We start from the raw sequence: 72,089 nt of genomic DNA, 5'->3' as shown, positions 1-72,089 counted from the left end.
GGCCAGCATTATCCGAGAGGTAATCCACTCCGACTGGCTCTCCAACACCATCCTAGTCAAAAAACACAGCTGGAAGTGGCGCATGTGTATCGATTTCACATCGCTAAACAAGGTGTGACCTCGGGACCCATACCTCCTTCCCCGCATCGACCAACTAGTAGATTCCACTGCTGGCTACGAACTGCTGAGTTTCCTAGACGCCTACTTCGGGTACCACCAGGTGTGAATGGCGATAAAGGATGAGAGCAAGACTAGCTTCATTACCCCCTTCGGGATATACTGCTACGTCCGGATGCCTTTCGGCCTTCAAAATGTTGGGGCCACCTTCTCTCGCCTAATACACAAGGTACTACAACAGCAACTGGGCCATAATATTGAAGCCTATGTAGACGATATCGTGGTGAAAAGCCGACTCGAAACCAACCACTGCGTCGACTTGCAAGAAACATTTGATTGCCTCCGGGCTGTAGGCATACGACTGAACCCGGAGAAATACGTCTTCAGCGCCAAGGCAGGAAAAATGTTGGGATATCTTGTCTCTAGAAGTGGCATCGAGACCAACCCCAGCAAGATTCGAGACATCGTAGAGATGTCACCTCCCACCAATCCAAAAGAAGTACAACGCTTGGCTGACCGCCTCGCAGCCCTCAGCCGCTTCCTCACCAAATCCGCCGAGCATAGCCTCCCCTTCTTCAAAATGCTGAGGGGCTCCAAACCGTTCAGCTGGACTCCGGAGTGCCAGGTGGCATTCGAGGCCCTTAAGACCCACCTTTCCCTCCTCGAGACACTCGCAATGCCCCTCCCCGATGTGGGCTTCTCCTATACCTGTCCGTCTCTGCCTCTGTCGTCAGTGCCGCCCTGGTACGGGAGGAAAAGAGTGGCAACCACTTTGCTCAAAAGGTTGTATACTATGTCTCAGAGGCCTTAGACGGGGCCAAGATGCGCTACACCAAGCTCAAAAAAATAGCATACGCCCTGCTGATGGCCTCACGCAAACTTCGGCACTACTTCCTCGCCTACGACATCACTATCCAAACCTTATACCCACTTGGCAACATGTTTCGCAACCGGGAGGCGACAGGACGCATTGGCAAATGGCAGCAAAGCTAGCCCCCTTCGTAGTAAGGTTTGTGGCCCACACCGCTATCAAATCACAAATCTTGGCAGATTTCATCTGGCGCCCGCCGGAGCCACCACTACGCCTCCCAAAGACATCTGGGCTATCTACACCAATGTAGCATATGGCTCCATGGGCGCCAGAGCCGGCACGATCCTCATCTACCCCACAGGCCAGCAGGTCCAGTTCGCTGCTCGCCGGATCTTCAAGACAACTAACAACATAGCCGAGTACAAAGCCATCCTCTTATGCCTCCAGAAGGCCCGAGCATTGGGGGCAGCCAGAGTCATCATTTGGATCTACTCTCAGATCGCCGCCGGCCATGTCGACAAAAGCTTCCAAGTTCACCATCCGGAGATGGAAAGATACCTCGAAGCCATCCGTAAAGCCGAAGCACATTTCCGCGGCATATCAATATGCAACATACCACGAACGGACAACGGCTAGGGAGGCGCCCTAGCAAAAGCTGCTGCCATGGGCAAAGACCCACCGTTGGGCACCTTCCTCGAGACTCTACATCAACCGACTGCTACAACTCTTGATGAGATAGCTGTCATCATCCTCCCCATCGAAACCACAGATTGGAGAACTCCCCTCTTATCCTTCCTCAGTAGAACAGAAGAGCCACACGACCCGGTTCTGCTCCGCAGCATTCAGCATCACACCAGGGGCTACCATCTCATAGAAGGCACCCTTTGCAAAACAGGTGTGTGCACCCCCCTCCTTCGCTGCATTGCTAGACAAGAAGGGGCCAACCTCATCTGGGAGATACATGAGGGCCTTTACGGTGAACATTTGGTGCCTCGCGCCCTAGCCGACAAGGCACTCCGCTAGGGGCTCTACTGGCCCACAATCATGTCTGATGCGGAAGACCTCGTCCGCACCTGCCAAGAATGCCAATGGATGGGACGACAAAGCCCCCGGCCCCCGGCTCCCTTACAGCCAATCGCTCCTATCTGGCCCCTGGCTCACTGGGAGATGGACCTAATCGGCCCATTCCCCTGTGCCAAAGGATACCTTAAGTACGTGGTAGTAGCATTCGAGTACTTCTCCAAATGGACCGAGGCCGAACCCCTCACAATGATCACATCGAAGAATATCCAGAAGTTCTTCTAGAAAAACATAATCTGCCACTTCGGTGTCCAATGATAGCTCACGGTTGACAACGACACTCAATTCAACTCTGGGCCTTTCAGACAATTCTGCGACGACCTTGGCATTGAATTATGCTTTGCCGCAGTCCAACACCCTCAGTCCGACGGGGCCGTCGAGCGGGGTAATGGCAACATTCTCTCCGGCTTAAACCGCCAACTCGTTGGCCTAGCTCGGGGCCTGTGGGTCGAGAAACTCCCCAAGGTTTTATGGTCCCTTCGCACCACTATCACAAGAGGCACGGGGTTCACCCCTTTCCGCCTCCTATATGGCGACGAAGCCATGACCCCCGCTGAGGTCAAGGGAGGCTCGCTACGGATACAACTCCCACAAACTACCGAAAAAAGAGAACTCTCCCTCAATCTCACCGAGGGAACGTGGCTCCGTGAATCCGAAACCTCGATCACTACATCGTGAAAATGAAAGCCTGGTATGATCCTAAGGTGGCACCTCGAAGCTTCAAACTCGGTGACCTGGTACTTCGACGTGCCCTGGCTCCAGGGAAACTGCACAACAAATGGGAAGACCCATACCTGGTCCCCAGGTCTAACAGACCTGGATCCTACCGCCAGGTTAGCACAGAAGGAACCCCCTACCACATAGTTGGAACGTGGAGACCCTCCACAAATATTATGTGTAAAGGCCCCCAGGCACCGCCCTCTCCATAATTCCAAAAAACAAATAAAACCATAGATTACCCACCCACAAATAACCACTAACCTAGAGGTATCACCTCCACCTACCCCACAAAAACAAACCCACACAGAGCCTGCTACACCCTCCGGCATCTTGAAGGCATTACCTCTGTGCTGAGGGGGTAAGACCCTCCAGCATCTTTAATTTTTGCACACCAGTCGTCCTTTACAACAAAACACACATCCGAGCTAGATACAAGGGGGTCCTCCAGCTTGACCTTAACCAAGATGTCGGCAGCCACCATCGGATCCACGCGCCCCTCGGAATCACGGGGCATAACAAAGCGACTCCATCGTTGGATAGACAGAGTGGCCCTTAACACTCTGGACACACTTGATCCCTCCACGAAGGCACCATCCCGGATCCTACCGATGCCCCCTCCGGCTTCGGGCCGCCACACCTATACACATAGATCAGACTCTAGTTAGCCTCGAAGGCACTAACACTCCAGAAAAACACAAACGAACCATAAGAACACAGACATGACTCCGTTTATATAAGAAAAAGCCCAAATACATAAAGCAGAAGGGGTATGGTCAACATAGTAAAGACCTTGACCCCCTTGCAAAAGAAAGAAAGCAAAAAATGGACGGCCTGCAGTAGAGCTACACCTCCAGGGCATCCACGCATGAAAATTGCTCCTCCAGGGCAACGACGTGAAGCGAAGGGCCTCCAGAGGGCTGTGGCGCGCCTACCGGCTCCAGATGAGGGGCCGGACCCCCAAAAGAAGAACCCGAACAAAGACCTATTAGGGCACCCGGAGTCACCTGCCTGCCATATAGCGGAGTGTCATGCCCCGGTCGTGCCTTACCCACAAGTTATGCCAGAAGTTCTCCAGAGCCGCGCGGATCTCCACCAGAGATGCTTCGGGCCGAAAACCCTCGATCATGGAGTCCGGCATTGGCTACTCCAGTACATCAAGAGGACCAACCTCCGCTTGGTGCAGCAAGGTCAGCTAGAGCACTACGGCCACGCGTGCACTAGACCTCGCGTATGCCTCCGCTGCCCTAACCATTACCTTCGTGGCAGACCGAAGCTAGAACAGCAGCATCACCGACGCCTCCGAGTCAGAAGGGAGTGGCGGACACCAGGCCCCAAGGCCGCTTAGGGCATCAGAGGTGATCCGAGCAACCTCCAACGTAAGTGCAGCTAACCGCTCGCACTCCAAGTGCAGTGCTCCCTCCAATGCCTAAGCCTACTCCAGCTCTTGCCGCACCTCATCCACTGTGGCCCGAAGGGTCTCTGCATCACCTTCGGCCGAAACTCGAGCCGCGTTGGTCGCATTGGCAAACTCCCTGGCCTCCCGAAGGTCTTCAGCAGCCTTCCGTGCCTCGGCCTCTGCACGCTCCCACTTCAAAGCCTCCTCTCGAAGACGACCCTCTGAAGACTCCACCCACCTTCGAGCCTCCTCCAAGGCTTGACGAAGGCTGTCGACCTCGCCACGGGCCGCGGCAAGGGCCTGGCGCCCCCTGTCTCTCAGTGCCCTCATCAAAATTACTTGCTACCAGGCACAACAGAAGAAGGACCAAATAAGCTACTCAAAATTAGGCACCGGACCCGATAAATCGTGATTAAACCACTAAACCTACAGGGCCATCACTACCAAACACACCTACACTTCCTCCAAGGGGCACTAGGCCAAGGATTGCTCGACCTCTCCACTCCAGAGAAAAGAGGAGGCCGCCACGAAGGCCCTTGATGGCTTCGGATGCAGCGCGAAGTCATCCAAAGTCAATACCCCAAGGCCGGGGCCCCCCTCGTCCATCGTGGAGGGAGCCTCAGCGGAGGGCAAGGTGCCTCCAGCACCAACCGCTCAGGCCGGGTCACCAACCGGCTTGGGGCTCCACAGAGACGAGGCCATGTCCCACAAGGCGACCTTCAGGGAGACCCCGGGAGAAGTCCCCAACCCCTGCCGGAGCTCCCCAGCCTCTGAGGGGGGAGTCGAAGACATATTCACCTTGACATCCGCTGTGAAATACCATGAAACACAAGGTCAAGAATCCGATACACGACCCAAATAGAAATATAGCTAACGAAGCAACAATGCCTCACCAAGTCCGCCAAGCCCTCTCATAGAAGGGCCCGTGATGTCATCGGTGTCCGAACCGGCAAACCCAAAATCTTATTCCATGGAGGCCACACCTCCTCTCTGGCTCTGGCCGTGGCCGGCAATGTCCGGAGAGGCCAGGCCCTTCCCCTGCTCATGACCACCGAGCTGACCCTCACCTCCGGATAGGTCGGCCGCGCTCCCGACCCACCTCTGATGCTTCCTACAGAGCAGTGGCACCTCGGACGACTCGGCCATCGAGCCAATCTGTGAACCTCCGGAGACAAAAGGTTCCAAGCTTGAGTCTCCTCCTTAGAAGAAACTCTCACCGTACTTGCTAGGGCAAGATGATCTCTTACTCCAGTAGGTGGCATACCAGGTAATTCCTCCACAAGATATCTGGAAATTCATTGACCACTCTGCTATCTTCCACTGCATTGGCCTTGTTGAGACTGGTGTTGATAGCTAACTCCGTTGTGGCTTGGAATTCCACCTTGGTACCATCTGTATTGACTTCATAACACATCAAATAATTCCATTATACTTGGTCAACCAGTCTATTCCCAGTATGATATCAATTTCCTTGGACTCTAGAATGATGAGGTTTGCAAGAAAGTCTACCCCCCTTATGAATATACTTATTTTATGGCATATATGTCTTGATTCCATTTCTCCTCCAGGAGAACTAACTAGCACTCGATTTTTCAGTAATGCTCTTGGCAATTTATATGTATCCACAAACTGAGGTGACATGAATGAATGCGTAGCACCATAATCGAACAAAACTGTAGCAGGGTGAGAGTTTGCAAAAAACATACCCAGCACTATGTCAGGAGTATCCTGGGCTTCCTCCACGCCAACGTGATTAACTCGACCATGCATCACATTCTGCCGAGGTTGCTGCAGATTGTTGCCCTGAGCCTGTGCTTGGCCTTGCTGCTTCTTGGGGCACTTGTTGGTGAGGTGCCCGAAGTTACCACAACTGAAACATGGGCCAATGTTGCCTGTTCCTTGACCTGGGTGATTCTGCTGCTGGGGTTGGTTCTTGTTGTTGTTGGGTCATTGCTGTTGAAAGTTAGAGCACGACTGCCACTGTTGCTATTGTGCTAGCTGCACTGGTGGCTTGTATGCACCAGCAACCTAGTTAGGCATCTTCTATTATGGCCTCTGTTGTTGATTCTGTCCTCCATGGTGGAACATAGGACCTATAGGTGGGGGTTGAAACGGGGACGGGTGTTCTGCCTAAAGACTGACCTTGCAGGCTGCGCTTGCGTTCTTCTCCCAGATTCTATCTCTTCTTTTCCATGATAAAAGCTCTGTCCACCAGCTTCTGAAAACTAGGGTACTCATTAGCTGTGAGGGCATACTGTAAGCCTATGTTGAGACCCTCTAGGAAATAGTCTTGCTTCTTTTCACCAGTATCAACATTGTTGGGGGCATAGCAAGAGAGTTGGGTGAACTTGGTAACTTGGTGAGGTACTCCCTCACTGACATGGGTCCTTGTTTCAAACTGAGGAACTCCTTCTTCTTCAGCTTCATTCTCCTACATGGACATGATGTGCACGAAAGCTGTTCTGGAGCTCTACCCATGTGATCTCTTGGGGATCCTTGTGGGCGGCAGTGTATGATGTCCACCATTCTTGAGCTGGTCCAATAAGCTGATGGGAAGCGAAAAGAACACTTTCCCTTCGGGTGCACTGAGCTATTTGTAGTTTACTTTCAATGGTCTACAACCAGTCATCAGCCTCCATAGGCTCAACTGCCTATGAGAAGGTGGGTGGCTGAGTACTCAAGAAAGTCCTGAGCCTAGATAGCGGCTGCTATGGGGGTGCTTGCTAGACTTGAGGTTGCTGGTTTATAGCCTGCACCAGACCTTGGAGTATCGTCATCACTTGATTGGCATCCATCAAAGGGGGCGGGGTGGAAGATCGTGCTGGTTGGCGTTGGTGTTGTTGGTGTTGTTGTTGACATTGTTGTTGGTGGTGTTGTTGGCATGCCCGGTGTTCACCATCCGTTGGTAGCCAAGATACGATTGGGGAACATAAGAGAAAAGTAAGGACGGAAAAAATAGGACAAGAACAGGAAAGGACATATCAGAACAGATATAGCACGAAAGAAAGATAGGGGCTCACAACTATTATTATATTATTAACTGATGCAATGTAGAGAGAAAATCCCCACATTACACCAACACTCATGCAAACATCCAACTCATTGCAAGGTTCACACTACAGACACAAGCATCAAACACAGACTCAAATATACGACACATGAGACCAAATGATTTATTCGGCTAAGGACATCCTCCTAGCTTAACTCTACTCCTCGCCTATTGTGCCTGAAGGACCTGCTGCATCTGCTAGAAAAAGCTTCTTACGCGACGGGGAAAGGGGTGGTGCAGCCATGGGTGCCTCGGGAGCCTCCTCGAGGAACTGGTCTAGGTCTTCCAGTAGAATATGCAGCTTGCAGATGCTCTTCTCCTGCTTCGCATGACGCTGATGCATATCCTCCAACTCATCGAGGGCTCTGTCGAGCTCGACGTACAGGGCAGTAGTGAGGCGGACCTACTCTCTCAGACGAAGATCTAGCTCGTTGTTGACAGGCACGAAGATGACCTCCAGACTACCAAACGGGCGTACGGGAACTTACCAAACTGAGTGAGGCAGAGGGCCTGTCTGTTCTCCATGCAGAGAACAGCTAGAGCCTGATGGGCGGCATCCTTGATCCCAGCATTGAAGGTAGCTCTAAGGGCGATGGCGGTGTCAACACGGCGGACTTGGCGAAAACCGTCGTCGGTGGACTTCACAAACATGCTCACCTCCACTGATCAGGAATAACCACGGCCTCCAAGCGGAACTTTGACTCCCTTGTAGAAAAGAGCGTCGTGGTAGCCCAAACCCTGAAGTAGGTACCAAAGCATGTGGGCAAAGTAGCCGGCGAGCTGTCCGTCAGAGTAGAACTCGGCAGGGGGTTGGTGCGCCCAGACAGCACCAACGAGGATCTCCTGATCAGGAACCAGCACATGCTTGCACGGGGTGATCTTCATACGGGATGTAGGATCGAATACGTGCAAAATACCCAATCAGAGGGGGGTGAACGATTAGCTCACCCAAATTGAAACTCAATTTATACTCGGTATTCTACTCGAAATAGAATGTAGACACTCTAGTAAAAATGACGTACAGAAAGATCTGCTGGTTGGATTGCTCTCAAATTTGGTCAACAGAAACTAGATTCCAATATGAAACTAACCCAACAAGTATAGAGTAAATCAGATATGTGGATCAAAAGTTATTTCTGGTCGAAGCAGATTGTGTCAACCAGTATCGAGTAGATCAAAACTTAGTCGAGTTGACAAAAAGCTACTTGAGAACAAACCAAATCCACTCAGAATTTTCTTAGATCAAACACTAGATATTCTAGCAAGATTTTGGATGGATTAAACAAATATGAAACTTGATAAAAGCACATGATTAATCAAAAACTAAAACCAAACATGCAGAATATAGAACATAGAGAAAATTCTGAATCAGCAACTCATCAACTTACGAAACTTGATTTTCATTGCATAGATGAGTTTATAAGATGCCTCTCTAAATCATCCAATAAGGATTTCCACGAAATCCCAAAACAGCTCTCTCTCGAGTTTCTCTATCTCTCTGCTGCGTTCTGCGCCTCTACTACCCAATACAACAGACCTCTCTATTTATAGGGTAGCCACACGCACAAACGTGACCGAATCGAACTACAACTCCCTGTCATATTCAATCTGAACTCTGTCCTCTTCTAATCACAAGAGGACAAACAACTTCCACTAATTAAGCTAATTAGCCAACAACTCTTACGTAATCATTCTTGCACATCTCCCATGCACACATGCATATATGTAACCAACTCGGAGTTCGTCTCCGACAACAACTCTTGTCTCGAGTCCAGCCACCACACGACTCTCTTGTGCTTGCTCCAACTCGAACAAGAATTCATCTTCATGTTCTCTCATGATCACCTCCAGCGTCCATTGCGAAGCCTTGTCTCCATATGCATTGTTCTCTTAACTCGAACATCCCGCATGACATCCTCGATCACCATAACCTCAATTCATCTTGAACCTAGTCGCCGAACCTTAGTTCCTCCCTAAACTTAGTTCGTTGATCCATCATCGACCACGTTCACATTCGAGCAACACCTACACATGAATCAAACAACAATAGAGTACGAGCACAAGTCTTTCCCAACTTGACTCAAGATCAGTTCACGCAGCACCACGCAAACTCCAAGCAAAACCAACACGCTAACATAAGCATACCCAACTAATGATAGCGCATAAAACCAACTATGCTATCCAAGCATATCTTAGCAACTCATGAACATCAACCAAATGTCATTATGCTAAATCACTTTGCTCTGCAAAATTCATCAATCAAACCAATTTTTCATCACATGATCTCACAATCTCCCCCTTGATGAAAACATTAGCAACTCACATGTGAACATTGGCAACCTTTTAACAGACATAAATTGATTTTAAAATCAAACACAAAGTGAAATCAAAAGATCAACAAAAAACCTTTGAAAAAAATTTCTCTCCCCCTTTGAAGCAAAAAATGAGCAACTTTCTCTCCCCCTTTGGCAATGATTTCATCAAAAATTCAAAAGAGAGAATCAAATCTTGTTATTTCAATTATTTCAATGAGCATTAGAAATCATTCACATATATAACAAATACTCGACCAAGCCACACTATCAAGAATACTTGCACCAACCCATCTACACATGTAAAAATATAGTGTGAACATAACTTATCAAGTATAATTAATAATTTGTTTGCAAGGCATGGTTTTCCAATCTCAATCACTCGAATCCTCAATTTATATGCTATCAAAAACATGAATATCAAAAGTATGTCATTATTTTGATTTAAAAAGACATATTACAAGATGCCAATTTTGATGTCAAGAATTTCTCATATTCTTTGCAAGGAATTATATGCACCACCAGCCTTATTCTATCCAAACATGCCAAGCCTATGTCAAAAAGACAATCAGAAGCTTAAGACAATGATTTTGGTCATACACGACTTCTTCCAAGTTCATATCAAAGTGCAATGATAAGCAGTCTCGAAAAAACAAGTGCGACAGTGCATACTTCCTTGATCTTTTGTCTATCAACTATTATTCAGCATGTTTTCATTTCTTTGATTCTTTCACATATAGCATCTTTATCAAAGATCAAAGCAATCAAGAGAGTTTAACCATGACAAGATTTAATTCAAGTTGTCATTCGATTTAAAAAGTCATGATAAAAACTACACAGTTACACATGTAAATATAAAAGTACAAAAACTCCTATGTAGCATAAGCACTGGCTTCAAAAGTCACATATGTATCAGATATGATGCTTATCATATTTCATTGTTTTTTTATTTTTATAAACTTCGACGAGTTTCAAAGATATAAGAACTCCCCCTCAAAACAAACCCATATGATGAATAACACCAAGTTCTCCCCAAAGAAAAGTAAACCAAGAAGAATCCAAAGGTTTTGTGAAAATATTTGCCAATTGGTGTTCAATATTCACACGAAGAATTCAATATTTTCTTTTTCAACATTGTCTATAAGAAAATGAAATCTGATATCAATGTGTTTAGTCCGAGAATGTTGCACAGGATTTTTAGCAATACTTATAGCACTAGTGTGATCACAGAAAAGTGGAACACTCTCTAAATTAACCCCATAATCTTTAAGTGTAGCAACTATCCAAAAAGTTTATGAACAACAACTAGCAGCAGCTACATATTCAAATTCAACAGTAGATTGTGCAACAGAGGGCTATTTCCTAGATGACCATGCAACAAGAGAATTACCTAAGAATTAACACGTACCAGATGTACTTTTTCTATCAATTCTACAACCTCCAAAATCAGCATAAAAAAAAAAGCCCAAGAGCTAATAGATGAAGAAGCAGAAAGCCAAATGCCAAAATCTTGAGTTCCATGAAGATACCTTAGAATCCGTTTCATAGCTTGTCGATGTGAAGCACGTGGGGAAGCTTGAAATCGTGCACACAAGCATACAAAAAATTGTATATCTGGTCTTGAAGCAGTGAGATACAAAAGTGATCCAACTATAGATCTATGTTCTTTTTGATCAACTGGCTCACCATCTTCATCAAGATCAAGTATTATTGTTGCTCCAATAGGTGTCATGTTCGACTTACTATTTTCCATCTCAAAACATCGTATCAGGTCTCGTGTATACTTATTTTGATGAACAAAAGTACCTTCTTTGATTTGTTTGACTTGAAGTCCCAAAAAGTACGTTAAATCATCCATCATACTCATCTCAAACTCCCTGCTCATCATTTATGAAAACTGTGACACCAAATCATGAGAAGAACAACCAAAAATGATATCATCTACATAAATTTGAACAAATAGTTGATCACTACCATGCTTGAGCACAAACAGCATTTTGTCCACTTTTTCCATTTCAAAACCTTTTTCAAGCAAAAAAGTTTTAAGCCTATCAATGTAACACCCTGATTTTCATATTTCTTAAATTTCTAAAATTTTCCAAGAATATCGAATAGCTTCACCAGTAGTATAGGTTTAAAACCTATTTTCTTAATCAATTAATCAATATAGGTTATTATTTTGTGTGCATTGCATGCTGAGTTTTGTTAGGAGCCAGGTATATGCATTAGAGTTCTTATTCTTTTCTTTCTCTTTGGTGTTTTGAGTGAAAAAGATTTTGAAAAGGTTTTTACAAAACTCAATAGTGAATAAGTTAAGGATCTTAATGGTTGGAATTCAAAATCTTTGAATTCATCATCTATTCAATTTTTGATCATACCTGATCCTTCTCCAGGTCAATTTAAATCTTATCCAAATCTTTGTTTAAAGACAATCACTTCTCTTTCTCAAAATTCTACCCAAATCTAAATTCAAATTTCTTATCTACTTCTATTCTTGTTCAACCTCATCTTTTTCGTTTCTCTTAAATTCACTCCGAACACAATTCAAATTCAAACCCTATTCAAATTTCTCTGCAAAAGTTTCTTTTATAAACTCGAGATATACCTAAAATGTATTTGGGCTCAATCTTGCTCATGTCCAAACCCTTAGCCAAGTCTTCTAGATGGCCCAACAAAGGATCCACGAAATCTGTAAATTTTCGTGGAGTCCTGGACAGCCTCATCTTCGCATGATGTTTCGGAGTTCAAAACGGCCTCAAATGCAAATCTTGACAATACCAAAGTTGTAGGTCTCGTCGAGAGCTTTGATTTAAATCTATGGAAGTCCTCTTTTGGATAAAGGAGCTAGGAGTTATAGCCCCCGAAATCAGTACTGCGCAGAGAAGTCCGAGTTCAAACAGTTTATCTTGTGGTGTATTTTTGGACATTAAAATGGCGTTTCAGACGTTCCAATGACTACCAAAGTTGTAGATATTTTTTAGTATTACAATTTAGAATCAAGAAACATCCAATTTGGAGTCCAGACGACAGAGATATCATCATCGGAATACAAAGCTGAGAAAAAGAAAATCGTAACCGACTCAAACTCGAATCCGATTCGTGTTCGGTTTGGACTCTACCTCAACCAGCCGCCCCTAGCCCTATAAATATGACTTGCATGTCCTCTCCTACCCATATTCCACGCCCCTAAGCCCCAGAAGTCGCTGCATCTCCCATGATTTTCTCCACTCCCTCACCAACCAGGTCAGCTAGTAGAGCAGCCAAACCACCGCAATCAAGGTCGACATACCCGCTATCCGGTTTCTGAACGCGTTCTGCGCGCGCACCGGATTTGCATTCGCGTTCCCTGTCACTCCGAAAGCCGTATGAATGCACCAACCAAGTCACGGCGTGTCCCAAGGAGTCTTCTACGTGTCCCTAGGAGTCCATCCCCGTTTGAACAGCGACATGACCAGGACGCCATTGCCAACCACAGCATCTCGCAGCCATTACCCGTCTCATCTTCGTTGATCGTTCTTCCTCTCAGTGCATGATCTACCCAAAACTATGCTGTAGCATTGTGTTCCTAGGATATATGAATATCTCTATTCAAACGGTTTCTCAAATTTGATAGCCAATCTCCTAGAACGCGAGTGTCTTCGTTCCTGCATTTGTTCGCGGTCACCACCAAACCTAGAAGCAGTCATTGCTGTTTTTCCGCTACCTCGGATGACCCCTTCCAAAACCAACCATACCGCTGAGTTAGTCTTTTCGCGTTCTACACTATGCTCCCCTCGTTTCACTGAAACACCACTGAAGCCGACATTGATGTCTGTGGCCACATGTCCGATCGCCATGAGGAAACCCGAACCACCACCGCTACATAGAGTGACCAGTATTATCTTTAACCTAGAAGCGCAACCTTTGACCTTTTTGATCCATCATGTGTTGTAGACACTAGACCTTAGCATATTCTTTCTTTAATCCAAGATGGTACTTGCATAGCATGCCAAGTCAACACCACATCATTATCCTTAGCCTAGCCAGTGAAGTCTAGTCTGCCCTACACTTCTTGAATCTTGCGCAATGATGTTGTCAAGCTTGACATAGTAATTGTGAGATAAAATCTTTCCCATAGGAAGATAGTTCCAGTAAATCAGCATTTACTTTTTAGTCTAATCTATCTCTCGAAAGCTGTTCTGTTTTCATCTTAACTCCGATTTAGGCGATTCTTGCGTCTAAATGTTTCTAAAATCATCCCTATTAAACCGTAGTATTTTTGAAGTGTTTTAATAATATTTGTTATGTTGTTCTTAGTGTTTATTTTGTGTTGTTTGTCCGTAGTTCTCGCGATTAGTCAATAACGTTCCGGAGCAGTTCGAGGGACTTCAGGACCAAGATTTCGACAACACTGAACAGCATTGGGAAAAAAGCAAGTGTCCTTGATCATATTGAACCTATGTTTTTAAATATTTTGGTTTTAATAAACTGCATGCAATGTCTGTCAACATGATGGGTAGTTACCTATGTTAGGGTTTTACCTAGATTTTCCCTTATCATCCCTTGTAACCTAGATGGTTTATGGTTAGGTGTCTTTTATGGGTAGATTGTTTAGCCATGCTTTTGGGATGTTAAGAAGTGTCATGATCTTGACTAATGAACATATACAACATTGATGGTTAATTTGTTAATGGTCTAGCAATATGGAAACTTAGGTCTTGAGCAAAGTGGTTTGGATGGTTATCATGGTTATGATGTTGGTTTAGTGTTTGCACAAGTAACCTAAGTATGGACCGGTTCGTGGAGCAACAACCCAAGAAGTAACGTATCAACCACGAGGCTGATATGGGTAAGGCATGACATACTGATTAGAGTCTATCCAATCTGTGTTGGGTCAGCATAAAAGGGGGCTTCTAGGTAGGGGCTTAGCTTGCGTAAAGCCTAGCGGTGAAACCTAGTGGGCAGACACATACTGGATTAGTCTCTGGTTAGTGGCAAATATCATACAGTGATTCTTGGCGGCACACCACTAGCGTGTGTTAAGTGTTTTGTGAACACGGCAACATGGAATTCATTGACTCGTGGGGAAAGCTGGACAACCTCTGCAGAGTGTAAAACTGTTATAACAGCCGTGCTCACGGATATGAGAAACTTGAATCCTCACATGATTAGTGGGTTATGATTATGGGTTTGGTTGTGGTTATGGTCCTGGTACAAGGAGTACTAGATGGTTGTGGTTATGGTTCTGGTACAGGGAGTTTTAGATGGTTTTGGTTATAGTACAGAGAGTACTAGAAGGTTATGGTGTGCAAGGTGGGGAGCCTTGTATGCTGGATGCTGAATTGTTTGGGTTACATTCATATAATAATTGCTTAATGCTTTTGAATCCAAATGTGTTTTCAATACTCGCATTTACGCAAATATACCATGTGTTAGCCTATTATTGATATAAGCCTGCATATTATTATTTTTTCCCACACTTGCTGAGTACTCTATGTGCTCACACTTGCTATTTTCCCTATACCATGCGATATGTATGCTGCTGCTTAGTGAGTGAAGATGTTGAAGACTATCAAGATGAGGTTGTAACGTTCTAGGCGCGTGTCTCCTGGTCAGTTGCCTGCGGTGTTGTTGGGCACTAGTGCTTCTATTCCGCTGCAAATATCTTCATAGAAGACAATATATGTCAATTGCTGTAAGAGTTTAACGTTTATTTAATAAAAGTATTGCTTTTGTTACTTCACCTGTGATGCCCTTATGTGCCCTTATGTGTGTTGAACATCCTGAGCACACATAAGTCGCATCTGTTTTTGGCCGTTAAAATCGGGTATGACAGAGGTGGTATCAGAGCCAGGTTGACCGTAGGACGCAAGCCTAGATAGAATGGTCGTGCCACAAGGTCATATTTTAAAAGCCTATTTTGAAAAACCCATCCCTGTGCTTTTCTAACCTCTCAGTTTCTCTCTACTTACCTATTTCACTCTTTTGAGAAAAATGAATTTCCAACACTCCTCCTTTCAAACTATTAGTTGTTGAACCATCCCAGTTACTCTGTTCGAGGGGGATGCATTTGAAGATCTCTCTTGGCGCTCCTACCTTGCGTGAAGATTTATATGATAAAGATTAAGATCCATCACTACAAGGAAGAATCATCTACCACAACACTGGAGACATGAAGATCTATCTCCGCGCTGCTCCCAGTTTTAGTTCTTCGAGTTATAGGAGGATTTTTCCCTAGTCTTCAGAGACGTTAGAGCGATGTAGGGTCGTGTGCTTGTTTTGTGTGCCTTGTGTGATTCGGCTTTTCTGTTTGAGTGCTGGAATGCGTTGAGGGATGCTTTAGCATCTGATAACAGCTACATTCCTTATATATCTCTATAGTTAATAGTATAGCTGGGTTTTCTCCCTCTAGTCCCTTCTTTTCTTGCCAAACCTTCTGCCTCAATCCCGATCAAATGGTGAACACAAAAAAAGATCAACTTGGTAAAGGTACCAAAAACAATAACAACAGCATCCAGTAGATGCCACCTCAATTCAACAAGGAACAATTTTTGGACATGCAAACTCAGATCCTTCAAGGCATGACTCAAAATATAGAAAGTCTGCTACAGATTGTTGAAGCTCTAGGAGCAGAAGACGAGCGTGGAAAGCAAGGCAACATCAAGAAGTGGAAGAAATCCTTTGAAGACCATCAAGCACTTTGTTTTATCAACCAGGAAGTTTCACAGGTCGAGAGAAAATTTGCAGAGTACCCCCCTACAAGGAAGGTATGTTTTTGCTGTGAAGAAGAAAGACACTATGCTAATCGATGTCCCCTGAGAATCCTTGTACCTAACGATAAGAAGGTGTATGTCCACTCTAGAGAACCTACACGCTGGGTCAAAAGATGTCCCATGAAGCACCCCGCACGGAACTGGATCAACCCCAAATCCCATATGAAGATCTCAGTTCAACATTCGGACTATCACGACTTTCAAGTTATAACTCAAGATAGCCAAGATCGACGAGATCCCATCAAACTCACAGAAGCTCAGTAGGCACACAAAAAAGAGTGATATATTCCATGTCAAAGGCTACATGTCTGTCTACTTCTCATGAACTGGAAATGTAAGTCAGAGAAGTTCGCTCTTTTTTAAGGGGGATAGTCTTCCTAGCTAATCTCTTGGTTCTGGAACCTCAAGATAGATATTAGAAACAGCTAGTCAGTAAAGGTAATGTGATAATAAAGTGTACTAAAGGAAGGACAGTACCCAGAAGATGCACTCCGACCACAGAAGTGACTGTTGAGAACAAGTACTCTTTCCTCAGAATTAGGATATGGCTTACTAAATCATCAAGGATAAGAAGGTCCACCAAGGTCAATCAACAGATGAGAAGATCCAGAAAAAATAAAGGAAATTTATCAGGAGTGCTAAAGCTACAAAATTCTCAGGAATCAGAAAGCACTAAGATGTATCATGATCACAAGGATTCTTATCGGTAGTATGGAAACAGGAGTGGTGTAGCAAAGTATATGGTCCTATGTGACACACGTCAAAAAAGTTAGAATAATACATCAGAGACAACTACAACCGTTAAAGATAATATGAATGGAATATCCAAGAAAATTCAACATACACAAGGTAATCAATCAAGATTTGTCAAGACAGATGCGGAAGCCGTCAAAAGCAAAGTGAGCAGAGTATGTCAGGGCAATGAGGTTAACACTGAGAAGAAAAAAAATAATTTGGAAAGCAATAAGATAATTTCAAGACCAGATTTCTCTTATCCCTTTTCCGATATGCCCGAATCTCGAGGGCGAGATTCTTTTAAGGGGGGTAGATTTGTAACACCCTGATTTTCAGATTTATCAAATTTCTAAAATTTTCCAAGAGTATCGAATAGCTTCACCAGTAGTATATGTTTAAAGCCTATTTTCTTAATTAATCAATCAATATATGTTATTATTTTGTGTGCACTTTTTCTTTTCTCTCTTTGGTGTTTTGAGTGAAAAAGATTTTGAAAAGGTTTTTACAAAACTCAGTAGTGAATAAGTTAAGGATCTTAATGGTTGGAATTCAAAATCTTTGAATTTATCATCTATTCAATTCTTGATCATACCTGATCCTTCTCCAGGTCAATTCAAATCTTATCCAAATCCTTGTTTAAAGCCAATCACTTCTTTTTCTCAAAATTCTATCCAAATCCAAATTCAAATTTCTTATCTACTTCTATTCTTGTTCAACCTCATTTTTTTCGTTTCTCTTAAATTCTCCTTAGCACTACATCATTCTCCTTAGCCTAGCCAGTGAAGTCTAGTCTGCCCTACACTTCTTGAATCTTGCGCAATGATGTTGTCAAGCCTGACACAGTGATTGTGCGATAAAACCTTTCCCATAGGAAGATAGTTCCAGTAAATCAACATTTACTTTTTAGTCTAATCTATCTCTCGAAAGCTGTTCTATTTTCATCTTAACTCCGATTTAGGTGATTCTTGCGTCTAAATATTTCTAAAATCATCCCTATCCAACCGTAGTGTTTTTAAAGTGTTTTAATGATATTTGGTATGTTGTTCTTAGTGTTTGCTTTGTGTTGTTTGTCGGTAGTTCTCGCGATTAGTCAATAATGTTCCGGAGCAGTTCGAGGGACTTCAGGACCAAGATTTTGATAACACTGAGCAGCATTGGGAAAAAGGCAAGTGTCCTTGATCATATTGAACCTATGTTTTTAAATGTTTTGGTTTTAATAAACTGCATGCAATGTCTGTCAATATGATGGGTAGTTACCTATGTTAGGGTTTTTTCTAGATTTTCCCTTATCATCCCTTGTAACCTAGATGGTTTATGGTTAGGTGTCTTTTATGGGTAGATTGTTTAGCCATGCTTTTGGGATGTTAAGAAGTGTCATGATCTTGACTAATGAACATATACAAAGCTTTAAACAACTTGTATACATAATCTGGATATTTAGGATTTTCTAAACCAGGTGGTTGCTTAACATAAATCTCTTCATTTATATAGCCATTCAAACAAGCACTTTTGATATCCATTTGATATAATCTAAAGCCTTTAGATGTAGCAAAAGCTAAAAGAATTCTAATGGCTTCTAGTCTAGCAACCGGAGCAAAAGTTTCCTCAAAATCTAGCACTTCTACCTATGTAAAACCTTGAGCTACAAGTCTACCTTTGTTTCTAACAACAACATCATCCTAACTTTGTTTATTTTTGAAAACCCATTTAGTTCCAATAAGTGTATGACCCGGAGGAGATGCGACAAGCTTCCATACTTTGTTGCATTCAAAATTTCCAAGTTCCTCATGCATGGCATTGATCGAAGATTCATCAGTTAATACATGTGAAACATCTTTGGGTTCAAAAGAAGCAACAAGAGCTGAATGAGCATGAGAATTAGAATCAATAAACCTGGACCGTATGACTCGCTCATGCAAATCTCCAATCATCTGATCAGGTGGATGACTCCGCTGAATGTGCAAAGGAGCTATCACTCAAGAAGAAATCTCTTCTTCTCCTTCAATACGCACAGATGATTTAGTAACTTGAGGATGTCCAACTGTAGCTGAAGTGATCGAAAGTGCCAAGGGATCTACAGCTGTTCATATCATCAGAATTAAAATTTCATCCTCATCGACCTCATCATCATCCACAAAAATGCTCTTGAGCTCCCCCTGAATGTGTGTACCTGTACCTGCATCACTTGATCTAGTTCTAGGACTAGTCTTATCAAAACTAACCTCATAGGTTTCAACAATTTTGTTAGTCTCCAAAACAAGCACTCGATGGCCACGAGTATGAGCAGGATATTCAAGAAAAATACCATCTGTTGATCTAGACTAAAACTTATCCAAATTTTTAGATTTCAGGACAAAGCACTTGCAGCCAAAACTCGAAGGTGAGATACACTAGGCCTATGTCCAAACCGTAGTTCATATGAAGTTTTACCCAATTTAGATTTCAAGAAAACACGGTTTGAAACATAACAAGCATTAGATATATCTTCAGCCCAAAATTTTCTAGGAGTAGAAAATTCATCTAACATGGTCCTAGTCATCTCGACTAAAGTTCTATTCTTTCTTTCAACTACACCATTTTGTTGAGGATCTCTAGGTGATGAAAATTGATGTTCAATACCTTTCTCAGCACAAAAGTGATCAAAAGAATAATTCTTAAATTCTGTTTCATTATCACTTCTAATCGTTCTCAAAGATCCTGGGAGATCAACAGACAATCTAAGAACAAAACTTCTAAAATAACCAAAAGCTTCATCCATAGATGCCATAAAATAAATCCAAGAATATCTAGAGAAATCATCAACAATAACAAGCACATACCATTTACCTCCAAAAGATTGTACTCTAGAAGGACCAATAGTATCAAGGTGTAAAGTTGACCAAATGCATTTGTCATAACCATGGTATTAGGTGGATGTAAACCTGAATGCAAAATACCCAATCAGAGGGGGATGAATGATTGCAGAAACCAAATTCAAATATTAACTCACCCAAATAGAAACTCAATTTATACTCAGTATTCCACTCGAAACAGAATATACACACTCTAGTAAAAATGATGTACAAAAGATTTACTGGTCAGATTGCTCTCAAATTTGGTTAGTAGAAACTAGATTCAAATACGAAACTAACCCAACAAGTATCGAGTAAATCGAATATGTGGGTCAAAAGTTATTCTTGGACGAAGCAGACTGTGAAAACCAGTATCGAGTAGATCAAAACTTAGTCGAATTGACAAAAAGCTACTCGAGAACAAACCAAATCCACTTGAAATTTTCTCAAATCAAACACTAGATATTCTATCAAGGTTTTGGATGGATTAAACCAAGATGAAACTTGAAAAAAGCACGAGATTAATCGAAAACCTAAACCAAACATGCATAATATAGAACATAGAGAAAATTTTGAATCAGCAACTTACGAAACTTGATTTTCATTGCATATATGAGTTTACAAGATGGCTCTCCAAAGCATCCAACATGGATTTCTACGAAACCCCAAAATAGCTCTCTCTCGAGTTTCTCTATCTCTCTTCTGTGTTCTGCACCTTTACTACCCAATACAACAGACCTCTCTATTTATAGGGTAGCCATATGCACAAACGTGACCGAATCGAACTACAACTCCCTATCGTATTCAATCTAGTCTTTGTCCTCCTCTAATCACAAGAGGACAAACAACTTCCGCTAATTAAGCTAACTAGTCAACAACTCTTAAGTAATCATGCATGCACATCTCCCATGCACACATGCATATACATAACCAAATCAGAGTCCGTCTCCGACACCAACTCTTGTCTTGAGTCCAGCCACCACATGACTCCCTCGTGCTTGCTCCGACTCGAACCAAAATTCGTCTTCACGTCCTCTCATGATCAGATCGCCTCCAGCTTCCATCGCAAAGCCTTGTCTCCATATGCATTGTTCTCTTAGCTCGAACGTCCCGCATGACATCATCGATTACCACGACCTCAGTTCCTCCTGAACCTAGTCGTTGAACCTCAGTTCCTCCCTAAACTTAGTTCGTTGATCCGTCATCAATCACATTCGCCTTTGAGCAACACCTGCACATGAATCAAACAACAATCGAGTATGAGCACAAGTCTTTCCCAACTTGACTCAACATCAGTTCACGCAACGCCACGCAAACTCCAAGCAAAACTAACACGCTAACATAAGCATACCCAACTAATGATAGCGCATCAAACCAACTATGCTAGATTTTTTTTTTACAAAAGTAGTTTGTACAAACATAGATCCTTAACATGTCCTTTCTATCTAGGCTATGTCCTACAGTCAACATGACTCTGATACCACTTCTGTAACACCCAGTTTTAAAGGAACAAAACAGGGCAATACACATGTATGCCAGGATCAAGTTTCATACATATATTACATCATCAGTGTATCATCACAATGCCATTATTACAATAACGATATTAACTTATTACAAAAGGACCTGGGGGTCTAAAAGAAAACACAGCGAAACAAGAGAGCTTCAGCGCCAGTGGGTATTCCATCTTCCACAGGCATCAACCAGGGGCACATCAGCCTAGAACAGGAGCTCCGAGTCGAAGTCATCTTCATCGAAGGATGCAGCTTCATTGATGGATCAAAGAAGAGGAAAGAAGATTTGGATTTCTTGTCGGTTATTATTCATAGGCCCACCGGTCATCCCCTCCAATGAGCTCCACTCTTTGTCTCTATGTCGGCCACCGCCGTTATTAACAAATGAGGCCGTCCACTGAGCCATGTCACTGAGCCTCCTTCTGAAGAAGTCAGCAACCGGCCTTATCCTCTCCTCTCTTGGTCACTTCTCTCTCTCTCTCTCTCTCTCTCTCTCTCTCTCTCTCTCACACACACACACACACACACACACACACATCTTTCTCTCTGCCACCCGCAAGTAGTAGAGAAGCACAACACAGCACAGCCACTGTCGAGGTTGAATCCCTCACAGACACGCCAAAGGAAGAATAGTAGAGGGTCGTCAAGTTCTTCTCTGACTGATTTGGTCCTTTCCCCCACCAAATTGGAGCTCGCACAGCTGTCTTGTCCCTCTTTCCAACCCTAAACAAGGGTTCTCTAAGATAGCTCAGCCTCTTAACTCTTTGCTTCAGAAAAACGTGGTTTTTAAGTGGAGCTCGGCTTGTCAAGCAAGTTTTGAAGAGTTGAAGAAGAGATTGACTACATCCCCAGTGCTAGTTCTACCAGTCATCAGCATGATGCTTCGCGATAAGGACTTGGATGTGTTCTCATGCAAGATGGTCAAGTCGTAGCCTATGCGTCAAGGCAGTTAAGGAAGTATGAGGAGCACTATCCTACGTATGACCTGGAGTTAGCAGTTGTGGTTTATGCATTGAAGATTTGGAGACACTATCTCATTCAAAATCGGTGTGAGATATATATGGATCATAAGAGTTTAAAATATATCTTCACCCAACCGGATTTAAACCTTTGTCAGCTTAGATAGCTAGAGTTAATCAAGGACTACGATGTGGGAATTCACCACCATCCAAGAAGGGCTAATGTAGTAGTCGATGCTTTGAGCTGGAAGAGTTATTGTAACTCGGTGATTGTTCAAGATAGTCAACCTGGGTTATGGAAAGAGTTTGAGAAGCTCAACCTTGGATTTGTGGTGGATATGGAAACAACCACCATGGAAGTAGATTGCACTCTTGAACAAGATATTCATAAGGGTCAACTAGAGGACGAGAAGCTCAAGGAAATTAGGTAGCTTATCAAGGATGATAAAGCTCCAGACTTTATAGAGGATAGTCAAGGTACTGTGTGGTTCAAAAAGAGAATTTGTGTGCTTAACCAGAATGATATTAAAGGGTTAATTCTGAGAGAAGCTCATGATTCAGCATATTCTATTCAGCCCGGAAATACAAAGATGTGTCAAGATCTCAATGAACGATACTGGTGGTATGGAATAAAGAGAGATGTTGCAGAATACATAGCCATGTGTGATACTTGCTAGAAGGTCAAAGCAGAACATCAGAGACCAGTAGGATTACTGCAGCCCTTAAAGGTACCTGAATGGAAATGGGAGGAAATTGTTATGGATTTCATTGTCGGTTTACCCCGTACGCAAGGAGGATATGATTCAATATGGGTTATAGTTGATCATCTGACTAAAGTCACTCACTTCATTCCGGTTAAGACTACATATAGTGGGCTAGACTAGCAGAATTGTATATGTCAAGGATAATATGTTTGCACAGTGCCAAAAAAGATTATCTCGGATAGAGGTACACAGTTTACATCCAAGTTTTGGCAAAAGCTACATGAGTCTATGGATACGAAGTTGAACTTCAGTTCTGCCTATCACCCTCAAACAGATGGTCAAACTGAGAGAGTAAATCAGATACTTGAGGATATGTTAAGAGCTTGTGCTTTAAAGTACAGTACACGTTGGGATAAGAGTCTGCCGTATGCAGAGTTCTCATAGAACAACAGTTATCAGGCAAGTCTTCAAATGTCTCTGTTTGAAGCATTGTATGGAAGAAAGTGTAGAACACCGCTGTTCTAGAATGAGACCGGAGAAAGTTAAGTTTTTGGTTCAAAAGTTCTACGAAATGTAGAAAACCAAATTCAGATAATTCAAGAGAATCTAAGGAAGAAAAGTTATGCTGATAACAGGCGAAGAGAATTGGTTTTTGAAATTGGAGATTTCGTATATCTCAAGGTTTCGCCCATAAGAGATATTCATAGATTTAAGGTCAAAGGGAAGTTATCACCAAGATTCATTGGACCTTTCAAAATACTAGATAAAAGAGGAGAAGTAGCTTATCAGTTGGAGTTACCACCACAGATGGCAGATGTGCATGATGTCTTTCATGTGTCTCAGTGAAGAAGCGTCTTCGAGTGCTTGAAGAATAGTTGCCAATGGAAGAACTAGATGTTCATGAAGATCTCTCCTATACAGAGTATCCCGTGAAGATTCTTGAGAGATCAAAAAGTGTGACCAGAACAATGGTAATGCCAATGTGCAAAGTGCAATGGAGTCACCACTCGGAAGATGAAACAACGTGGGAAAAAGAAGAAGACCTGAAGACAGAGTTTCCTCATCTTTTCTCCAATCTGTCCGAATCTCGAGGGCGAGATTCATTCTAAGGGGGTAGGTTTGTACCACCCTAATTTTTAATTTTTGCCAATTTATAAAATTTGCTAGAATTTATTTTGAGCTTAAACAATTTCAAAAGGTTAAATGCTATTTTATAAAAAAGGGTCTAATTTGATATAGGAAATATTTGTATATTTTGCATTCATGCTGTTTTTAGGAATATAGGTTCTCCTTGTTTCATTGGTTTTTATTTTGTGGCTTTTGTTTTGAATTTGAGTGCGTAGTTTAAATTCAAAAGCATTTAGGAAAAGAATGAAAAAAAACCAAAACCCATCCCAGGCCGCCCTTCCCTCTCTCCCTCCTTCCTCTCTGGCCCAACCCCACCAGGCTGCCCTCTCTCATGCTCTTCTCGCCTGGGCCGCAATCCGCGGACTCGACCCAGTCAGCAGCTAGTGCGCCGCGCCGCCCGTTGAAGACACCTTCCCGGTCCCCCACCGTCACTTGAGCCGCCAACAGGTGGGCCCCACCTATCGGATTCTTCGTTTCTGAGTCGGATGACACCGCATCGCCGAGTCCGAGACCGTCACGAGCTGTCGCCGCCCTAGAGACCGGTTCCGCCCCGAGACCCCCTTAGCCCGCCTATATAGGTCCACCTTCACCCCTCGGTTTTTCCCCAAGCTAAACCCGCCAAATTCCAAGCCCAATCCGCCGAATTTTAGAGCTCCATCGCCGCCATTAGCGTCGCCTTGGCCGAACTCACTGCTTCACCATACCAGTACATCCCATCCCTCCGAAGTTGCCATCGGGCGCGCCTACTTCCGCTAGAGCTCCTCCCACCGTTGCCTTCATCTCTGGGTCGCCGGGGACCCCGCTCCGACGCGATCCCGAGTGCTCCGCCACCCCCTTCCGTCGTCGAGCTATCTCCCGAGTCGATCTACCCGAGGTAAGGCCTCAAACGAATTCCCCGTGAGCATCTTCATATGTGCCACCGCTCACCATTGCCACCAGCGAGCCGAAACCCGATTCCGACGGGTTTTCGGTGAGTTAGCCGCTGCCTTTCCCCTCGGTGCTGCCGTACTCTCTTCCCCGGTTGGCCAAACCATCCCGAACTGTTAGATCTAAAGTACACAGCCCAGATTAGATCTTAAACGTACCTGTTCAACACCCAACCAGAGCATGCCATGTGTCCACTTTAATCCCAGTCAGCCTCGATACCCTGTCAGCCAGCCATGTCATTGCCACGTGTGCGCCACCCCAGTAGATCTCGCTGATGTGTCAACCTAGTCAGCATTCACGCATTAAATATGGTTTTTCAATACAAAAATAATTCCAAATATTCCTGGGAATTGGTAATTTTGTAGTTTAGTCCCTGAACTTTTCTGTAATTACAAAAAAGAGCATTGTCTGAACTTTTCCAAAATTACATATAGGTCCCTCTATTTTTACAAAAAGGTCCCTAAAAATTTCTGTTAATAACAAATTAGTCCTTTTCTTTTATAAAATAAACCCTAATCTTGTTTTTAGTGTATCTTTTTCGCCGTAGCTCCGTTTTAAGTGATTCTTGCACTGTTAGATTTGTTTATCTAAGCTCTATCTTCCTAAATAGGTTTTGTCTTGTTGTTCTTTTGTTTTTCGCTCTGTTCTTAGTGATTTTGTTTGTGTGCTTTGCCAATAATTGTATCGATTAGTCGATAACGTCCCGGATCAGGACAAAAGGGGGATTCTGGGTAGGAGTTAGACTCACATAAATCATGGCGGTGAAACCTAGTGAGCAGATGCATACTGGATTAGGCTCTGGTTAGTGGAAAATATCATTCAGTGATTTCTTGGCGGCACACCACTGGCGTGAGTTAAGTATCTTGCAAACACGACAACATGAAATTCACTAACTCGTGGGGAAAGCTGGACAACTTCTGCAGAGTGTAAAAACTGTTATAACAGTCGTGCCCGCGGTTATGGGAGACTTGGATCCTCACATTATTAGTAGATTGTGATTAGTGGATTGTGGTTATGGATTGTGGTTATGGGTTTGGTTATGGTGTTGGCTATAGTACAGGGAGTACTAGATGGTTATGGTGTGCAAAATGGGAAGCCTTGTATGCTGGGTGTTGGAATGTATAGGTTGCATTCATTTAATAACTGTTTAATGTTTTTGAGTTTAAAATATCTTTTCTTTACTCGCATTTACACAAATATGCCATGTGTTAGCTTGTTTTTGTTGAAAGCCTACATATCATTATTTTCTCACACTTGATGAGTACTCTATGTGCTCACCATTGCTATCTCCCATAATATATATGCTACTCAGTGGAAAACTTTAAAGATTTCCAAGATGACGAAATGGTGTTCTAGGAGCGTGTCTTCTGGTCGGTGCATGTGGGGTGCTTGGTCGCCGATGCTTTCCTCTCTTTGTCATCGTTTAGATGATGTCGTTTAGTTATTAAAGTTGTTTAGGTGAAGTCTTTCTATAGGAAGTAAATGGTTGTAAGTTAAAGTATTGCTTTTGTTACTCCACCTATGATGTCCTTATGTCCGTTAAAACCAGGTGTGACATACAGGCCGACCGACCAGGATTAATGCCACCGATGCAAGGGAATAGGCCACATCACGAAGGATTGCCCAAGTCAGCGAGCGTATATTGTAATAGAAGACGTGGATATGTAAGTGCTAGTAATGTTGAGGATGAATATGCTCTTGCAGCTAACCATGCAGGTGATGAAGATGGTTGTGAGATGGATATCGACCATCAGGATTATCAGATCCTCATTGTGCAGCGAGTGTTAAGCACTCAAATGGAGCAAGCGGAATAGCTACAACGCCACAATTTATTTTAATGTTCCTTATAGTCAAGGATTATCGTGTTCGAGTAATTATTGAGAGAAAGCTGCAACAACTTGTTAAGTTCAGATATGATCAAGAAACTTGCCTTGCCGACAACAAACCATCCTCACCTTTATCATATTCAATGGTTCAACAACAGTGGTAAGGTGAAGGTAATGCAAAAAGCTATGGTGCATTTTTCTATTGGTTCATACCATGATTGTGCCGATTTTGATGTAGTACGCATGCAAGTATGTTCACTTTTGTTAGGACGGCCATGGGAGTTTGATATTGATGCAACACATCATGGTAGAAGTAATAAATACACCCTTATGTATAAAGGAAAGAAAATAATTTTTCTACCTTTAACGAAATTGTGAAATGTGAACAAGAGATAGCTAAAAATAGGAGAAAGGAGTTTGAGAATGAATCTGAAAATCATCAAGTAGTGGAAAAAGTTTTTCCACCCAAAAAGGATAAAGCAATAACAACTTCTAAGTTTGATAAAATTAGACTAAAAGGGTGTGCTATATTTGCTACTAAATCTGACCTTGTTGAAATTTATGATAATGAGCTACCATGCTATCCTTTGATATGCAAAGATGTTTTAGTTTCACTCGAGAATATATCTAGCTCTTTGTCTCCTGCTGTTGCCAAACTTTTTGCAAGAGTTTGTGGATGTATTTTCAGCTGAGGTACCCAGGGATTGCCACCTATTCGAGGGATTGAACATCAAATTGATTTGATTCTGGGTGCAATTTTGCCAAACCGTGCTGTTTATAGGACCAACCTGGAAGAGACTAAGAAAATTCAGCGACAAGTCCAAGACCTTTTGGACCGCGGGTATGTACGAGAAAGTCTTAGCCCTTGTATTATTCCTATTCTTTTGGTTCCTAAGAAAGACAGTAGTTGGCGTATGTGTGTTGATTATAGAGCCATCAATAATATTACTATAAGATAATGTCACCCTATCTCTAGGTTAGATGATATACTTGATGAGTTGAGTGGTTCTATAATTTTCACTAAAATTGACTTGTGAAGTGGATACCACCATATTAGAATAAAATTTGGAGATGAATGGAAGACTGCATTAAAATTAAGTTTAATTTGTATGAGTGGTTAGTAATGCCTTTTGGGTTAACTAATACACCTAGTACTTTCATGCGATTGATGAACAAAGTTTTACGTGTTTTCATTAGGAGATTTGTGGTGGTTTACTTTGATGACATCTTGATTTACAGTAAGTCATATGAACTACATTTTGATCACTGACGTGCTGTTTTTAACTCTTTGAGAGAAGTATGTTTGTTTGGCGACCTTGAAAAGTGCACCTTTTGCACGGATGGAGTTTTTTTTCTTGGCTATGGTGTTACTCCACAGGGAATAGAGGTGGATGAAACAAAAATCGAAGCCATAAAAAGCTAGCTAACTCCTGAGACTGTTACACAAATAAGAAGCTTTTATGGTTTTGCGGGTTTCTATCGGCGATTTGTGTGGGATTTCAGCACCATTGCTGCTCCATTAAACGGGTTGACAAAGAAAGTATTAGTTTTCAAATTGGGACCTGCACAAGAACAAGCATTCAAGCTGTTGAAAGAGAAGCTCACCCATGCTCTATTGCTCCAACTCCCTGATTTTGGTAAGACCTTTGAACTAGAATGTGATGCTATGTGATTGGAATTGGAGGTGTGCTAATTCAAAAAATTAAGTGGGCCAAGTATGAATTATTCCACTTATATTAAAGAATTGTATGCTTTAGTTCATGAGCTTGAAACTTGGCAACATTATCTATGTTCCAAAGAATTGTTATACATTCTGATCATGAATCGTTGAAATATATTAAAAGTCAACCTAAACTGAATAAACAACATGCTAAATGGGTAGAATTTATTGAGTCCTTTCCATATATCATAAAACATAAGAAAGGAAAGGACAATGTGATTGCTGATGCGCTTTCTATGCGTTATACCATATTATCTCAACTTGATTATAAGATTTTTGGTTTAGAGACCATTAAGGACTTGTATGCTACTAATTTAGAATTTAAAGAAGTGCTTGAACATTGTAAAGAAGGAAAAACATAGAATAAATATGTGCTGAATGACGGATTGCTCTATCATGCTAACAAGCTATGCATTCCAGCTAACTATGTTCATCTTTTGTTGTTGCAAGAGGCGGATAGAGGAGGATTGATGGCACATTTTGGAGTAAAGAAAACTGAATATGTGCTGACTGCTCATTTTTTTGGGCCAAAGATGAGATGTGACATCGAGCGCTACGTGTCATGTTGCACCACTTTCAATAAAGCTAAGTCTCGCTTAAATCCACATAATTTTTACATGCCTCTCCTTATTTCTAGTGCACCTTAGGAGGATATTTCATGGATTTTGTTTTAGGATTACCCAGGACAAAAAGGGGGATGAATAATATATTTGTAATTGTGGATCGCTTTTCTAAAATGACACATTTTATACCTTGTTACAAGAGCAATGATGCTATAAAAATAGCTGATTTGTTTTTCAGGGAAATCGTTCGACTATATGGAGTGCCTAATACTATAGTCTCGGATCGTGAAACAAAATTTCGAGTCACTTTTGGAGATCATTTGGGAATAAATTGGGGACGAAGCTGCTGTTTTGTATTACGTGTCATCCCTAAACCGATGGTCAAACATATATTGTCAACCGTACATTATCGAACATATTACGGACAGTTCTAAAGAAGAATTTAAGGTTGTCGGAAGAGTGTTTACCACATATTGAATATGCTTACAATAGGTCGGTTCACTCCACCACCAAGGTAAGACCGTTCCAGGTAGTGTATGGATTTAATCTCCGTGCTCCTATTGATTTACTACATTTGTCTCTTTTTAAAAGACTTAATTTAGATGCTAAGAAACATTCTGAATTTATTCTTAAGTTGCATGAAATCACTAAAAAGAATATAGAGAGCATGACTGAAAAATATAGGATTGCTGGAAGTAAAGGTAGGAAGGAAATAAAATTTGAACCGGGTGATTTAGTTTGGTTGCATCTGAGGAAGGTTAGGTTTCGAGAACTAAGAAACTCAAAATTGATGCCTAGAGCTGATGGACCATTTAAGATAATTGAGAAAATCAATGACAATGCATACAAATTGGACCTACCTATAGATTTCAGAATTAGTCCCACATTTAACATTTCAGATTTGAAGCCATACTTGGGAGAAAAAAATGGGTTTGAATTGAGGACGACTCCAATTCAAGAGGGGCAGGATGATGAGCCAATAGCTTCTTCAGATACAATGAATACTATTAATATTTCTCAAATCATACAAGATCCAATTACAAAAGCACGTGCGCGACAATTAAACCACCAGGTGAACTCGTTCATTATTGTTCATGCTTCCTTGGATGGATTACTACTAAATTCTTGTGATATTTTATTGCTTAGGAACATGAGAGAAGCACCGCAATCTTACCCAGATGTCACCCCTCGAATGCCAAGTCTACTCGTACTCAAGGCTGAGCTCTAGTCGTGGTCGTGGTCAAGTCGCAGGACAACACATGAGTAAAACGGGCATAACTCTATCATATGAATTCCGTTTTAGACAATCATGGATATTCTGGAAAGCTTATGATGAGCCCCTTCAAATGGATATGAGCTCGACCAAATATTCTTTATAGTTTATTCAGAGTCAAAGAAATAAGGTGATGTGCCACTGTTTTAGACCCTGTTGTGATTTGTAATCATATCGGGGTCGGAGTCCAGGTTGTGCACGCCTCTTTCCACGGCTGCACGACCCCTAGGTCGACCTCCTCATGTCCCCCCTATTTATACACAGTAGCTGTCATAGTTTAGGCTTGGGTTTTACTTAAATTATTCTGTTTTATATAGTTTCGCCGCTTGTTTGGTTTGTGGAACCCAACTCAAACACTTTATTGATAATTAGTAATATTCAGATTGCATCTACCTGTTCTTACTTGTGTTTTCGATTCGCTTGCAGGAAAAGCCTTCTTGGCGAGGTCAACCGCGTATTGGCACAATTGATAACCACAGAGTAGTGGTGTAGTGATTGCGATGGTTCTCGATCTGTCTTGATCAGAGTCTTTGGATCATCAACATCGAAACTCCACCAATCAACTTATCATATTACCTTAGGAAGATCGGGCAAACGCACATCATCTCCCGTTCGCGCCGCTGTCGCCCTCCTCGCTCCAGCTCGAATCCCTCCTACTCCACCTCACCACGAGGTTGGTGCCTGCTCCACGCCAATCACACTCGACCCTGACCCCGACGCACTCCTTCCTCTCTCCCACCGCACAGGCCCTCATGCTCGCCATTTCCTTGCACCCACTCCCCACCCTCCTGGCCTTCCTCGCCTCCCGCCATGACAAGCTCCTCCATGCGGACATCCCATCCCTCCTCAAGGAGCTTGAGCTGCCTGACCACTGGGAGTGGGCGCTTGTGCTGCTTTGCTGGGCCAGCACGACGCCGTCTGCGTGTTGCTTGACGAAATGCCACTTCCACCAGGGTCTCGCCTCGACGTCCACGCCTACACCACCGTGCTACATGTGCTCTCCCGGGGCGGGACGATATGGATGTGCACTCGATCTCTTCACCGAGCTCCAGCGCCAGGGGGTGGCGCCCACACTAGTCACCTACAACGTCATGCTCGAATTCTCCTTTCTTCTTCTATGTTTCTTGGCTTCGCCTTTCTGCCGTTGGAATGTGAATATGGGAATGGAACACCAAATTACTACCATTACCACCCAATAATCTCGAGCTAATGTTCAATGACAGATTTACAGTGAGACATGCACCACTCTCCTTGTCCCATCTTGTGAATCGCGACATTATTGTCTACTCCATTCACAACCGCAATGATCTTTGCAGCTACAACTCCTATACCTGCTAATGTTCAATGACAGATTTACAGTGAGACATGCACCACTCTCCTTGTCCCATCTTGTGAATCGCGACATTGTTGTCTACTCCATTCACAATCGCAGTGATCTTTGCAGCTACAACTCCTATACCTGCCAGAATGTGCCACAAGATCAAACTAATGAGAAATATATCACAAAATAGTAAACAGGATACTCAAAATAGTTGAGAGTATTACAGACTTTTAACATATCCAAACAACAATCTAATCCAATCAAAATCCAGGTTATCAAACAACTCTCAGTTTTTAGACCTCAATTTTTCATAATACAGCTTTATATAATCTAAAATCTAAAAACTGCTTACCAAAAAAAGATCCTTAATCAATGGGAACGCAAGAAAGACAGAAGCTAACGCGGCGGGCACCACTCTCCTCTAATCTCTCTTCCAATTAATCTCATCTCCCCTAATCTCACCACCCATTCTCTCCGCTTGCCCGTCTCCCCCCATATTTCTCTCGTTTCACCTTTTTGCTGCCTTCCCCGCCCGCTCTTTCACTCTGCTCTGCTGGATCCTCGACCCGCCAGCCCACAAAAGCTACCGCCTCTCCTCTCGCTCCTCTTTTTCCCTTGTTGTGGAGTCAAGATCCGTCTCCGGACGCGGACTTCTTCCCTTGGTAAGTGTTCTTGGATGGATTCCTCTTGTTCTTGTTCTCCATCAGATCCAAATCTCCTCCCTCTCCTCCTCTTCGGTTTGCTGTGGATTTGTGTGATTCGTGGTGCCCACCCTGCTAACGGATCCATCTATGCTTCGATTAGGTTCTTCTTCTTCGTTGCACCCTGATAATCAAGATCGAATCGAAGGCACAAGTCGACACCACCGGACTTCACTTCTCGACTCTCAATGAAGGTGCGGCGCCACTCCAAGCTCGCCGCCGCTCCTGGCCCAGGTTCGTTGTACTTGCTACTCTGCCCACCATCATCGAGTACGGGCGACTCAATTACCCCCTTACCGTGTTATGTCACCAAACGCCACTGTTCTTCTGTTCGCATCACACATTGATTACGAACAAAATAAAGCGCACAACTCATTGCATAACAGCCTTTTCTCTCTCTCTCTCTCTATTTCTTGGAGTACTTTTATTTGTCTGCAAGTACATGGTGGGCTATTACTGATTGAGCCATGATTGGTTGCGTTGTCTGAGTGACCAATTTAATTCACTTTTGAGCTTACAGCCTTTTTTTTTTTTTTGCCCACTGGATTTTACTTATTCCTACTTGAGTCAGTAGTCACCAGGTATTTTGTCCTTGGTCTGAATAGGAATCCTTTTTCTGTTGCTGTTACTATTTTGTCTGTTTCTTGATCGCAAGATCACTCAAATATTTGGCGTTTATGTTGTACTACTGCTTATACATCATCTTGATCGGTAGTAACATTCTTCTCTAGAAGGGCTAGCTTCAATGTATATCAATTTGTTCTATTTGTTCAGATCACTGAGGCAATCGTTTCATTATCTTCTGCAGATAACGATTTGCACGGAGATGAATTGAACTCTCAACCATTCTGAGGGCTGGGTAGTGCTGAAAATGGTCATATGAAGCTTCAACATGAAAGCTCCGATGCCGAGGTGTTGGTCTCGGCAGCATCAAGGAACCTTTCGTCCTCGTCCTCGACATTTGTTTCAGCAAACCAATCCCCTTTCTTCACACCACGGTCACTGTCTGCTCGTGTCCCGGAGCATGCTGATCCCGAGAACAAGTGCTCCTTAAATGGCATCGTGCTGAAAATCAGTGACATACTCTCCAGTGACTCCTTGATACAACAGGAGCAGATACCATCAGCAAACGTGAGGATCTTGCCATCAGATGCTTCTCCTCCTATTAGCCTTTGCACCTCAAGCAATTTTGGGACTCCAGCAATTGTCTACAACAATCCCAGCTTCATTTCCACCTTCAATGGCCCATGCCAAGGTAGTTCATCAGCAACTAGCAATGGTGGTCGTTCGACTCGAAAGGCGAAGCACAAGAGATTGGGGGGAATATGTCAGAAATCTTCATCATCTCAACCGATGACATCAGCTGTCTCTGTCAGCAGGCTTCGGAGTTATGATGTGTACATTGGATTTCATGGCCGCAAGGCTTCACTGCTGAGGTTCACGAACTGGCTTCGTGCAGAACTCGAGATCCATGGAATTAGCTGCTTTGCTTCTGACAGGTCTAGATGCTGGAATTCTCACAGCCATGATGCTGTCGAGAGGATAATGAATGCTTCCACATATGGAGTTGTTATCCTCACAAAGAAGTCATTTGGCAACCCTTATACCATTGAGGAGCTCAGGAACTTCTTCGGCAAGAAAAATCTTATCCCTTTATTTTTTGACTTGGGTGCTGCTGATTGCTTTACAAGGGATATCATCGAGAAGAGAGGAGAACTGTGGGAGAAACATGGTGGTGAGCTGTGGATGTTGTATGGTGGGATGGAACATGAATGGATGGAATCGGTTGATGCTCTTTCTCGGGTGGTAGATGTGCAATTAGAAGCAAATGATGGCAATTGGAGAGATTGCATACTGCAAACAGTTATTGTTTTGGCCACAAAACTGGGCAGGAGAAGTGTAGTTGATAGGGTGAACAGGTGGAGAGGGAGGCTGGAGAAGGAGGAATTTCCTTTCCCTCGTAACGATGATTTTGTTGGGAGGAAAAAAGAACTCTCGGAATTGGAGCTCATTTTGTTTGGTGATGTTACCGGAGATGGAGAAAGGGAATATTTTGAGCTCAAGACAAAGCAGAGAAGAAAAGGCCACGTGGTCAGGGGGTCTGCTAATAATCATGAGCAAGTTAATACCGATGACTGCAAATGTAAGGAGCCAATTTTGTGGAAGGAGACTGAGAAAGACATTGAGATGCAGAGACTAGGCAGTCCACCGCGGCATGGGCGTCCATTGAGAGTGAAGAATGGGGTAAGGTATGGGACGAAGAAAAGATCTAGGAACATACTTTATGGAAAGGGTATTGCTTGCATATCAGGGGAGTCTGGAATTGGCAAGACAGACTTGGTTTTGGAGTATGCATACAGATTCTGCCAGAGATATAAGATGGTTTTATGGATCAGAGGGGAAAGCAGATATATTCGACAAAACTATTTGGCTCTTCAGACTTTTCTGGAAGTAGATTTAAGCACAGATAGTCACTTGCATGAGAAAGGAAGTGACCAATGCTTTGAAGAGCAGGAAGAGGATGCCATTGCCAAAATTCGGCAAGAATTGATGTGCAACATACCATTTTTAGTAATAATTGATAATTTGGAGAGCGAGAAGGACTGGTGGGATAAGAGAGTCATAATGGACCTTCTGCCACACTTCGGTGGGGAGACTCACTTTATCATAACAACATGTCTTCCACGTGTGATGAACTTGGAACCAATGAAGCTTTCTTATTTATCTGGTGCTGAGGCAATGACACTAATGAAGGGAGGTGTCAAGGACTATCCATTGTTGGAAATCGATGCACTCAAGATCATTGAGGAAAAGCTTGGAAGACTCACTCTTGGCCTAAGTATTGTTGGAGCTATAGTCTCAGAGCTTCCAATCACTCCAACTAGGCTTCTTGACACATTGAATCGGACACCGCCCATAAGAGATTTTTTTTGGAATGAGAGAGAAGTTCTCAGCTTGAAAAATCATGAAATCCTTGTCCGGCTGCTGGATGTGTGCTTATTGATATTTGATCATGCAGATGGTCCAAGGAGTCTGGCAACTCGGATGGTTCAAATGTGTGGTTGGTTTGCACCTTCTGCAGTTCCAATTCACATGTTGGCTCTGGCTGCACATAAAGTCCCAAAGAAGCACCGGAGGGGTCCAAGGTGGAGGAAGTGGTGGCAGACACTAACTTGTGGCCTTGCAACTTCTAGGATGAAGAGATCTGAAGCTGAAGCGGTTGCAATGTTAATGAGGTTCGGAATTGCCAGATGCAGTGCAAAGCCTGAACATGTACAGTTCCATGGTCTGATCAGGCTATATTCTCGAAAACGAGGAGGCACACGAATGGCTCAGGCTGTGGTCCAATCAGTATACCTCCAAGGCTCAATCAAAGATTCTTCTGAGCACCTGTGGGCTTCCTGCTTCATGGTTTTTGGATTTGGTTCTGATCCTCTGCTGGTAGAACTTAGGCCATCTGAATTGATGTTCTTTGTGAAACAGATTGTCGTGCCACTTGCGATACACACATTTATCACCTACTACCGATGTAACGTGGCACTAGAGCTGCTGCGCCTGTGCTCTGACGCGTTAGAGCAGGCAGCTGAGTCCATGCTTGCTCATGCTGGCAAATGGAGAGAAGCATCATTCTCCTGCTTTAGGCCAGCTCAGTCAGAAGCCCAGTACACTTATCTTTGGCAGGAGCTGGCTCTTCTGAAAGCTTCAGTATTGGAAACAAGGGTCAAGCTGATGCTCCGAGGTGGACAGTATGACATTGGAGATGACCTAATAAGGAAGGCCATATTTATCCGCACTTCCATCTGCGGCGAGCAACATCCTGACACAATTTCTGCTCGAGAAACCCTCAGTAAACTCACAAGGCTTCTTACAACTGTTCAGCTTAGTTGATTCATATAGTTTAGGAGTTCACCAATATATTCTTTTCAGTGTGGCTTTTCATGAACGCCGTACAAAATGCACCAGATCTTGAAGTAACAAAGTAAATTTGTCTTCAATATTCTTTACATTCTTTCTTGTTGCTGGGCAGTACCTTCTCTTCAGCTTCAGCATTTCCTTATTTCATCAATATGCTATCATTAGAGTAAGTTACTATGTTTATGTTTTCTCAACTATGCTTGCAACTGCATGCACAGAATATTTTGAGCTAATGTGTAAGTTCGCATCCCTAAATGATAAGATATCATTATTTTGCTCAAAGCTACAGTCCTGTGCATTATCACTCTGATGGTTGGGTCCAGTCGAATTCACACATGAACTGTTTGCATTTGCTGTGTTGTTTGTTCAAGAGCTGGACATTTGTTTTATAGCTCAGCAGTTGCATAGTGGCATCAAGTGCAGCTAACATTAGTTTGAGAAGAGCATGGATCCCCGAAGTTGCACCATGCTGTCATCCACTTTCGCATTCCTCTGTAATGAACTTACATGCTTCATGTGGTACATTTAAATTAGCTGCTATAAATATCAATAACAAAGCAACTAAGTTATCAGCAGTTGTCATGATTGCAAGCTTCAGCTCAGGGATGTAAATATTTAGGACTGATTTGCCAAATCCTGGCAGATGGTTGGACCCCTGGATCTCTGTCTTGTTGACTGATTCTGATGTGTAACCTACTCATGAAACTTGAGACAGATTTGTCAATTGGCCCTTGGCACTTTAGAAAGGCACGGATGATTCGAGGTCATGTATATATGTTTGATACTGGGGATGGACCATCATCACAGGATACTTCTTTTTTGGTGAGAAGTCACAAGATACATTTATATCTTCATACATAACTCGAACAGCTATAGATATATTTAGCATTAAAGCGGAACCAGTGATGTTTTCTTTTGCTATGTAAATACTATATTTTAATCATTATTACAATTTTAATTTTGACAAATCATATAATACATCATTTTTTATGGGATGCACTGGCACTAATATCTACTAGTTCCGCTTTTGTACTCTTCATACTTCATATAGAAATGAAGGAACTCTGGGTCCCAATGCAGCATCAGGTTTGTTGCAGGCCTGTAGCCTAAGGCAGAACCAACCTTCTTTTCTTTCCTTTTTATCATGCATTTATCATAACAGATGAGTAACACATGTCACTAAAGCTATTCATCTGGTTATACCATCCTTGCTAAAACCAGAAAATGATCTGTCTGGTCTGCAGGGGCTTGTTGGGGATAAATAAAAGCGGATGAAGGAAAGGAATAAACTTTGTGATCAGGTACTTTAATGACATCTACATATTCTACTCAACTATAGATTTATGAGTGTGATGTTATTTCTTCTGACTTTCTTCTAGGTAGGCAAAAATCTTCATGTTCTAAGCCAGATTGAGGGTATTGACCTTGATAGGTACAAAGAAACAGTTCTTTCAAGGATATTAAAATAAGTTTACAATTAGATTCATTGATGCCTTCTTGATTCTATTGGAAACTGAATAGTAAACTGATGGGCTGCAGATTCCAACTCTTCCCAGACGAATACCATTTGCAGACACTGGAAACTGGAAAGATTATTGAGTGCATTTCCCCAGCTACAGGTCAGCAACTTTATGTTCTTTAGCTTGATTTCCCGTTGCAATTGCCAATGTGAATTCCTGATTTTAATTTGTCACAGACACCTTTAATTGATTATGTCAACCAAGGACTTGACTTACCCTTCACCTTTATGCCCTTAGATTGATTTAGGTTGCTTTTCCTGACCTTCTGTTATCTAGAAAATTAAATAGTGATTTTGTAATTTGCGCTACTGAAAAGAAGCAATTACATATGATTGCAATCAGCACAGCTAAAATAAGCCCACGTGCACTTGAATTCTGTATCTGATGGTAATTTTACATATTCATGATGTTACAGCCAGCTATTCAATTGTTTTTTTTTCTTCCTTTTTTTGTTGTAAAAGCTGTGGCCTGCATTAGATACAGAATTGAATAGTTATGGTGGTTGGTTATTGATAGAAAATACCAAACTCAGGCCTAATATTTTCTGTTGTAAATATAATAATACTACTACATTTTAGATAGGTGTTCTTTGGGCTGCTAAAGCCATTAAATTTGGTTATAAATGGAGTTTAGGCAACGGTAAAAATGTGCGATTTTGATATTGCTGAAATTGTCTGGTTCAATGCCTCAGATTTTGGACATGAAAATTGGCAAAACTTATGAATCAGTGGCCAGGTTTTTGGCTTAGCAATAAGAAACACAAGCCCATGACACTTTTTTGTGCTGCTTATGCAAATGTTGTAATGATTTTAGGTTTTTAGGAACAGGGGGCAGAAAATCTTGGGTTTGCTGGTAACTATGTCAATATACAAGGAATCTGTGTTGCAGAAGATGGAGCTTTGCATTGCAACGTTGGAAGAACTGATCCAAGCTCGTTCAAGGCTGCTGGGATTTGAAGAACAGTCGGTATTCAGAGGGGCCTGAGGAATGCGCACGCCATCTGACACAGGAAGCTTGGGGCACTATCCAGGATTGAGATCCCTGGTGACCGTGTATTTTATGAGGATTTTGTTTCATGGTATCTGTGCTTTAAACTGGAGAAAAACAGAACTGGGTGGCTGGTGGCTCCCAGTTATATTGGAGTAATCGTTTATTCCGGTAACGCTTTCAGGCTGTTACTGGCCTCAGTTTAGGTTGCACCGTGCTTAAATTCGCTTCGTTATACTGATCACACCATCTCCGGCCGCATGACGGCTTTGTTTCATCTCTGTCTCCCATGCTTCTCTTGCACAGCAGGTATGTAAGGGTGTGTGGAAGGGATGACTGTTGCATGTATCTTTAAAAAATAAGATGTTTTGGCTTCAGCAATTTTGATCCATAGCTAGTGATTTTTTTTTCCAGGGTTGATATTGTAATACGGTCTGCAATCTTGAATGATTCCATATGGACAAATGCGTGGTATCTCCTCTTTTCTATTGGAAATGCATGCGACCCTCCGGCCTGTTGGAGGCATTGGTTCCGTGTGGTGTTCGTGTTGGAGCGTCGAGAGGTTGTATGCAAGAGGCGCCGAGCCGGGAATCCCTGAAACAGAGGGAGGAGAGGAGATCGAACAGGTTCGATTACGACTCCACGAGACACGGAACGATTCGATCGGGACACCAGAACACAGATACTACCGAGTAATCCGATCGGGAGTCCTTTCCATGCATCCACCTACATATTCTCGATCTCAAAAAAAGCCACTAGATCATTTTTTTATCGATCTGCAACAACAAAACAATCGAAGCCAGCTCGCCGTACATACATGGTACGTATATATAGATATATATACGTGCGTGCTGTGCTCCACTTTACGTTGGTCAGCTAGTCAACATTGATTGATTGTTGGTCCGTCGCAGGACGAGCCGTTGGTGAACGGGGACAGGACGGCGGCGCGAGAGGAACCTATGGCGGCGCACCGGTCGTGGCTCGCAAAGGTGGCGCACCAGCTCACGTGCTGCTGCAACCCTATTACGTACGGCCCCAGCGACCCCGAGCGCCTCGCGATGCAAACAATCTGTAAATAGATTAATCCTTCTTTTATTTTTGTTTTCTTTGCGAGGAAAGTATGTATAGGTTAATCTGCATGCATGCAATGCATGGCTCTCCATGCCACGTTCCAGTTCCCATCTGCAATGTATGCTTACCTTCCGATCGATTGAATCAGCCCAACATCTTTTCCGTTTCTAATTTTAATGTTTCTGCTCTTGCTTGCAGTTAGCGTCAACAAGATTGAAGCCCTCTACGTGCTTTTCAAGCGGACGGCATGATCAGCTAGGTCAGCGGAAAAACCCGTCCATCTCTGGATCAGTTGTACGCATGCCTCGCCTGGGATTCAGATGTTAACTGCAATTCGATCGAATATATTCTACTTCACTATGCATTTAGGGCATGGTTGCAGTTGCTGTGTGCTGGATTTGGCATGGTTGCAGTTGCTGTGTGCTGTAAAATCCAGCTAGTTACGTGAGCCCGTACTAACTCAAATAAGAACTTGCTATATATTATGGCTCTAGAAAGATGCCTCTAATTAATTAGGAGTAATTATTTCATCCAAAAGTAGAGAAAAGGACATATGGCTTGTGAAAAGTCAATCCAAGTCATACAAATCTTAACAATGCATATTAATTGCATATATAGTGCGCAGCGGTTGATTCCGGTTTAACTATTGGTGTTTTGCATCAATCAGTACTGAGAAACATATATGTATATCTACATAATTCATGTCGTGTTCATCGATTTTTGTCTCATGTTCATGGCCGTCTCAATTTGCAGGAAGAGTTAACCTTAGAGTCTTCGGTCCCAACAAAGCCTTGCGTGAGCTAGCACTAGGGCTTTTATTTATGCTTACAGCATCGATTGATGACATTTAATTTATTTACGGTTATGGGTATATAAACGAACAAAATGTACCCAACCTTTTCTTACTTGGATATATTTCACATGTTTTTAGGTATTTGATTTGTTTGACACGAAGGAAACCAAGGGACTCGGATTTGAGGGATTTGCACGAGCTCTATCTGTCTTTCATCCTAACGCTCCTATTGATGATAAGATTAACTGTACGTTCTGATTATCTTCATCCCTAACCTAGCTTGATTGTTATAGACACTGGAGTTTGCATTATTGGGCAAGTTATATTGCAGTGTGACCAATGAATTCTATTCGATTATACATACCGTTGGGGAATGATCTTACACGCCTCTTAGGGTCCTGAGGCGAAGTCCACTGGTGGCTGTACAATGACGAATAATATAGTTGTGTTTCAGGGAGTGCGAACGTAGCATCTGGTAGGCCTTCGGAAGGAGACGGAAGATCAACCCGCGGCGCCAAGTATCAGTGCAGGCGAAGCCTCTGGCGGGACCTCGGATAGAGACCGTAGGGTGACTCGGGACGCAGCGTCAAGGCTAGTCAAAGGTGCTCTAAGGGCCCATGTGCAACTGCCTTTATGGGGACTCGGGCGAAGGCGCGCATCCATCGAAGCCCGTGTAGCGGTCTGGGGTATAAATGTAAATGTACAAATATACTCAATGGTACCAAAATACCCCTGAATATGCTGAGAATGTGGCATTTAGAGGTGTAATGTTGTAAATTATGGCATGGAGTGGTTGAGTACGGGCTATAAATAGGCTGACACTGTAACTGATGAGACAGAAAGAAAAGAGAGACTACACATCTCCCCATAAACACGTGTTGCATCTCGCCGCCTTCGGCTCTTTCTATCTCTAGGTTGAAGGCTTCCCCTGGTTTGGTGACTTAGCAACCAACAGTTGGCGCCATCCATGGGGACCGAACAATCCGAAGCCATGCCACCTAAAAAGAAGACGAAGCCACTCGGTATATCAGCAACAATTCCGGAGCAGTTGATACTAGCAGGGGCTTCGGCCGACACACTCCCTTCGTTGTCAGAGCTGGTCAACACTTCGACCAGTGGAGCTAACGGATGCCAGCAAGGACACGATGATGTGAATGCAGTGCCCCCAGAGGACGGAGATCGTCACAAAGTAGCTCTCCAGGAAGATGCAGCAGCAGTAGTGCGAAAGGTAGAAGCTACCTTCGCGCCCGCTTCGAGGCTTCGGTAGGATAAAGAGGAAAGGCACATGTTGTCGAGGAGTCGAACGACCTTGGTAACTTCGAAGAATATGAAGATGAAGATGAGATAGAAGAGTCAAGAGCAGCCAGGTTAGAAGTCGAAGAGTTGGAGAGGCAAATTGCACAGAAAAAGCGCACGCTGGATAGCTTGACAGTGAGTCGGAAAGCCACGGAGTATCACCGGTGAGCCAACGAGGCCAGAAGAAACTGGAGAAAATGCAAGAAGAGATTGACATGTTGCAGCGCGCAAATGAACCGACTTACCACATGACTCCTCCGTCAGCAGTTGCAGCATGACCGGAGCATGACCTTCGGCTTAGGTCATGCGCGAGTGATCCAGAATCACCGCTCTCTGTTGGCTTGCAAAACCAACCATAGCCTTCGGGCTTCAAGATGCCTGGGGTAGTAATGTTTGACGGAGAGTCGGATCCGAAGGAATTCATTATGAGTTTCGAGGCGGCAGTTGAATCCGTTGGAGGACATGACACGACACCACACTAGCAAAGGCCTTTGTGTTAGCGGTCAAAGGGATAACGAGGTTGTGGTACTCTGCGTTGCCTCCAAGATCCATTTACTCATGGGAGCAGTTGCGCAATGCACTATATAGTAATTTCCAAGGAAATCGAGCAGAGAAAGTTACCGCCAGCGACCTCTTCGCACTCAAGCAACAGCCAACGGAGACATTGCAGAACTATATGAACTGCTTCGTTCATATTCGCTGCCAGGCGAAGGGCTTGAGCGAAGACACCATCATCAATGCCGCTATCCAGGGCATGAGAGGAGGGCTTTTGGCGGGAAAGCTCACACGAAAGAGGCCGGAGAGTGTGCAGGAGCTCTTCAATAAGATGGAAGAGTATGCAAGGTCTGAGTTGGACCACCTGCGGAGGAAGAGTGAGATGGCAGTATCAAAAACGCTGAAGACAAATGCATCAACCAGAGACACAAACGCTAGCCAGTCCAGAGACAGACCAAAGCATGTCAAAAAAGCCGAAGCATTTGAATACATATCGAAACAAAAAAGAAATCAACCAGATAGATTCTGGACCAAGCGAGGTCGCTCAAGAGATCGCCGAAGCATAAGGCGGGGGTGCTCGAGGAGGCCGGAGTGGTAGAGGCCATGGAGGCCGAGGCAATCGAGGAGGACGGGATCCGCGGGACCGGCCACATTATATTGTGAGTTGCATGGCGAAGGTGCTGGTCATAGGACTAAGCAGTGTCCACAGGTCATGGCCATGAAGGAAAGCTTAGCGAAACAACCCTTCAACCCTGCAAGAATTGTGCATCATGCCATGCGTTCCAGATAGGGCGAAGCGTGGGAATCCAATCAGACCTGCGGCCCAAACACAACGTTCGCTAACCAATGGCGACCAATGGCTGCACCAACACAACAATACATTCCTGTGCCTTCAGCTCCACCGGACCAGACCTTTGGTCAGCTGACAACTTTTCAAGGAGAACTCCCACCACCTCCGCCAAGACCAGCAATCGAAGCCCCTCCAGAAACTGGCAGATCGGTGGGCATAGTAAACCATGCGTACAATGTTGTGTTGGCAATCACTGGAGGATCTAATCAGGAAACTGAATCGAAGAGGCAATGAAAAGAATATGTGTGAAGGGTTAACCATGTTGTGTAGGGCCTACTTATGTCCAATCGAAATGGTCTCATGTGCCCATTACCTTCTCACAGAAAGACATGAGGGTTCTAGATTTCCCGCATACGGATGCCTTCGTCATTACTGCAAACATTTCAAGAAATGAAGTGCACAGAATCTTCATAGATGGCGGAAGCTCGGCAGATATCATCTTCGCCGATGCTTTAGACATGATGGGCTTGCAACGAAGTAACCTTCAGCAGGCTAGGTCCCCGCTGCTAGGCTTCAGGGGAAAAGCAATCAATACTTTGGGAAAGATAGCAATCCTAGTTTCATTTGTTGAAGGATCAAACTTTCGAACAGAGGACATCACCTTCGATGTGGTTGATATCAACTATCCCTATAATGCAATTTTCATACGAGGAGTCCTAAATACATTCGGAGCAATACCGCACCATGCATATTTGTGCATGAAGATGCCTGGTCTCGGAGGTATCATAACGGTGGTGCTTGGAGATCAACAAGTGCCCCGTAGAATTGAAGTGGGAAATACTCTAGGCCAGCGAAATATCCATGTAGTAGTTGGACCTTCGGTAAATCCTGAAGAACGCGAAGAGCAACCGCAGGTACAGACAACGGCGAAGGCTAGACCACAAGGCCAGACCAAGAAAGTGTTGCTGTGTCAAGGCAGGCCAGACAAAAAAGTTGTCATCGGGGTAGAAATCATAGAAGAAGTTGAGCAAAGATTGATATTATTCCTTCGCAACAACAAAGATATCTTTGCCTGGTTTCTTAAGGATTTGCAAGGAGTCAGTAGAGAAATCATTCAACATACTCTAAATGTAGACCCCAATGCGAAGCCTAAGAAGCAAAAGCTTCATAAGGCTTCAAAGGAGAGGGAAGAAGCAGTGAAGGCTGAGGTGTAGAAGTTGTTTAACGCTAGAGTGGTGCGCGAAGTGTTGCATTCTGAGTGGCTGGCCAACCCAGTGCTAGTCAAGAAAAGTAATGACAAGTGGAGGATGTGTGTAGATTTCACAAACCTAAACAGAGCTTCTCCAAAGGATGACTTTTCGCTACCACGAATTGATTAGCTCGTGGACTCCACTGCTGGCTGTGAGATGTTGAGTTTCCTGGATGCATATTCTGGGTACCACCAAGTTTGGATGGCCAAGGAGGACGAGGAGAAAACAAGTATTAGAACCTCTTTTGGTATATATTGTTTCGTAAGAATGGCCTTCGACCTTCGAAATACTGGTGCCACCTTCGCCAGGTTGGTACAGACAGTGCTGAAATCACAACTAGGGCGGAATGTCTCAGTATACATTGATGACATAGTGGTCAAAAGCATTAGACAAGGCAAACACCTCGATGACCTTCGAGAAACTTTCGAAAACCTACGAAGTGCAGGTCTAAAGCTAAACCCAGAAAAATATGCGTTTGGTGTACGATCAAGAAGGTTACTGGGCTTCTTGGTCTCAAGAAGGGGCATCGAGGTAGATCCTCAAAAAATTCAAGCAATAATTGACATGAGACCTCCCCAAAGTAGGAAACAAGCACAACGCCTAGCAGGGAGATTGGCAGCTCTGAACTGGTTCATCGCAAAATCAGCCGAGCGAAGCCTACCTTTCTTCAAAGCGCTAAAAGGATCTAACCCTTTCAAATGGGGCACGGAGCAGCAAGAAGCCTTCGATGAGTTGAAGAAATATCCGATGAAGCTCACGGTTCTGTCCAGCCCCGATCCCGAGGCTGAGTTTTTGCTGTACATAGCAGCATCCCCTTTGGTAGTAAGTGCCATACTATGTATACTATGTATTAGAGGCTTTGGTAGGGCCGAAGAGGTTTTACTCTAAAATGGAGAAGATAGCCTATGCACTAGTAATGGCATCGCGAAAGCTTCACCATTATTTTACAGCTCACAAGATAACAGTGCCCACCTCCTTATCCCTTCACGGCATGTTTGAAAATCGTGAAGCTATAGGGAGGATTGTAAAATGGGTTGCAGAGATTGCACCATTCATGATAGCTTTCGTCGCAAGAGTTCATGGTGGACTGGACACCACAGGTCGAAGCTCCAGATGAAGCACCATTAGACCCAGTTTGGATCGTGTATTGTGACAGAGCCTAGGGGGCTTCGGGTGCTGGCGCGGCGACAGTAGTATCTTCACCTTCGGGAGTGAAGTTGCGATACGCTACCAGTCTCGAGTTTCGATCAACAAACAACATTGCAGAGTACGAAGTATTTCTCCTCGGGCTTCGTAAGGCATGGGCATTGGGCACCCAAAGGGTCCTAGTTAAGACAGATTCCAAGGTGGTCGCAAGCCAAATTGAAAAGACGTTCCAGGCGAAGGAGCTAGAACTGGTCAAGTATATGGCAGTGGTGTGAAGCATGAAAAAGCATTTCTTGGGGTTTACAGTCAAGAGCATATCAAGGAATGACAAATTCGAGGCCGATGACCTCACAAAGCCGGTGGCGCAAAATCTGCCAATACCGCTAGATGTGTTTTATCAAAAGGTGAAGGTGCCAGCCGTCGAGGCCCCTTTGCACGTGGCACGCTTGGTAACTATAATTGAGAGCAAAGATTGGCGGTCTCCTATAATGGCATATCTTCACAGTTACTACGAGCCCGAAGATAATGTTGAGGCGAAGCGCATGGCACAAAGGGTCAGAAACTACAAATTTGTGGGACCCAAATTGTACAAGATGGGAGTTTGTGCACTGATGCTTCGATGCATATCCCAAGCAGAGGGGCAAAACTTGCTCAGATAAATACATGAAGGATTGTTTGGCTTGCACATCGGCACTCGAGCACTCATCAAGAAAGTATATAGGCAAGGATTCTTTTGGCCAAAGGTTGTCTCTGATGCGGAATACGTAGTCCGAAGCTGCGTGAAGTGCCAAAACTTGGCCAAGGGTTCAAACAGGCCGTCAAGAAAGACACAGCTCATACCACCAGTCTAGCCATCAATACGGTGGGGAATCGACATTATCGGATAGTTACCAGTCGCCCCGGGAAACTTGCGTTATGCTGTTGTCGCAGTCGAGTACTTCTCGAAATGGGTGGAGCCAATGCCGCTGGTGAACATAACATCAAAAAATGTCTAAAAATTCTTGTGGGAAAATATCATCTTCCACTTCGGCATCCCTCATGAGGTGACTGTTGATAGCGGCACGCAGTTTGACAGCGAAGGGTTCAGAAAATTCTATGAAGGCCTGGGAATCAAAGTCCATTTCGCATCAGTGTATCACCCGCAATCAAATTGAGCTGTGGAGAGGGCAAACAACATCATCTTAACTGGTGTCGCAAGGCGTCTGCAAAGTTCGCCAAAAGGGAAGTGGGTGGAAGAGCTACCGAAGGTCTTGTGGTCCGTGAGAACAACGGTAACAAGACAAACAGGGTTCACGCCATTTCGTTTGCTCTTTGGCGAAGAGGTGATGACTCTGGAGGGATGTAAAAATAAATCATTTCGAGTCACGGTTGAATCAGCCCAGAATGAAGAATCGGTATCAAAAGATGCACTGGAGGAGGTGAAAATGCAGGCCATTGAAAACTTGACCAGATATCAGGAGGAAACTAGGAAATGGAGAGACAAGAAAGTGTCCCACAAGGAGTTCGCTCCTGGAGACTTGGTACTTTGGAGGCTCACCAATACTTCAGCCATGGGAAAACTGCAAAGTAAGTGGGATGGAGCTTTTTTGGTTAAGAGGTCATTAAGGCCCGAGTCTTGTCACCTGGCCATTGTCGAAGGGGAAGAGCTTCGCACACTTGGAATGCCAACAACCTTTGTGAGTTTTATGTGTAGTAACCATAGAAGATGTCTTCGCATTGGTGGTCAAAGTACATGAATCAATGTAGCATTTATGTAGTTTTCTTGTTGCAGTTCAATCAAAACAATGTACGCGTGCTGTACTCTTTTCCTCACAGGGGACCCTTCGTCAGGGCGTGAGGTTTTTAACGAGGCAGTAGCCTTTGTAAAACCTCTGATATAATATTACTCCCTTGCATGGGCCATTGTCATGCCATTTTGGATATAGGCAGCTATATACTCCTTTCGTTCATGAAAACATGTCGCTACAAACATACATAAAATCAGACTTTTAAAATGTCCAGCGATGTTAATTTTGCAGCAATACACTTTGTTTAAATGTGTATAATGTAAGCCTGAAGTTCACCTCGCCAACCGTGGCATCGGCAACAAAGAACTCCGTGCACGTTCTCACCTTCTGCATGGGCACTCCATTTGTACTTTTAAATATCTAAGTATTATTGAACTTGTAATCTTAAGTATTTGCCTATTTGTGCACTATTGTTCAGGTCTGATGAATAATTTAAGAGGTTTTCTTGTTCCATAAAATATATGTGATCGTATTTATTTTAACTCATATTCACTTGTATTTGTATTTGAGACTATCTTTATCCATATATGTATCCAAAGTTATTAGTATTTGTTCTGAATCAAATAAAAATATGAAAATAAATATAATAAATATATTATTCACCTGTATCCGATCCGTTTTCACTCATGCTTGCATGTAGGTAAGTGTGATGTGTGTGAGAGCATGTACATCTTCCCTTAGTTGCAAAGGAAAACCTTATGCGTGTATAGTATGTATAGTAATTATGGAATTTAAGAGCAATTTGCATTTTCTAGTGGACCTTTACTACGTGAAAAAAGTTCATGGATAACGGGTAATAACCCTCATGGGTGACGGGTCCCGCATCCGTCGCCCCTAACGCATCACTAATGACTAATCATTGGTGATGGTTAAGGACCCATCACTAATGATGTAATCGGTGATAGGTTATAACAGTTACCATCACTTATGAGCATCTCTCATGTGCTCTAGTGATATACATAAGTGACGGGTAACTAGGTTATCCATCACTTATGTCATAACATAAGTGACGGGTGAAGATGTTACCAATCACTTATATCTGTCATCCATGTGCTAGAAGGAATACATAAGTGACGGGTCACTTATAATTAACACAAGGGACGGTTAACCTAGGTTGCCCGTCATTGATGTGTATATTACCTTCTAGGAATGTCCTGCTTCCGGGCTGCATCCTGGAGCATAGCCAGGATTTGGCAGCCGTCTTCTCCCTACAAAAAAACATCAACGCATCCAAATCCATTTCAAGAACTCGCTTCATCACATAATTGTACAGGTTACATAGTTCCAATTAATTCATTACAAAATCAAAAATATTACAAAGTTCTGATTAACTCATATTACATAAGACCTCACAACCTAGGCATTATATAGTAGAACTCGCCGTGTAGGCTGATGGCTTCAGACACCATGAATTCGGTGATCCATTGTCGAATCTCCGATAGTGCACCTCCTCGAGAAAAAAAGCATCAAATTTCTACATAATTTGACGTGTAACCAATTTCATGTTACCATAAAATTAAACTAATTACTTAAATTAGTTACGAATAATCTCATATTGGACTTACATTGGGGGATTTGATATCCTTCATGCGGAGCGTGAGGAGAATGTACCACGCAATATAGAATCCGCAGGCGTTGCCTGGTAGTTGTTAGTGGCACTGCTAAACAAAAAATTAGTGTTAGATCAAAAGGAAGGAAAAAACAACAACTGAGAATATTTGGTAATCTATTAGGTAGCATTTACCGCGAACCCGGTCTTGTATGTCAGTCTACGGCCATCTTTCACGTTGTAGTTAGGTTGAGCTCGAAGGTACTTTTCATAAGCTCTGCACAAAGAGGGATCGATTAGGGAGCATTTGAATGTTAGAAAAGTTAGATATGTAAACTAAATAAGGCAGAACTTACACATCGAGGATTCCTTCTACAGCATTGTAATCACGCTATCTAAGTTTGCCTTTTTGTCCTACTGGTCTTGACGAGTCGAGGTAAAACACCCAGTTCCACTTGAGGCAGATGACCAGTAAGATCCAATAGACACCGGTGTTATGTGCGCTCAACAGGTAGTCGATTTTAGAATATTATTGCATTATCTTGGCCACATATTCCACAGCGTAGTCAGGGTGAAGTTGGGTGACCGATATTGTAATAGCCTCAGGGTCAATACATGCGATGGACTCCTTGTTTTTCTTTGTTTTTTTCATCAAGTGTCTACAGATAAGAACATAGTTAGATTCAAGACTTAGTAGTATTAATTAATGAATATACAGTTTCAAGGGACTTACAATGTGAAGATCTGTAATAACGATACGTCCAGGGCATCAAGGTTTAAGAGGTCGTATAAGTCATTGAAACCCATAATGAATAGTTGTCGTCATTACTTAAGAAGTGGTGTTGTTTGTACTGTACGATTATGGATGTAACATTGCTGTCTCTAGAAGCCTACATGTAGTAATTATGCAGGTGGACACATGATTTTCCCGCCCTTGTTAGGCCATCTACCGTCATCATGGGCTTCCCATATTGGAATTTTGTGTGTGCACTAGTCCACACTGCTCCTATGTCCGTGGACTTTGTCACCGGTACAATGGCCTTCGACATCTTCGGCAGGTGCTTCATAGAGCCTTTCTTCTTGACCTCTTTTTCCTTCTGCTTTGGGCTCTTTGGGGCAGACAGCATTGGAGTTGGAAGTGAGGATGCTGGATGCGGAGGAGAAGGCAGCGAAGCCGGCTTCTCTGGAGGAGGAGAAGGCAGTGAAGCTGCCTTCTCTGGAAGCGAGGGGCGTGGTGGCGGTGCACTTGACGCTTGTCCAGACTGGAATGCACTGGAGACCATGATGTCGCCTCTCTTCCACTGGATCCTTTGACGAAGAGCTCCACCCAGAGTTGTGACTTTATCATTGGGGGGAGCTTCAACACATGATCTGTGGCATTGCTATGTACCATGTTCACTGTAACCATGGTTTAGTCATCACGTATCGAGACCGTATGTAAGATACGGACGTCTAGAAGCACATGGCCCCTTGCAACCTCGATGAGATACCCACCAGACCTGATTATAAGGTTGCAGGGCATAGGCCCTTCTAGCAGGTCAATCGTATTCGACTCAGTCGTGGTAGCAGCTACTTATTGTTCAACCTCCTTGGAGGCGCAGCTACTCTTCCCTGCAGCTCTAGGGCTATCTTCCTGTGGCATGAAAATATCTATTCCCTTTGCTTATACAAACTTTCCAAGTGATGTCTCATGTCAATGCATCCACGTCCACTGCACCTGACCTCTTCCTCTTCTTGTATATCCCGAGGTCTTCGGAAAAGCCGTATTTCTAGCTCTAGAAACGGGATACACCTCGCACTCGACCTGGGTGCTCTAGGTTCCCTAGCGTCGCTGAGAGAACATCATATTCCCTAACCCCAGTGAACGAACCTTGGCTGGCTTCGGCTGCCTTTTTCTTTACTTTTTCTGCGACTGTCTAGGTTTCGCTGTTTCTGAATGTGATTTCCTCGCTTTCAGACAGCTCACCTCTTGCACACAAATATGACTGCAATCATCTCAAGAATTGGAACCAAGGATTCTCGCAGCCTTCTATGGCTAATTTTTCATCCTCTGCCTGCCATTTGGCCCTTTTTCCAGAGTACCCGGTTACGTTGGTCCTATTGTTATGCTTGTTCCTAGCCCGAAGCTGCTTCTTCTCCTCATTCTCCTTTTTGAACTGCTCTGAGTTCTTTATCTACACAAAATCATCCCAATCTTCCTCTTTCAAGTGCTTGTAGCTCTCGAAGGGTGCCACCCTTTTAGCCAAGTACCGATTCACTAGCTTGCTCTTAAAGCTTCGGTGAAGTTTCGTGATTGCTTTCAATGCTGCGTTGACTGCGACGATCGTTTCAATATGAAAGAAAGCACGACAACTTACTGTTACCAACTTTAAGCAATGATTGCAAAACTATACAGATAACTTGTTAGTCTTCCATACTTGTTATTAGTTTCAAGAGTTAATTCCTCGCCCAACAGACTCTTTTTATAGAAAAAGGAAGTCATTCCAGCCCCTCCATTGTTGATGTATACATCCTCCGGTTGTAACCAACACCTACAAAACTTATCCTGACACATGTCATAGTACATTTTCAGGTTCATATCCCAGCCACTAAAAGAATCAGACAAATATAAGACCAAAAAGAAGGGGGCCACGAAATGCATGCCATCAATCTACACATCAAATCTTCACTGAGACTCACCCAGTGGCATAAGCAGGACTGAAATGAAGCAAGCAAGGCCAAAAGCTCAAGTGCATTTAAAATTTAAAAAATCTCCCTGTCCTAATAACCTCACATTCCATCCAAAATTCTTCACTGATATCAAATGAACAATCAGGGTAAGTGAATCACAGAGTCCTGCAGCATAATTGGCATTTTGTAAGGCAATTTTAGTCAATTACCAGCCATAATTCCTAAAACAATTTCAGAACTTACAGATTATGACAAAAATCAATCACTATATCAAGGATAGATTTATGTTTGACCCTTACACGTACTACCTCCCACAAGAAACCTTCCCATAGTGCTATTACTATGATGTTGTGCAAATGCAAGACATGAGGTCACATTTAGCCCACACAAAGCACGCATCACAGAGTCACAGGAGAATCCGAAATGGAGAAGAATAACGGGCAAGCGGCACTCACTCCCCTCGGAGCTCATCAACATCACTCAATTGCACGCTGGTCCACCGAGCTCATCTTGTGCCCCTGTTGTGCCCAAGGCTCCCCGCCTAGCCGTCACTATCTAGGTTACAGAGCACATGCGAGTAGAGACCGAAATGTTGATCCAGTCGCATAGGCTCTGTTGGCAAGTCATGCATGGCGCTGCCGATAGTAGGCAGAGATGGGGGAGATGGAGGGGAGGAGCGGGGGCGTACCTTGGTGTGGGGGAGATCGTGGTGCGCTTAGGGGCGACGGCGGTGCTCTGAGTGCGATGGGCTCGGGGACGATGGTGGCAACGGCGGCGACAGCGCTCGGGAGCAACTACGGCGGCGGTGAGCCCTAGCGCGAAATGACTTAGGCGCATCAGCGGAAAATGACTTAGGCATTGCGCACGGGGACACAGCAATATATACATACAGCTAATAGGTGACGGGTGATAAATTTTACCTGTCACCTATTATGATAACCCGTCTCTTATTTAAAGAGAAAATTTTTTGCTTGAAACCTAAAATTAAAATTTGACGTTAATATTACAAATTCAAATAACTCGAAACCTAAAATTCAAATTTTACATTAATATAATGAATTTAAATAACTTGAAACCTAGAATACAAATTTGACATTAATATTACAAATTTCAATAACTTGAAACCTAAAATTTAAATTTGACATTAATATTAAAAATTCAAATAACTTGAAACCTAAAATTCAAATTTAACATTAATATTACAAATTTGACAATCAAATTCAAATTCGTCGTTTTCGTGCTTTCTTGACATGGATCCCTTCATTATGGTCGAAGCGTAGGTATGGAGTTTTCTCGATCAATGAAAGGCGTGACACGATTGCAGTAGCAAAAGGGGGGATTTCATCTAATTGATTGAACTCCTCCTCATCAACGACATTTGCAACTCCGACAATGAGTCTTTTCCCAGCGAGAACTACATGGTATTTCTTCTTTACTATGTCGGTCATGTAAAAGACTTGGCGAACATCTTTAGCGAGTACGAAGGGTTCAGGCTTGTATCCGACATATTTGAGATCAACGCTAGTGAATCTATACTTGTCATTAGAGACGTCATTTGCCCCATGTACCCAACAACACCGAAACAGGGTTACCTTGAATCCTAAGTAGTTTAGCTCCCAGATCTCCCCTATTTAACCGTAGTATGTGCCCCTCTGCATGTCGTTATCATAAGCATCTATACGGATACCACTGTTCTGGTATATGCTCTTCTCATCTTGGGCAACCATGTAAAACATGTATCCGTTCATATTGTACCCTTGATATGTCATAATTGTGTATATAGAGCTTACTGCCAATTTTTTATCAGAGCACTTGTAGGAGTACTCGATGTCTGATTCGATCTCGAAACTAAGTCGTGAACCTTTGAACTACCAAAGGGAACTTGTTCAATAAATGTTCGTCTGCACAGTGGCTGGCCAGATCTTAAAACAGACATAAGTAATAAGTGACGAGTGATTATATTACCCGTTACTTAATAGTTGTCATAAGTGATGGTTTATATTACAACCCGATAATTATTACTGGCCTAGGCAAACCCATCACCTATGCCAAGTCATAATAAGACCCGTCACTAATAGCTGATGCAGGGACACCCGTCACTTATGACCAAGTCATAAGTGACGGGTTTAGTAATTACCTGTCACTCATTTCATAGCTGACGGTTAATATTATGACCTGTCATCTATTACCTGTTATCTTTGACGGGTATGTACTCGGTTTCGACCCGAAGCGACATAAGTTACGGGTGGTTTAATGACCCGTCACTAAATTGTGTCTTCTTTGTCCGATTTTCACGTAGTGCTTGCAAGCCGTGCCTGGCTTCCTACGGACATCACAACTCTGTTCCTTTCGCTATCGCTCTACTGTAGCATCTAGGCCCCTAAGAAAAAGGTAAGGGTTTCGGTGATTAATGACAACCATATCATTGTGACTAACATTTCAGCTTTTAAGAAACAAAGAAAGACTTAATTGTCAATGGTGATCTTACACTCTTGCCCATTAAAAGAGTTATGTGATGATCAAAGGACCGAAATGTGAAGGATAAGGATCTTCTAGATCTAAGTGTCACAAGGAGATGAAGGACACTTAGAGTAGTATAGGTTCTTTTTATTCTTAGTCTTTTGACCGTACTATAAAGAGGGGTTAAGAGTTGTAGCTTGACTTAGGAGAGTCTAGACATAGTCGATGCACACTTGTGACTTTCCATTACTAAGTTAACCTCAGAAAATCATTGGTTCCGAATCTCGAAGGTAGAACTCAAAATTGCTTTGAAATAGATAAAATCAGTGAAATTTCAGTTCACCGGATGATCCTCTGATGTCAGAGTGAGTTCGCCGGAGTAAATTCCTAAGAGTTCTGACTTGAAAAATTGTTGAAGACCACGCCAGATAGTCCGGCGTTCGATAGGTGAAATCACCGGATAAATAGAAAGCCATGAAGTCCAGAACTAATTCTATACACCGAATAGTCCGGCGTAGCAAAATATGATCACCGGATGAATTTTTACAGAGAGGTTGTAAACTATCATCTGGCCCACTTCAATGCACCGGATGAGCCGCTGTAGGCCAGGATTAATCACCGGAGTTTTAACAACTAATGGAACAGTTAACGGCTATTTTGCCAGATGTATTAGCACCGGATATTCCGGTGTGAAGCGTGTTATTCACACCGTACCTTCCGACGTTAAGAAAAAGTTCTGGGTTGTTAGGCAACGGCTAATTTTCGATCCTTAGCCTATAAATACCCACCCATTTGGACCTCTCTTGCCCTCTTGCGACCCTGTAGCAGCTCATACACTTGGTGTGTCATTTAGAAGCAAGAGAGAGAGTACTTGTGTCAATTCTAAGTTCTTAGTTGAGGATTAAGGACTTCCTTGAGTGCTTGAAGAGTAACAAGTGTGCATCTAGCTGTTGTCTAGGCTTGGTCTTTATCAAGTGAAGCTTGAGGCTTGTTACTCTTGGTGGTTGACAACACCTAGACGGTCTTGGTGATAGAAGGACTTATCGGTGAGCTCTTGGAGGAATTGTGTGAGCCCCGGGAAAAGAATGTGTACTTGGTTTGATACCCGCCAATGCGGAGATGGAGAAGGGGTAATCAAGAGGGAGCACTTGAGCCTTGGTGACTCAAGGGGGAGCGACATCCTTGGTGGATGCTCCAACGAGGACTAGGGGGAAGTGCCAACTTCTCGAAACCTCGGAAAAAAATCGGTGTTGTCTTCTCCAACTATTTACTTTCTTGCATCTTATTTTGAGCTTTGTTATTATTGCAAGTTCTTTCTAAGAATTATCTCTCTTGGTTAATTTTTGCTTGGTTAGTTATCTTGTGCTAGTTAAATTCCTTAGTTGTATTTCTTTTAAGTTTTATTTGGTCAAGCGGTAAAAGTTTTATTTAATATCCCAATTCACCCCCCCCCCCCCTCTTGGGCTATTCGATCCTTTCATCTACTAAACTAGAATTATGATTATCATCTTATTTATAGTTTAGAAGCAATTCATGACCTAGCTATACCGAGCTAATGTGTAGTTGAAATTCATTATGAATTGCCTAATTTTGAATCCTAGCTTTTCAACCTGCAAAATGAGCCTTCTTCTCTGGCCTTCATGAGAGCATGCTGATAGCACGGTAGTATGTCACTCAGTTGTGATGCTACCAACTAGGGTACGAACCCTGATTTTAAAAAAATAGACATCTCAACATGTGTCGTTTTTAGTATGATCCTGGGTAGCCGTAAAGTTGCTTTCAGTGATACCCTTGGATGGTCAGTATTCAATGCCTTTTCTCAACCTTTAAAAGTAATGCCACGGGCTGTCTTCGTACAGTGGCCACCCTGTAACTACTTTCTAGGGTTACTTAGGCCAAATGTTTACCCCTAGAATATATCTTCATATGAGGGTATTCTGGTAAATGCTCAGAGTAGTTGGAGTATATGCTATTAATACCACGTACTCCTAGTTGTAATAGGTCATTTAATTCTCAGGTGCTGGACACTAAACACTACTAGTATGTTTGTGCCCTTATTATTGATCCTCTCTGGCCTTTGGGATTCTCATTCTTCAGATCTCAGATCTGAGTCTCAAGGCCCATTTTACTTGTTCAACTCTGTATCCACGACACCAAGCAAATGAGTGAAACTGGAGGAATATGATGTTCGACCTGGGCTCCAATCTTTTGTATGAAAGAGTAGTGCTTTTGGGTAGGTTTGGCTTTTGTTTAGGCGGATGTAATATATCAAGTAGTCTGTGACTTCTTGGTGGGTAGGCTTTTGGAAACTCTGCCCGCTCTCGGTTGAGCCTGGTGCGTTGTAGTAGACAAACCTTCCTCCTATTCCTGTAAAACTTGGCTTTATGTCGGGCTAGTCCCCGTTCGTCTATTAAAAAAAGGATTAATATTGTGCTGTTTTGTTTCTTGGTAGGCTTTTGGAAACTCTGCTCGCTCTCGGTTGAGCCTGATGCGATTCAATAGCTTAGACAAAACCTCTCTTCTATTCCTGCAAAACTTGGCTTTTAATATAATTCAGGCTTAGTCCCCTTGTCTATAAAAAAACATCTCATTTAGCTAGGGTGTTACTAGTAATAGGAGACAGGCATCATGAAATCAATTTAGACATCCAAGTAAACATCTCATTTTCTCTATGCATCTGGTATTAATATTCTATGGGTGACGACCAAATCTACGATGAGCGAAGACCAATCTGAACGTCAATTAAAAGCTGAGAGATCCAAAGCACATTCCACACATTGATGATCCATGTAAACACAGATTAAAATGCATGACCATGGCATGTAATAACATGATTGGTCAGCTGGACAATTTTACAACTGTGCGAGCCTAGATCAGAGTCCATCAAACCAGCGGTAAAAGGTCAGCAATTAATCTATTTCAAACTCTAATGATTTCATTTAAATCTTACATCAGAGCAAGCTGAAGAAAAACATAAAATTACAAAGGGGCAATCCCACACATTTATAAATATCATTTCAGGGTCGAACAGATGACCCACAATTTAATTTACAACATCAAGTATGTGACAAAATAGTAATAAATTCCAGTAAACCTGCTTCGGACTAGAACCCTTGCAGAACAATGATGAGCTTTGTCCAAGCAACACACAGGTTTGTAGAGATTATTGCCAGTTGTCTTTCCGTTCTAATGGTGATTTGGCCTGGTTATAATCCCACCAATGGGGGATTGTTGCGACTTTCATCCAGCAGCAGTTCACAATAGTATATCTAGAAGTTTCTTCCTCTGTATTGTTGCATCTCCTGCAAAACAGATTTCAAACACAATCAACACAGACGCAGGGAATCTGACTATCGTGCTTTGGTTGCTATAATCCTACGCCATGGTGCATATGTACAAAGGCATATAAAACAGTCATTCTTGGCTTACTGGTGCATAATAATAAACAGGGCGAGTCTGCCCAATCATCATCTGCTGCCCATACTGCACATATAAAAGATAGAAGGTGCTTCAAATAATATCAATGATATTTGAAACATGAAACAACTGAGATGTACAGAGGATTGATCACAATGCATTGGAAGTCAAAATGGTTACGAGGAGACAGAAAAAAGAAGATTGAAAAAAGGATAAATACAGTTGTATTATTCCATCGAAGATGTAGAGAAATAATTGATCACAACAGTTTACAGACAGCATATTGTGAAATCTAATCTATTTGTTCAGCCCTACATGAGAAGCATCACATAGATAATACAACCAAGAGAATTCCAGGGAGTCAAAGAAAAACTATATGGGACTCGAAGCTAAAAACTAGAATATCAAGCATAGCAGTACTTCAGATCAACGATTAGCCAAGACATGATGCCCAAGATGTAAACCAACTGAAAATGCATAGTTCTTCATTGAAGGTAAAACTTTCTTACCTGTGACCCAGCAGGATGCATGTAACCCTGGGGCGAAGTTCCAGGTTGAGCATTATACATGATAGGCTGACCACCATAGGCTGGCGGGAACTGCAAATTAATTAACGTAAACCCAATAAGTAATCATTATGCATTTACTCATTCGAAAGCATAGCTAGCAGAACGAACAAATGTGAAAGTCACCAGCAAAGTGAACTAGTGAAGTACAACCTTTGAAAAGAACAAGAAGACATTGTGAATGAATAAGAACTATCATAGAACAGGACATATACATTAAGCAGTTAGGTCCTTTCAATAAAAAGAAATGCAGCTCTACTCGTTTCAGGGAATATAATTTGTCTATCAAATCATCATTTCACTAATATTACTACTAGGCAAAATTCTGTCTGGTTCTATTAAATTATAAGATTCAGACGATCAGGGCGAAAAATTCAAGAAATATTAGATTGGGCAGAGTTTAAGGGTTACAACCACAAGAAAGGATGGTTAGTAAGAATTATTACATCAGATATTGCCTGACCATAGTTATTAAGGCATCGCCTAATCGACGCCTAGGCGTCGTGGGGCTCGGAGGTGGTCACTGCAGCTGTCGCCTCACCTAATTCAGGTATGGTGTCCTCCTCGCCACGTGTGGTGTCACCTTAGCGCACCAGGACGCCGTATTGCTCTAGGCATACACCACGAGGGAGGGGGAAACAGAGCGCGCGCAGAGGAAAAAAGCCAACGTGTGGGGGAAAAGGAAAGGAGAGCGTGTGTGAGAGGGAAGAACTGTAGAGTTTGTGCCGCCATCTTTCCAGAACCAAAAGACCACAAATCAAAATACCGCTCGCCGTCACCTATCGCTGCCCAGTCCGCCGCCATCACACTTCTCTGTGTAGTCCGCCGTCGTCACCCATCCCCATCCCTTGGCCCTCCTCTCCTCTGCTCAGGCTCTAGAGTCCGCCTGTCAGTTTGCCTCAAACAGCCTCTGAAGTCCACAATCCATCGATTGTCTAGAGTTCGCCATCGTCTGCCTCCAGCATGCACGCCATCATCACCTCCTGTCGTGCCGTCCTCTACTCAATGCCTCGAGCCCTCAATCCGGCCACTTCACCAAGCACCGGATCTCTGCTTCCCTACAGCAGCATGTGGAGCCGTGGACTCTTTCATAGGCCACAGTAGTGCCGACACAGCTCCTCCGCAATTACTTGCTCTACTCCATGCCTCCTGGTAAATGGTAAAGATTTACTTGTGTAGTTGTGGTGATTGCAGAATGCTAATAACCTAATACTGCTATGTAGTCCATATCTCACCACACCGACGCCACGGCTCTAGCGTGTATGAGGTCTGTCATAGTGATGTGGCATCGGTGTGGCACCTCTTCGGCATCATGTGGCAACCTCTCTAGGTGTGGCGAGCGCAATAGGCGGCAACAAGTGAGCAACTGAGCACAACATACCTTTAATCAAGTGAAGAAGCCACAACCCGAGCAAACCGAGCCAGAACCCGGAAGGAACTGCTGTCACCACCCTCGGCCCACCCCCGACGGGATCCCCGACCAGAGCCTCACCGTCTCTCGTCCGCCGTCCACCTCGCCAATCGCCCATCGCCCATCTTTGCCGTCTCCCTCACCCGTCGTCTCTCGTCCACCCTCGCCCACCTCCGTCGTTTCCCTCTCTCAATCTCAATCTCTCTCTTATGGATCTATCAATCATATAGCTCCAATGATTTAAGTAACTTGGCATAGGTCTATCTTAGACCCTGTTTGTTTCAGCATTTGATTCTGGATTCTACCCCCAGAATCAAAAGCTAAAACAAATAGGCTGATTCTAGAAAGCGATTCTGAGAATCAAAAGATGGTTTTATAACTAGAATTAGAAAGTTCGTCTGAAGGTGCTTTTATGGATTCTGAGTGATATTATATATATTATACATTTCATTCAAATCAAAACCTAATCTCACAATCAGCTTTTAGAGAATCAGCTTTTTTAAATTAACAATCCATAATCAGCTTTTCCAAAAGCCACAGCTGAAACAAACAAGCCCTCAGTCGTCAACTACTTGGTTCTTCAACTGGTTGGTAACTTGGCATAGAACACTCTCCGAGCAGTACTCTATCTCTTGGTCTCTCTCCGAGCAGTACTCTACCTCTCAACCAAGCAGTACTCTATCTCTTGGTCTCTCTCCGAGCAGTACTCTACCTCTCAACCAAGTAGTACTCTGATGATCACAAGGGGAATAGATCTCCCTGTACAGTGAGTAATGACTAAGCCAGCTTCATTTTTTTTTTTTTTGTAGAATGACTGATCAAAGCACATAGGCCTTTGAGAGATGAGAGGGTTCTATGTCTTTTGTGCTACATTAATTTTTTAAAAACATTTACATTGCTATTTTGATTTCCTAAAATCCTAGACTATCACTTTTGAGCTACATTTACATTTGCCATGCCGATGTGTGTATGGCATCGCTACGCCGTGCGCCATAAGCGTTATAAAGGTGTGAAGGTGGTGGGTCACCGTGCCTCGCTGTAACAACTATGATATGTACCTAATACCTAGTGGCCTGTTGCGGTGTTGGCATGTTGCCTCTGTGCCTAGTGCTGAACAGCTGATACTGCTCTACTGCTCTGTGCCTAGGCCCTAGTGTTGATAACATGATACTGCTCTATGCTAGTGCTGATAGTGCTTTGTGGTAGTTAGTTGCTAGTTGATACTACTCTGTGCTACTTGCTAGTTGATACTGCTATGTGCTAGTTGCTACTTTAGCTTGCTCCTTAATTTCAAATGTTCTGCTAGAGAAGCAAGTAGAGCAGCTATTTACCATTAACTGCTATTTATTTTATAGGAACAGGAAGGATGACTGATAGAGGAACAAGTGCAAGTGCCATGGCTGGAGCAGCTGAACAGTATGATCCAAAGAATGATCCTACAAGGAAGGCATAGTCTAAAGAACCGGGATAGAAGTATGCATTTTGGCCAGATATTGGTAACAGAGATTTGGTGCAATGCTCACTTTGTGACAGGAAATTATCAGGAGGAATCAAGAGAATGGAACATCTTGTGGGTGCAGTGGCGGAGCTTGGCCAAAAATCAGCAGAGGCCAGTAAAATGGGTTGATCTGCAGCAAGGGTCAGATAGCAGAAATATGACACATAAGCCTAAATAGCACTCCATATACCTGTTAATTTGCATGCTTGTGTTGGGTCAGGGGGGCCACAACCAACCTCTGTCACTGTGTGGGTGGATATGGAGATGGGCAAAATTGTGGCAAGACTACAGAAGCAATCAGGAAACAAATGCAAGATTATCTGAATAAGAACAGAAGGAACATACCACTCAACTTAGATGATGATGAAGGGGATAATGTAGTTGAGGTAGCAGGAGGTGTTGGCTCTACCGCTGCCTTTCCTGCTATTGGCTCTTCCACTGTCTCTACTGGTGTGCCAAGTTCTAGGAGACTAGGACAGCGGCCAAAAGGAAGCAATCTGCCCTAAATTTCATGGATGCACCACCAAAAGTGAAGCAAACCAAGTATATTGCCAGTATGCTAAGAAAAAGCCCTGAAGTTGTCCAGGAAGGCATTCCTTCTCAAGTTTCCATTGAGTCAAAGCTGAGAACTAAGGAAGAAAGACATGCCGTGAACATGCATGTAGAAAAGTTCTTCTGTGAGTGTGGCATACCATTTAATGCCGCAAATTCAAGGAGCTTCGAGATCATGTGTGAGGAATTTGATTGACGCAAAGAATGGGTGGACCCATTGGCCGAACCGGTTCAAGGTCACCGTAGGTCTGGTGACCTTACATGGGAAGATATTAATGACGCTATTGGTGCATCACAAATGCTTCAAGGTCGCAATCTTCCTAGAAGAGCTTGTGGTGATACCATTAACTATTCTCGGCGTCCAAGGGTGGATGAAGAAATTGGGCCACACTCAGTTTCAAGCGGTGAAGATGAGGATGAAGATTTTATTCTTGATGATGATGATGGTGAAGCTCCACAGGACGCTACTCAAGAGAGTGACGGAGAGAATATCGGCAACAATTTGGATGAATTCAACCTTGATGATGATGACTATTGAGAGATGAGAGTGTTGGTTGTTGCTGTTTGCTTGTTTGTGTTTTAAAACTATGATGTTGTCATGCTGAAGTGTTGAACTATTTATGTTTTGCTATGGACTTGTGTCATTTGTCATGTACTCGTATTAAATTTTATTTGCTGCTGCTGCTATGAGCCAAGTTATTTTTATTTGCTGCTGTTTGTGTTTTATTTCCTGCTGCAGTGCTGCTGCTAGAGAGCTGACGGCTGTCATTTGTCATATACTAACATTTTTTTTAATTGCAAATTGGGAGAAGAGCAAATAAAGGACAATGTCATCATCGTTCATCAAGGTATGCTATTCAACATTATTGTTTCAAAAATTCTTGTACATTCATGTGAAGTGAGTATGATGTTGCCTCGCCACACACCATACTCGCCTAAAAGGTGAAGGTGGTAAGGCCACCGTAATAACGATGTGCCTGACTAGCAGGTAACAAACAAAACCTTAATGGTAAATTATTCTGCCAACAAATAAGTGCCACTCTTCAGTAATGCTATTGAGAAAACAACCCAACAAATGTGTCCATAATTTAGACCTCTATTTGACTGTCTTACCTATTTGAATTCATATGATGCACCCATTTCATACAAACTTAAGAAGCATATGAAATACAAAATAGCACAGAGGCTCACCCCCATGCCCACTGGTAAACCAGGTCCAAGAGGTGCAGTTGGCATGTTATTAGGATAGTAGTATGATCCATCAGATGCTGGAGAATGTGGTGGCCTCAGAGATACTGATGGAGTGAAACTCTTCGCATTAGGGTTCAGCTTGAATTCCTGAATAAAAAAGCAATTATCATTGTCATTGATAAATGGCAAAAAAAAACTAAAGGAACAGATGTTCATCAGCATGCAAGCACAAATATGGATTAATGTACTACATAATTACAATAGAAACAACTTTCTGTCAGCCAGACCTTAGCATTTGGGTTCAAAGTTGATTTTTCTGAGGTAAGAGATCCCATTGAAGAGCTTGGGGACAAGCCAGGAGCACTCGCAACTGAGTTTGCAACAATGCGCTCTGATGTTGACGATGTAGAATTACCAGGTCTTTGAGAGGAATTCACAGGTTCCAACGCAGATGGATGTTTGCCAGATACTGTCAAATCAGATGTTACAACTGAGGATATGAATCCTTGGCCAGAAGATGAAGGTGCCTCATCCAAATCTGTAAAAATTAGCATAGAATCATATACTCTGCTGTTGAACATAGGTGCAATTTAAAATCACAGGATAACAGGAAGCTTCAAATCAATTCAATCAAATGAATAAGCTGTAAAATAAATGTGTTGTGAGAATAAACACCTAATTATACATCATTTACAGCACTAGCTGCAACACAACATTTTACACAAAGCTAGCACTTGTGGTTGTAGAGAGGAAACTGCCAATATGGAATTATCAAACATAAGGTTCATGAGACAAGTGCTAAAGTATTTACAGATGCACATCACTCAATTTAGTAGCACAAGCTCATTATTTGATGGTTAAATTGATATAACAGTGAGGCTGAAACCTCAAAATGTGGAACGTAAACTTCGCACACATAATGAAGAAATGATTCCTTGAATTAGCTTCTGACATATAATGACTTTATGAAAACTAAAATTTGTAAATGTAACTAAACAGAACCACCCATCTTGACTTTATCTTCACACACTCAATAAATAGCTAATGTAGGCCAAAAAAAACACCAACTACCAGCTCCCTAACAACAACGATCCAACACACAAAAAAAAAATGCAGAGCTAACATATCATATCCAAATGGCTAAAATAAATCGAGGAGTCAGCAAATTCTATATGTATACCAAATTTTGATCTAATGCATAAATTTACCACTCACCTTCAGAAATCAGTGGTCTAACTCCAGATAACTGTTAAACAGAAAAGAAGTTGAATTCAGGTGTGAGAAAAGATTTTAATGATTACATTTAATGGTAACATACAAGAAAGCTTACAGTATTCTCAGGTTGCAAATTCCTGTTGTCCTTGTCATCATTACTATCTTTGTTCAGCTTCTTGTCCAACCTAAGGTGCACAACAGTATGTCAAACTGTGTCATACAAAATCAATAATATTCACCTGCCCTAATATGTTCAGTCCTATGAACAACATGTTACCATAGCAATTATTATAGTGATCCCCTTTGGAAAAAAAAAATGTCAAAATTTAACCCGTTAACACTGGAGTGGAATTTTAGCTAACCATGCAAACTGATATATGGAACTAGGGAGGGTACAACATATAAAACATAGCAGTTGGATGCCAAATAATATCTGTGCCAAGCTAAGTTGTTATAAGATGATTATCCTTGTACAAGTAAAATACTGGCAGAATATTAACTTTTTTCTTCAATGGAAAATCAAAGCACCAAAAAACATGTCAGTGGATGAAGCTTGGTGAGTGTAAACAAGCCAAGCTTTGAACCCAACTTTGTTTGCTTAGAGCTTGAAAGTGAGCTTGACCTCTGCTGGACAAAAGCCGGCATGAGGTTGGCTTGATTGAGATCAGCTACACATCAAGAATAAATATTAATAGCTTTATTTAAAAGGCTAAAATTCTGCTTGAATTCAGCTTGAAGAAAGTATCTATACAATATTAGTGTATTTTTAGGACATATGTACATATTCACCCCTAAGGCTCTATGAGCTCGAGAATCTTATAGAGCCCCTTTTTTGGTCAGATCTAGGGGTAGATAGAGAAGACAGTAATTAAACATAACATCCATGGCTGTTAAAATCACGACTCAATTCGTAGAGTCATATGACTTTACGAACCCACCTACACCAAAACAACTCAAGTCGTAACTGAGTCGTATTCAATGGGATTGTCGTAAAATCACGCTCTACATCGTAGGATCGGTCAAAATCATGCTCTGAGTCATGCAGGGAGGGTAGGAGAGTGTCCATGAGCACCCAGGCCGCACGCCTAGGTAGCTCCTCGCTGCCCGCTGCTGCTGAAGCCCCACCGCCTCTGGAAAGTTCGGCCATGGCTCTCACGTAGCACCGCCCTCCATGGCTGTCTGACGCCTGCATGCACCCCTTACTCCAGATCCACCACGTGGTGCTTTACGGGAGGGAAAGTCAGTATAGCTAGGATCAGGGCAGCAGAGGATTCGATTTTTCATACCCGACGGTAAGACCTGCCATTGCATGTGGTGGATTTAACGACTTGTGTTATGCACGAGCAGAGAGAGAGAGAGAGAAATACATTGCTTCTCCGAGGAAGATGAATAGGGGATGTGATGGGTTTTTCTTTTTTTTATTTGGTTGGTAGGTCACATAGACGATGTCGGATGCCACGCACTATGGCCTGCCGTGCTTTTCTTTTTATCGGTGGGCTGTCGTGCTTGAGGCTAGTTTATCTCTTATGTTCTTTTTATCTCTCTCTTATGGTTGGTTTATGCCACCCAACATGTGCATATGAGTACAAATGCAAAATAACTACTCGAATCATTATTGGAATACTACAATAGATTGAAAAATGTATTCTTCGCAGAATCAGGTAGAATCTTAGATCGTCAATCCTGCAAGTCATTGGATCGACTCACGATACTACCATCGCGTCTCCGATCTGATTTAGAATCTGCAATTCCGATAACCTTGATAACATCTCAACATGACAATTTCAATTTAAGTGATGTTATATCATAAAAAAGAAACCTTGTTGTGCGAGATAGAACTGTAGCATGTAACATGAGCTCGTATTTGCACTATGTTGCAAAATATAACTATATATATGCTTCCTGCAATCTATATGCTAATAAAGTGAATAGAATAAACTTGTAACCTACATAACAGGATTCCGTACCTGCTTTTATCAATGGACAAGGGCTTATTTGACTCGTAATCAGATGTTTCCTGGCTAACATCATTGGTTTGTATAGTGGCCGATGGTACAGCATCAACAAATATATAGGAAGATGATTCTTCATCCTGCATGTCAAGAATACAAATTAAAAAATTCAATAGTTGATGTCACGCATTGAAATAGTGCACTAAATAGCCATTGTTTATTTATAGTTTGCCGATCAGGGAATAGAATAACTACTTTTTGAAAATAATTATGTTCTTCAAAACATAAACCAATCTGGCATTGGACATCTCACAAAATGAACATCCAAGCTGCAAGTGAACCAATGAAAATAGATGCAAAATATTCATGAGAGAAGGCAAAGTACTCACTAAACTTCTTCCAGCTAAAAGAAAACGTGGAAAAAAGAAGTCAGACTCGTACTCCTCCATTCCAAGATAAGTTTGTTTTTAGAATGTATGCAACCAAACTTTTAAACTCCAACCGGAATAGACCACAGCATGAAGATAACATTGCTTGAGTCATTATGATTCACTAAAATGTTAGTATAAAACTTAACAGCAAAGTTGTACATTAGAGATTGCCAATGCCTAAAACAGTACTTAATTAGAGAGCATTGACCAGGGAGTACTGAATATTTATTATTTAAGGTTATTACAGTTACGTACCATTGTTGATGAACATGCCAGTGAATCATTAGGGTCAATGTTGGCTGAATTGGTAAGTGAATTGACATGATGTGTACTGCTTGGTACATTTGCAACTGACTTATATTTGCTGTTATCAGTGTCCCTACACACTGCTGAATACTTTATCTCTTCATCATGGTCCAAGTCATCACCCAAATATAAGCCTCTTTCCTGCAAAGTAATTTCAATACTTCAAATGTATAATCAGAATGACTATTGTGAATGTGCTTGTGTTCTACATTTTTATGTGCTTTAGTCAATAATATTTCCTGTACCACCCACTAATCGTCCTGGGACCCACAAATGGAAGAAGTGTAACATGGTGAAAATGGAGAACTGGAAACTGTTTTGCCGAAAGTGCCTGCGGTTGGTACCATGTCTACCACATAATCTTATCAGAAGACCAAGAAAAAAACAGTTATGTGAGCATAGGCTTACCTCAGCAAGATGAATATCTTTGGTATCTTCTCCCTCTATTTCTCTAGCTATTCTTGAAGCATGCCTTTCAAGCTCTCTCATATGAGGACCTCTCTCAAGCTTTGTGGTATAAAGTTCTTCATTGAAAGTACTCTTTACCCCAAACAAAGCTGCATTTGTTTCGAACTGGTCCCAGCTCCTAGAAATACCATGAATTGTTAATTATCATGCAGCTTTGTACCACAGAAGCACATGCCAAAATATATAAGGTACTAACATAAGGTTATGCAACATGCCAACATCTTTTCCATGCAGAACACCATGCTGAAGGCAGTAGCTAAATGCAATTCCAGCATAAACCCTTTTTTCTTTTGCTTAGTTTATACGATTATACAAGATATAGTGATGCCAGCATATGTTCCAGCGATGTTCCCATCCAAAACATACAAACTGATGCAAGCATTAGGACATTACTTAAATGAAAAGTGCTTACACATTGACAAAGCCATATATTGCTGTATAGAGTTTTTTTGTTAGCTACCACACATTGACAAACTTTTGCTGATGATGTTACTATTTATACAGCTTTATCAATAGCTTAACATGACATGTGATGTTCACTATTGTTATTATTTTATAGAACTAATTACACGTGGCAACAGTATAAAAATTAACAGAAGCTGATACACAGTTGACAAAACAAAAGATAAATCTTGATCAAGTAGATGTGATGGCTTATTTCATGACCATACATATATCAATGACTAAGAAGGTTGATTGCTGCAACTAAATCCAGAACTAATGCTAAACTTTGCTTCAATACAATAATACCTGTTCCCCTTCCTGTCATATTTTTCCAGTTCAAGGCACTCTGAATCTCCTTCATCCGGTGCCCAGCGCTCAAGTTCTCTCTCTTCAGGATAATGAGTGCACGAAATAGCAGAATCAATCAGTAAGTCTTTCCTTTTATCATGACCAGGACCTTTTGGCAGCTCATCACCACCAAGTGCTACGTCCTGACATTGATAACAGATAGTCACTACATAATTATATTAATAACACAGACGAAAACGAGACGCTAGTTCATGACACCCTATCAATTCAATCCATAAGAACATCGCCCACAGAAATCAAAGAAACTAATAATACAGAAGACAAATGAAAATAAAGAAAAACAAAGATGGATCAAAATACCTTGGCAAGAATTTGGACAAGCTCCCTTGCTGGAATTATCATAGTCTCAGGCTTCTTTACAACATCAACAGCATATCTTTGTCCTTTGACAGAACTATCTTTTATTACCTGAGCCATTTTCAAGACTACGCCTGCAGAAGAAGCTTGATACTAAGTGTTGAACGAATATAAGAACTACAATTCAGGAAATGCTGGCTTCATAAAAGAACGTAAAAGGATTCCTAAAAACCATGTCAGATAACTGAAAGAAAGAGAGAAGTGTACCAAAGTCTTTGTCAGAGTTTGTTGCATGGAAGATTCCAGAGAAAACAGACCCATTTTTGACATGCACATCCACAGGATGTCCAATAAGTTGTGTTAGAACATAGATTAATCGATCCCTTGAATGACTTGCGTGACCCAGTTTGCCACCATTTTCTATACCCATATAAAACATTATCAACAATAGCTCTTGACCATTGAACCATCTAAAGTAAGGTACGATCTTCACCTGCACTGCTAAAACCACCATATGATGAGTTAACCAAATGTATTTTACTTTCATGCCTTCCACTACCCTCCCTGTCCAGCTTCCGATGGGGGAATCCATTCACAGAAGCACGAGAAGGCGCCATTTGCTGTTGATGACTCATCATTCCTGTATGAGCAACATAAAAAAAAAATCACTTTATAAGCATCGTAATAAACTCTAGAACTAAATGTTTTTGGATACACCAGAGACAAATTGCACTGGTTACTTTGACAAGATCACAAGATGCATGCATACTTAAGAAGTTAACCATCATACCTTAATGTTAAGGTTACATGAGTATCTTAAACATATAGAAGTTCTTTATATGTTGTCTAATACGATCTATATAAGAAGTGAGGCATCAAGATCAAAATTTGATATCTCAACCTTATCAAATTAGTAAGAAGCACAAAATCTATGGCAAACAGTAAGACCAAACTGGGCTTGGTAACCAGTACAAAGATAAGCAATAAAATGATGAAGCTCTACAATGAGCAGTATGTAAAATAATTGCAAATCCCATTTGCTACATTGTACACATAAATATTAGAGCTTCTATTGTTTTTACATAATCTTTCTGCATCAAAGTACATGCAGAAATGATAACATACAAACCAGCAAATCTGCAGTAGCCCTTTTCTGTACTCTAAATCATAAATAAATATAGTACTTTCACAGTTCAATTCAATGTGATTGAGTCTGAGATTGTGCGAGTCTGTGAGATGTTCAAACTCATATTGGTAACCACATAGCATATATATACACACATGTAGCACCTGATGTTTCTTAACATGCTAAGATAACAACAACGGGATCTCAGTGACAACAATCTCATTACTTGGATTGGATAGATGCAACATCATATGTTGCAGATTTTGCCAGTAGTAGCAACAGTTTAATCGTACTAGTTCAGCGTTAAACTGCAGTTGGATACCATTACCAGCATCACTTGCACGCAATCAAAAGAAAGGACAAAGCTACATTACAATCCTTTCTTACCCAATTACATGACTACCAACAAAAGCATCAGCGCAACATGTACAGACAAAATCAGCTCGCAGCAGCGCGTACAAACGAAAATCCGACCAGAGAAACGGCCGTCCCCCGGAGCCCCTGCGCCCCCAATCGCAGAGATCTAATCCACCGCACCTAGGCCTACGATCCCGAGCGAGCGAGCGTGAGCGCGCAACGCCCGTTCCGAATCCCGATCCGACCGAACGAGCGGAGAGGAGGGCGCGAGAGGAAAAGAAGGCCCCTCGCGGGGGAGGGTAGCTACCTGCTGCGGCGAAACCCTAGGGTTCCGGGGTTGGCCGGATTGCCGCCGGGGGCAGAGGAGCCGAGGGCGCGAAGGCTCCGGTAGCGCGCAGAAGCGTGAACCCGAGGCGTCGGCGCGGGGGCGAGGAGGGGGTCGTGGCCACCGGAACCCTAGCCCTGGACGGCGACGGCGCGGGAGGCGGCGGCCGCGGGTGGGTCGGGTCGGGGACTCGGGGTTGGGTCGCCGCCACAGCAGTCGGAAGGAAGAAAGGCCGAAGAAACGGGACGCCAATGAGCCTATGCGGTGGTGTGAGGCGTTGTTTTACCCGTTTGGGCCCAGCGGCCGGCTGGGTCGTAACTCGTACACGCGTGGGCGCGCTGCGTCGCTATGGGTCGTCGCGCTCGTTTCGTAGTTACGGCTACGGCTGGGTGGGTGGGTACGTGCCAGGGCCGACGGCCCCGATCCAAGATTTACAAAACACACGTGGCAAGACTGTTCGTCCTCCTTTTTCCACGTCGTCCAGGACTCCAGGGGCCGGGCAAGGCAACACCAAAAAGTCTTCCGTCTTCTGGTGCTCTGCTTCGCACGCACTGGTCGTTACACCGACGATTTCAACACGTTTTGGGTCCAACGTATCCATCCCCACACGTGCCAGGAGTACGTCAGAAACTGATGCGATGGTGAGTCAGTGACGTGAAAAAGAAAAGAGTGAATTGCGTTGCAGCTAGCGTCCAATTTACCATTTTTCAAACGGTAACCGAAAATACGCGGTTGTATTATCGGTAATTGTTCGGTTTTCTTATTTATCGGGCGGTTTCCTTGGTTTTTAATGAAGTTAAAAAACCCTAAAAATTGACTTAGTCTTGTAAAATCATTTACTAATTTATCTTAGCTTCAAATAAGTAAAACAAATTTTATTGGTTTACTTGTAACATGATCTACATGATAAAAGTATTTATACTCGTAAAAAAGTTGAAAATTTTCTGTGAGAAAATGTATTTGTTAAACCGTGTTAAATGCATAGTTTACTCTTTGCTAATCAAAAATCATGAAACTAATTTTGTTAGTCTTCCTATATGATCCTATATCTTTTAAAAATATATGAACTTATGAATTAGTTATGGTAACATGCAGGACTGTGTAAATATATTGTGACTAGATTAATTCATAATTGACCCATAACACCTACAAAATTAGTAAACCCGCTTTTATTAGTTATTTATACTATGCTTTATGTAGGAAAAATAATGGTAGACATGAAAAAGTTAATTACAGTGCTATTTCTTAACATATTACTTTATACTTGTGAACTTTATAAAAATCATGGAGAAATTAATAAAACTCTAAATAAAGTGAAATTAATTTTAAAAATCCTCTTAAGATACGTTCTACACAAGAAAAATATGTGGTTGCATGTTAAGTTTTTCTTTAACATAGGTTAATAACTAAGCCGCACGGTACAACTTTTTTTCATATTTTTACAACTTCCTCCCTATAGCATATGATGCAAACGATATTATTTTTGAAAAAAATTACAGAAAGTCTTAAAATTGTCTCTAGTTTTTTAGGATTTTTTGAATTTTTTTATTTTTTCGAATTTTTTAATTAAAATTCGGTTACCGTTCGGTTTCTGAAACCGGACCGTAGCGGTAAGCTCGGTAACCGCGAATTTCGACCGGTTACCGTCGGTAAATTAAACCTGGTTACAGCTCCATAAACTTGCAAGGTGAATAGGTCTGTAGACTAGAAACTGAACATCATGTTCATAAACTTGAGAAAACCAAGCAAAATAGGTCTAAAGCTAGTTTTGTATGATCAAATGGAGGTTTTTAGTGATGACGAATTATCCACGCAAGCGAATATGTAAAATAGGTCTAAAGCTAGTTTCCTATGATCAAATGGCGTTTTTTATTGTTGACGAATTATCCACGTAGGCACAACAACATATTGCGCATCCATGTCACTTCACTACAATTGTTGCATTGCAGCCTCTAAGCTTTACGCTCGTATCGATCCAACGTATTCTTATACCATA

At 42.6% G+C, this 72,089-nt stretch overlaps 2 protein-coding genes across 13 annotated transcripts; one reads left to right on the top strand and one right to left on the bottom strand.

Moving 5' to 3' along the window:
* Positions 1-32,150: 32,150 nt before the first annotated feature.
* On the top strand, positions 32,151-39,588 carry LOC133918943 (uncharacterized). 11 transcript variants are annotated; one of them, XM_062363085.1, is made up of 7 exons: positions 32,151-32,400; positions 32,543-32,673; positions 33,248-37,176; positions 37,599-37,655; positions 37,734-37,786; positions 37,894-37,973; positions 38,696-39,584. In XM_062363085.1, the coding sequence occupies exon 3, from the start codon at positions 33,319-33,321 to the stop codon at positions 36,325-36,327; it is 3,009 nt and encodes a 1,002-aa protein (XP_062219069.1). In that variant the 5' UTR covers positions 32,151-32,400; positions 32,543-32,673; positions 33,248-33,318; the 3' UTR covers positions 36,328-37,176; positions 37,599-37,655; positions 37,734-37,786; positions 37,894-37,973; positions 38,696-39,584. The 11 variants fall into 11 exon arrangements, with proteins under 11 accessions (XP_062219069.1, XP_062219070.1, XP_062219074.1 ...); XM_062363086.1 differs by having other exon boundaries at positions 33,248-36,520; positions 36,998-37,655; positions 38,696-39,583; XM_062363090.1 differs by having other exon boundaries at positions 33,248-37,655; positions 38,763-39,588.
* A 17,470-nt stretch (positions 39,589-57,058) lies between these two features.
* LOC133918942 (polyadenylate-binding protein-interacting protein 4-like) lies at positions 57,059-70,397 on the bottom strand. 2 transcript variants are annotated; one of them, XM_062363082.1, is made up of 15 exons: positions 70,076-70,395; positions 68,779-68,925; positions 68,553-68,705; positions 68,289-68,419; positions 67,926-68,110; positions 67,116-67,293; positions 66,657-66,848; positions 65,986-66,110; positions 64,134-64,203; positions 64,019-64,049; positions 63,091-63,341; positions 62,804-62,950; positions 58,095-58,184; positions 57,598-57,651; positions 57,059-57,470 (listed from the first exon to the last, which is right to left on the bottom strand). In XM_062363082.1, the coding sequence occupies exons 2-15, from the start codon at positions 68,921-68,923 to the stop codon at positions 57,438-57,440; spliced, it is 1,785 nt and encodes a 594-aa protein (XP_062219066.1). In that variant the 5' UTR covers positions 68,924-68,925; positions 70,076-70,395; the 3' UTR covers positions 57,059-57,437. The 2 variants fall into 2 exon arrangements, with proteins under 2 accessions (XP_062219066.1, XP_062219067.1); XM_062363083.1 differs by lacking the exon at positions 57,598-57,651 and having other exon boundaries at positions 70,076-70,397.
* Between the last annotated feature and the right edge of the window lie 1,692 nt (positions 70,398-72,089).

This window comes from Phragmites australis, chromosome 5 (genome assembly GCF_958298935.1).
Source record: "Phragmites australis chromosome 5, lpPhrAust1.1, whole genome shotgun sequence".
NCBI classification, from domain to species: domain Eukaryota; kingdom Viridiplantae; phylum Streptophyta; class Magnoliopsida; order Poales; family Poaceae; genus Phragmites; species Phragmites australis.
The sequence above is the reverse complement of the archived record's forward strand: the minus strand, read 5'-3'. Positions and strand labels throughout refer to the sequence as shown.

What these genes read in the sequence shown, in the direction of transcription:
- LOC133918942 (XM_062363082.1), bottom strand. Translation starts at nt 68,923, where the DNA reads ATGATGAGTCATCAACAGCAAATGGCGCCTTCTCGTGCTTCTGTGAAT. An exon ending in TAGACCACTGATTTCTGAAG is followed by an intron (nt 63,342 to 64,018) that starts GTGAGTGGTAAA and finishes TAATTTTTACAG; the next exon opens with ATTTGGATGAGGCACCTTCA. An exon ending in CTGTTTATTATTATGCACCA is followed by an intron (nt 57,471 to 57,597) that starts GTAAGCCAAGAA and finishes TCTGTTTTGCAG; the next exon opens with GAGATGCAACAATACAGAGG.
- LOC133918943 (XM_062363095.1), top strand. Translation starts at nt 33,319, where the DNA reads ATGAAGCTTCAACATGAAAGCTCCGATGCCGAGGTGTTGGTCTCGGCA.